This window comes from Tachyglossus aculeatus, chromosome 25 (assembly GCF_015852505.1).
Source record: "Tachyglossus aculeatus isolate mTacAcu1 chromosome 25, mTacAcu1.pri, whole genome shotgun sequence".
Taxonomy (NCBI): domain Eukaryota; kingdom Metazoa; phylum Chordata; class Mammalia; order Monotremata; family Tachyglossidae; genus Tachyglossus; species Tachyglossus aculeatus.
In genome coordinates this window covers 15,298,113-15,370,201 of record NC_052090.1, presented here as the reverse complement: position 1 = coordinate 15,370,201, position 72,089 = coordinate 15,298,113, and the positions used below count along the sequence as shown (strand labels likewise).

At 43.0% G+C, this 72,089-nt stretch overlaps 1 protein-coding gene and 1 long non-coding RNA gene across 2 annotated transcripts in view; both read left to right on the top strand.

Annotated features, from left to right (window-relative positions):
• OPRK1 (opioid receptor kappa 1) overlaps positions 1–10,646 on the top strand; it is a 15,742-nt gene extending 5,096 nt beyond the window's left edge. Inside the window, exons 2-3 of the mRNA XM_038766586.1 lie at positions 5,552–5,904; positions 8,231–10,646. Of these exons, the coding sequence (XP_038622514.1) occupies positions 5,552–5,904; positions 8,231–8,763 (886 nt within the window). The 3' untranslated portion in view covers positions 8,764–10,646. The remainder of the gene's footprint in view (positions 1–5,551; positions 5,905–8,230) is intronic.
• A 24,760-nt stretch (positions 10,647–35,406) lies between these two features.
• On the top strand, positions 35,407–60,812 carry LOC119945388. Its single transcript, XR_005456236.1, has 3 exons — positions 35,407–35,481; positions 53,045–53,173; positions 60,735–60,812. It is a non-coding gene; the product is annotated as an uncharacterized LOC119945388 (long non-coding RNA).
• The last annotated feature ends 11,277 nt before the right edge of the window (positions 60,813–72,089 follow it).

Sequence of the window (72,089 nt, the reverse complement as noted above, 5' to 3'; positions counted from 1 at the left end):
AGACCAGAGGACAGCTCTAGAAGACTACAGGAAAGAAATTATGAAAGCAGATCTAACCAGTGGGTCCTCCATCCGCAAATTGGAGGAAAATGGGAGCTTAAATAGGGGTCCAATTCTCTCAATAGCTAAGGTTACCACTTGGTAGGTAGTGAATAAGGATATGTGGGCACAAAGTTCCCATCTCCAATCAGTAGGGAACTATTTAGTGACCTGCAGCCTCTTGTCTTAAACTGTGGAGCCTCCTCTGACCCGTAGCGACTCCGCGGACACATCTCTCCCGAAATGCCTCACCTCCATCTGTAATCATTCTGATAGTGTATTCGTAGAGTTTGGGTACATAATACACTGAACAGCGTGCCCTGAACGGCCTGGTTGGTGGTGGTCTGAAAGAGTTAGCCAACTCTGTCTAACTTGTAAGGAGTAACTTTAGATGCTGGGGGAATCAGGTTGAGGTTGAACGGGTCATATCTGTTTTGTTAGGGAAGTCAATGGAGAATTTAGTGCGTGAGGCAAGCCATCAAACCAGGTCATTTCCAGCTAAAAAGACTGGAAAATTAGAGGGATGAGAAAACAGAATAAGATTTTTTTCTTTAAATTCCTAATTGAATAATGAATTCAAATGGTCTTGGAAAAGAGCAATGTCGAATCACAGCATTTTGGCATTCATGAACGTTCAAACAGAGTTGGAAAGACATATGTTTCCTAGTTAAAAAAAAAACTACTCAAAATTCAGAGAGCTTGGACTTGGAAGAAATTCACGACCATTGGTTGGTTTTTGGGATTGGGCATCATTGCAAAAACCTGCTGGCTTTTTTTGTGTGTGTGCGGGAGGGAGATGGATTTTTACATTGTTGAAATGACTCAAAATTCCCTTGGCTATAATTATTATCACAATTATGGTGTTTATAAAGCGCTGGCTATGTGCCAAGCACTGTTCTAAGTGCTGGGGTAGATATAAGGCAATCAGATTGAAAACAATCCCTGTCCCACATGGGCTATTAAAATTGCTAGTAAATCTAAATATTTGGATCATTCAAGGGAAATAATCTTTCAAATATTAAATTTGTCTTCAAATTAACAGAGGGTTATTTTCAGATGAGGAAAAGTCCTTAACAAAAGTATCTGAGATTTTACTCCACAGCGGTCAATACCTCAGGACTTTTCTGCTTGAATAACTGAACTATGACTTCCCATGAGACATGCTCCGTAGGGAGCCCAGTAGATAGCCCTGTTAGATCTGCAGGATTTCATTTTGTGGGGATAATGTGCTTAGGACACTACTGTGCAGGAGTGTCTGGGCTGAGGCTTGGGGAAGATCGTGAAACCAAGCAGCAGAATAGAAGTAGGGCCAAGCACAGAAAGTATCCCTATAACTGCACAACAGAAGGTGCTATCTGTCTTTATCCTGAGAGCAAGGGGAACTATACTTGCACAGAATCATAATCATAATATCTGTGGTATTTATTCAGCACTTCCTACCTGCTAAGCACTGGGTAGATACAATATAATCAGATCAGACACATCCCCCAACCCACACCTAATTCTCTGTCTGGGGCTGGAGGGTGGGAGGGGAAAGGTTTTTATTTCCCATTTTTACAGAGGAGGAAACAGGTCCATACCCAGCAGGCAAGTGGCAGAATCAGAATTAGAACCCAGGTAGCCTGGCTCTGTCCTGTGATTTTTTTTTCCCTCGGCAACACTGCCTAAAAATCTCAATCAAATTATCTTTCAAACTTGAAAGACAGCTATACACAGAGGCAGTTTCAGGAAAATTCAAATTTGCCTTTATCTAGGGCTGCTGATGTTCTTCTTGGGAAATTTATTCCTTTTCTTTGGGTATCTTGAGCAGTGGAGAAGTGGACAGCTGAGGGGGAAGGGGGAGGTCAGTGGCTCTAGAATGTGGCTAGAGGATGGAGTGGATGGAAGGAGAGTGGGTTTGGAAGGTGACAGTGAAGCTAAGGGAAAGTAAGGGGGGGATAGTTTTGGAGTTGGGATCAGAGGAGGCAGAGAAAACAGGAAATTGCCCTCCTTTTGGCTTCGCTCTCCCCCTGCATCATCTCTGCAGCCCCACAATACTTATATACATATCCTTAAACCCTGTCACATCCCCTATTTGTAATCATGATGTTTGTCTACCCCCCCTATAGATTGTAGGCTCCTCGAGGGCAGAAACCATGTCTACTAACTCTCTTGCATTGCCCCCAGTAAGCACTTAATAAATACCATTAATTGATCATCAAAAGTAGGGAAGAAAAAGATGTCGGGGGGGTGGGGGAGGGGGCAAGGAAAGGAGAAACAAAAAACAGAGACCAGAAAGAGGGGAAATAGTGCAGAGGGACCATAAGTGGTGGGTGGGAGGGCAGGCTGGGGGGTGGGATATTCCCAAGCAAGGATGATTTTGGGCCCAGCACTGTCCAGGGTGAGTCCAGTGTTCAACACCACCCAGAGGTAGTGGGGATTGTAGTGTAAATAAGAGAGACCGTTAACTAGCAAGGAGAACTGAATCCAACTTTGGCAACATGCCTAGAGACTGCAGCAATGTAATAGCAGTATAGTCTAAAGACTAGGGGGGAACTGCAATCAGTCAGTATTTGAGTGCTTATTCTGGGCAGAGCACTATGTAAAATGCTTGGGAAAAAGCAACCGCTGCATGTGTTCACCCTTCCTTCTTTTCCTGACTGCCATCATCAACCTCTCATTCTCTGATGGCTCCTTTCCCTCTGCCTTCAAACACATCTAACCGTCTCAGACTCTTCCTCACACCCTCCCTTCTTCTTGGAACTCCCTCCCCCTTCACATCCAAAAGGCCTCCACTTTCCCCATCTTCAAAGCCCCTCTAAAATCACATCTCCTTCAGAAAACCTTCTCTGATTTAGCGTCTCATCTCCTCACCTTTCAGTCCCCCCAAGTGCCACTTCAGCACCACTTATACTCTTTGCTCTCATGTATCTACCTTTATATTTTTCCATTTTTTCCCCTCTGTAATTTATTTTAGCTTCTGTTCTTCCAGCTATATTCCTTGCTCCTTGAAGGCCGGGACCAAGTCAACTAATTCTGTTGTATTTTCCCAAGCACTTAGTACACAGGTACTCAGTAGATGCTTTGGCTTGATTAGCTAAAGCAGGAGGGCTCATGGGGAAAGAGGAAACCCATAAATTTGTTTTGGAATTTTTTTTTCTTAAATCCTCTCGAGGTGTGAGGAGATGATGAGTCTTACCTGGGTAGCGAGTCATCTCTGCTAGGTTTGCAGCCAGACACAAAATACCGCCAGGTCCCCTGGGGATTGGCTGTCCTGCAGGCAGAGTCAAAGGCTGATCAGAAGGCCCCCAAAAAGCTGCATTCTCTTGGGAAGCTCAAACACTTTTCAGCTGAAATGTGACCAAAAGAAAAAGTAGCCCACCTTCGTATCATCAGCTTCCCAAGTGAATCAGCAACTGTAGTGTGACCTAGGAGGACTATGGGGAAACTGCTTCCACCTGCCACTTGCCTTGCCCTCTGTAGACAAGATCAGTACCCTGAGGACAGTTGAGAAGCTTTGCTTGGCAGAGGTTAATTCTAGGTTAAAGTCTGTTCACCAATAATCTGGGTGGTGCATAGAAAACACGTTGACTAAATTTACAGACAGGAAGAGGAGGGGAAGGTCCCAATTGTTACCTCTATGTGGCTTTTCTAGCTTTAGGGGATGCTACACAGCTCCTATCTCACTCATTTGGGTGGTAATCCAAACTTATCCCAGTGAAAAATGCTTCTCCTTTCCGTTTGCTTTTTAAGGCAGAAATTCCACCTGCATTTCCAGTGAAGTTTCTTATCTGAAGGACAGTTTTAAATTGCTAAATGATGTCCCTGTAATAAAGAAACAAATTGCCAGTGCAAAGATTTCAAACTGATGCCTAGCAAATTAATTCCCTCAGGTTGATTTGAGAGGGCCTGGGGGATTTAGTGAAGCACATTCTAAAGGTATCTGAAAATCCTGCTCTGGCACAGGCATGTTTCTCAGCTTAAGGATCTTCTGGTACCAAAAGATCTGCCATCTGAACTGTACCTTTCTGTATTTTGCAATAAATGTTATAGATCATTTTACCAAATAGGATTTAGGGAAATATGGTTAGAAGGCCCTGCTCCTCTAGAGGCAAGGCGACCCTGCCCCCCCGACCACACTGGGAGACAACCGGACAATGGCAGTAAACTGGCTGGTGGTCTGGGGTTCATTATGCCACCCACATAAACCTGCCTTTGGGAGGGGGAACCCCAAACCAGAGAAAGTAACTTGCAGAGTAATTTGCAGTAACTGGAGCGCAAGGATTCACTTCTTTGGGAATGAGAAGGATTGGTTTGAGGGGAGGCCCCTTGCAGAGAAGGATCTGGGGAAGTGGAGGGAGTTCAATGCCCCCACCTTTCTCCCTCTTCCATCCTGCCCCTTCCCATGAAATTGGACCCCGAATGACTCTGAATGACGGTTCTTCCAACCCGGCACACATAACATTCATATTCCCCCACTTTTCCCAGCCCCAAATGGTACAGAAAGGAAGAGGGGAGGTTTGGGGTTTGAATTTTACTTCCTGCTCTGTGACATGGGTAATGTCAAAAAACACCTCTCCCCTATCCTAGACAGTTTCGTTGTGGCAGCTTGGAATTTAAGGCCAAGGGAGAAGAAAGGCGAAACTCACATGAGTGGAGGCAAAGAATCCTCATCTTACCCTCCACTTGCCTCAAGAAACAACAGGGCCACTTACCCCTGAAGAAGAGAGAGGATAATAGCAGCAGGGAGAATGTAGAAGAATGCCAGTGTTTGGACTCCACCAATGTACACCCAATCCTTGTTGTAATCCTACAATTCCTTCAGGAATTGATGACCATCCACAGGTTCTGGAGATGAAACCAGTGGTTTATAAAGAAAAATTCAAGATGCTGTCTTGAGGAATGAAAGTTTAGAATGTTTCCTAATCTATTAACTGCCACCTTCCAGACTGTAATTTCATTGTGGGCAGAAAACATGCCTATCAACTCTGTTATACTGTCCTCTCCCGAGCGCTTAGTACAGTGCACGACACACAGTAGAGGCTCAATAAATACAATTGTTTGATTTGCTCTCCGTTGGGCTTTGGAGGGTGAAATTCAATGTAATGTTTTAGGATAAGGACTCAGTTGCATGAGGGCTTTTAAGCCTAGTATGCAGACAGCAAAATCTGAGTGGGTAACGAAGCAAATACATTTGTTCCTATTTCATGGCTGGATGTCATTTCACGTTTACAGAGTAATGAGTCATTTCTCTCAAGAATCCTCAGAAGAAGCTGAGTGTTGCTCTTCCCTTTATGAGAGCAGACTCTGAGGGCCCTAAGGGGTTAAAGAAAATGCTCCAAGTGGATATTTGGAATTTTCACACACCAACCAATGTTAGAATAAATCACAGCATTCGTTAGACTCCAGAGCTTCAATTATACTTTTGTGAGTAATCCTGAGTCTAGGGCAGAAATTTGTCATGGGGCCTTGTTAATTTTGAAATTTATCACACATGCTGATGGTAAACATGGGCTTTCTTCTTGCTGTACAGATACACAAAGATGAAGACGGCCACCAACATTTATATATTCAATTTGGCTTTGGCCGATGCTTTGGTTACTACAACCATGCCTTTCCAGAGCACCGAATACCTCATGAACTCTTGGCCATTTGGGGATGTGCTGTGTAAAATAGTTATTTCCATCGATTACTATAACATGTTTACCAGCATATTCACACTGACCATGATGAGTGTCGACCGCTACATTGCCGTGTGTCACCCCGTCAAGGCTCTGGACTTCCGAACCCCTGTCAAGGCCAAGATTATCAACATATGTATCTGGGTGTTGTCATCGTCCGTGGGGATATCTGCTATAGTCCTTGGAGGAACCAAAGTCAGGGAAGGTGAGTAGAGTCGTTTTCATCTCATTTTAGACGGAAGCTTCTTTTAAAATAACAACACTCCTGAATTTCAGGGAAAGGAAAGTAATATTGAGTGTTGACATTTCTCGAGTGTATCCTGGGATGAGAGAAGTGATTTATCACCTTCTCTTTGAAAGAACCTGACGTTCTTACTCTGTGTATATAATCTTGCTTCAAAAGCGGCAGACACTGTTCTCTGAGCTGACTGGCAGACAACAAAAACAAAACAACCCAAAAGTTCACACGGGTATCGTGAATATGTTGTGATTGATACATCTGAAACTGGAGGGCAGCAAAAAAACACAGAATCCTTAGAAAGGTTTTTGAAAATAAATGATTATTAAAGAGATTCCATGGACATGGGATGGCTGGGATTTATGGGCTGGGGTTTGCCTTCAGAGTTTCAGAACGGCTCGATAAAAGCATGAATATATTCATTATTTTCAGTGATTAGTGTTTATTAAGCACTTCTGTGTGTACTGTACCAGATACTTGGGAACATACAATGGTAATGAGAGACACAGTCCCTGAGTGGGAGGCTGAAGTTCTCTGGCTGCTTATACTCTCAATTCCACCCAAAACCAAGATCCCAGCATCACAGCAGTCTGAAAGAGTCAGGCGCTGCTTGGCTATGGCCCTGGTCCATAACCTGTCCAATCAATCAATCAATCAATCAATCAGTCGTATTTATTGAGCGCTTACTGTGTGCAGAGCACTGTACTAAGCACTTGGGAAGTACAAGTTGGCAACATATAGAGACAGTCCCTACCCAACAGTGGGCTCACAGTCTAGAAGGGGGAGACAGAGAACAAAACCAAACATACTAACAAAATAAAATAAATAGACTAGATATGTACAAGTAAGATAAATAAATAAATAGAGTAATAAATATGTACAAACATATATACAGGTGCTGTGGGGAAGGGAAGGAGGTAAGATGGGGGGGATGGAGAGGGGGACGAGGGGGAGAGAGGGGGAGAGCTTATTCCCTCCACTGGGCTTTTGAGGGCTTTACATCTGTGGACCGAAAGATACAGCTGTGAAAAGGACTCGGTCCTTAATAGAATTTCAGTTGTGTTACCAGAGCAATTTCTCAGACCATTATAGGTGCTGCTGGTTGAATTCATTTGAGAGGTGTGTGAATACCTGTCGGTACTGATAATTGAGTCTGTACAGCTGTAGTACACTTCTGAGTCCAGAACTAAAGTACAGCCACTGAAATATGAAGAGATCATCTATAGTAAATGGAATGGGATACAGTTTTTGTTTCTTAATGCTATGTATGGACATCCGTAAATGTCGTCAAATCTTTTGGCATCTGGGGACCAAGTTTAGATGAGAACAGTGATTGACACATGGTAAGCACTTAACAAATACAATAACAATAATAGTAATGATAATACCTATTAAAATAGAACATTGCATGAGCTTGTGATTTTTGCCACACCCAGGTGTGGACTTCTTTATTATCTGTAAAACATAGAAATTAATTATCAGAGACTCTCTGGAGCTCAGATTTTGTGATTGGGGGACTGTGGTATATGTTGCCAATTTGTACTTCCCAAGCGCTTAGTACAGTGCTCTGCACATAGTAAGCGCTCAATAAATACGATTGATGATGATGATGTGATTTAAGTTAAGAATCCCCCAAGCCTAGGGAGGAGAGTAAATGGAATAGCATGGAAAAGAATGAATCTAAATGGAAAAGAGACTTTTGAAGTGCACCCTATATATTAACTTACTTGAACTTAATGAATATCATTTCAGAAAAGCCATTCTTCCCTGGAGTAATGCTTACAGTTCCTATTTAATGCTTTAAGTTCCCACCCAGCTCAAACCAGCCTGTTTCCCATCACTAGATTGTGAGCTCCTTGAGAATAATAATAATAATTGTGATATTTGTTAAGCACATACTAAGTGTTAAGCGCTGTACTGAGCACTGGGGTAGATACAAGATATGGAGGTCCCACATGGACTCACAGTCTAAGTAGGAGGTAGAACGGGTATGGAATCCCCATTGCCAATGAGAGAACTGAGGCACAGAGAAGTCAAGTGACTTGCCCAAAGTCACACAGCGTTCAAGTGGCAGAGCCGGGCTTAGAACCCAGATCCCTCCACAAGTCCCAGACTCATGCTCTTTCCCCTAGTCCGTGCTGCTTCTATCTTGAGGCAGGGAACACAGGACCAAATCTGCTGCACTTTTCCAAGCACTCAGTATGGCGCTCAGCGCACAGTAGGACAATAGGCACGTTTTTGAAGAACCCTAAGACGAACATCCTGTTGCTTTTCTTGTCGTTCCCTCCTGCAGACATGGACACTATTGAGTGCTCTCTGCAGTTTCCAGACCACCACTATTCCTGGTGGGACCTCTTCATGAAAATCTGCGTCTTCGTCTTCGCGTTTGTGATCCCGGTCCTGATCATCATCGTCTGCTACACCCTGATGATCGTGCGCTTGAAGAGCGTGCGGCTGCTGTCGGGCTCGCGCGAGAAAGACCGCAACCTGCGTCGGATCACCCGGCTGGTCCTGGTGGTGGTGGCGGTCTTCATCGTCTGCTGGACGCCCATCCACATTTTTGTCTTGGTGGAGGCCCTGGGGAGCACCTCCCACAGCACCGCCGCCCTGTCCAGCTATTACTTCTGCATCGCCCTGGGCTACACCAACAGCAGCCTCAACCCCATCCTCTACGCCTTCCTGGACGAAAACTTCAAGAGATGCTTCAGGGACTTCTGCTTCCCCTTCAAGTCGAGGATGGATCGGCAGAGCAACAGTAGGATCCGCAACACGGTCCAGGATCATACCTATCTGAGGGAGGCGGATGGGGCCAATAAGCCGGTATGACTAGTCGTGGAGCTGTCTTCGTACGGGCCCCTGGGACGAGAGGAGTCCAATGATCTAGGATTAACTCAGATAACCACGGCACTGTGAATCGGAAGAACCGGGGGAGGGGGAAGAGAAACACTTGGGAAATTCTCCCGTCTGAAAGTGGATACGATCCCTCCCGCAACCCACCCTGAGTTCAAGAGCAATTCTAGACGTGGCTCAGGGTTTCAGAATGAAGGGGCCCAGAATTGGTTCATCAATTGCTCCTGGAGCACAGATGATGAGTTTTTCTTCTGACACTTCACTTCGATTCCATCCACACCACAGTTGGCCGCGGTCCAACATGCAGGCACTACTTCAGAGCGCCGTGTGGAGTAAGCGTTTGATTCTGAACAAGAAGGGGCCCTTCAGCCCCCAACCCTTGGACACTCGTGAAGACCAGTGCTGGATTCAAGATCTCATTGCACTGTGTGAACGATCACTAAGTCTGGCTGTGCTGGGAAAATCCAGATTAAGCATAACTCAGATTCACACTCAGAGTGTGTCAGGTGACCAGGTGGTAGGGAAACACTGCCCTTTTGGCATTAAAAGACAATTTCAGGTGTCATCAGCATAGTGGAGCCTTCAATGATTTTTAATGCTCTTTTGGATGATTCTCTGAAATGATTTACTATGTGATTTACATTGCTACTGTTAAGTGGGTCAGGAAAATGGCAAAATGTTATTGCAGATTATCATGAACGGGCACTTGGAATTTTTTGATTTCTATCCCCAGGAGCCGTCTGGTGACGTCCAGAGTCATGTCAGGGACAGAGGTTATTAGAAGGTCGAATGCCAAATCAAACATACTTCATTCTCAAATATTTTGCACGTGCAGGTAACAGTTGGGCTTTCTCTCATTGGATCCCCTTGGCGTATGTGCCGAGGCTGAGTAAACCACACCGTAAAACATCTGGTTCTCCCTCCTTCCCTCCCTCTTTCCTTTTCCTTTCTCCCTCTCTCCCTCTCTCTCTCTCTCCCTATTTAGCCTTGAGCCCTTGAATGATGGGGACTGCACTCCAGGGTTTAGCATGGTGCTTGACACATAGTAGGAACTTAACAAATACCATCATTTTTAACTACAGTGAAATCCTTTGATTTTTTTTTTCTTAGGAGGTTTTCCTATGCCTTTCTCCGGATTGACAAAAGATGCCTGGGGTGTGCTGTAGGTCTGGACTGCCTCCCCACTCTCATCCTGCTCCCAGCTTTCCTGGACTCTGAAGACCACCCTGAGACACTCCCCCTCACACACCTTCCAGGTCAGCTGTAAGGTCAGCGGGAGTGAGCTGTGAGGAAGACAGTCCTGTCAAAAGGGCAGCACTGAGGCATTGGATTCTTGAGGCAGGTTTCCACCTTTCCAGAACCCTTGTCACCCAGTGTGGCTTCCGCTGCATAGAGGCCTGGACAAAGCCATATTCTCAACAGAATGTTGCACTCCCCATCACCTGACCGCTTCACAAAGACTCACACAGTAGGACTTAGACACCACGCAGAACCAGGGTGGATTTTTTTTTTCTACAACAAAGGATGCACTTTTGAGCCCGGCTTTAAGTTCATCGTGATACTTAAAGGCTTCCCCAGTAACCAAAGGTAGAAAAGGGCTGGTTGGCTTGAACACTTAGCACAGTAAATTCCAGACACCTTAGTTATCCTTCCAAATTGACACCCAATTACGTTTATGGACGCAAGGATTAAAGCTGCAAAATGTCTTTGACAAAAGCGGTGGACGGTTTGTCCCTCATTTTTTCTGGAAGTGTGATCTTACCGGGGTCCAAGTCTGTGCTTTCTATTCACATCTTTTATCCTGAGGGGAAACTTGAGCAAAGATAATAAGAAGCCAGTGGAAATCTGAGAAAGAGCCACAACTCTAATTTTTTTTTCATTCGTATTGAGCGCTTACTGTGTGCAGAGCACTGTACTAAGCGCTTGGGAAGTACAAGTTGGCAACATATAGAGACAGTCCCTACCCAACAGTGGGCTCACAGTCTAGAAGACTAAGCAGTCTAAGTCTAAGCAGTCAATCATATTTATTGAGTGCTTACTGTGTGCATAGCACTGTACTAAGTGCTTGGGAGAGTACAGTACAATAGACACATTCCTTGACCACAGTGAGCTTACAGCCTAGAGGAGGAAGTCCGTAGGGAGTAGGGAGAAGCAGGAAGTCGAAATGATCTATCACAGCCTTGCCTCAAGTCCCTGCTCACACCCCAGGCTCGGATGCCATGGGTCATTCCGGATCACCTTGCTGTAGCCACTGTTCATTTCCCCAAACTCTAGGGCACCCGAAAGCGGTGAGAGCTTGGCATAGTGCCTAACACATAGTAAGTGCTTAACAAATACCACAATTATCATTGATAGTGGATGATTGCTATGCCTTTTGGAGCACTCACCCACCCAACTGACTGAACTATATTAGTCTGGTTAGTCAGTAGAGTATTTTAAACATTTCCTTAAATTCTCTCAGTGGAGTCCTACTCTTTGGATGCATTTCAAGAAATATGTGTGGTCCTGATTCTATTTGGCTGGGATCCACCACTTTAGAATCATTTAACATCGTATGAAAGGAGCAGAAACGGGAGATAAAGAAAAGCTATTTACCAGGACATGTAACAGCACTTTCCTCAAGGAGAGAACTGGGATTTGATTTTACAACTCTCCCGGAGGCGTCGATATGAAAGCTGGAATTACTCGAATGATTCGACTAAGATTTGCATCGAAAAGGACATAGAGACTTCTTGCCCTCATCATTTCTTTCTTCTCCAAAACTGAAGTATGCTCTTGTGTGCACTCTGCTGCTGTAATGTATACCATATATGTATTTTGTGTGTTAAGAACACTGGTAATTTATGCATTGTGAACCTGATCTTGCCTTGCAATGGGAAAAAATATGTAACTGTAAACAAGCAATGTCCAGTTCTGTTGTTGATTCGGTTATTTACTTTCTTCTGTCTCCTGAATTTATTGTAGAAGGGGAACTGATCACTTACCAGCCATTTCAGGATGCTCCCAAGATGGTGTCAGGGCGGCAATGGAAGAAACACTGGTGTGGAAACAGGAAGAAATGTCTGGGAAGGCGATTACAGGTTCTCCAGATCACAAATCACTGAAGTCAGTCTATTGATCAATGATATTTATTGAACGCTTACTGCAGGAGAGCACTGTACTAGGTGCTTGAGAGAGAATAATATGGTAGAGTTGGTAAACAATACAAGGAGCACACAGTCCAGAGGAAATGATGTACATCAGAACAGGCAGGGTCCCTCTGAGTTATGTCCATCCCATCTGGCCTTTGGAGCACTGGCTCCTTATGGGCAGGGAACATGTTTACTATCTCTGTTGGATTGTACTCTCCCAAGCACTTAGAATGGTGCTGTGCACACAGTAAGTGCTCAATAAATGCCATCGACTGATTAGATGAGAGGAGAAGGAAATGTTTTCTGGAAACACACACTGGCCATACCATCACGAACAGACCAAAGCCTCAGAGAGGAGAATCAGACAAACTGAGCCTGGTTTCCCCAGAGACAGGAATGGAAAGAGTTGAGAAATTGTTTCTATGCCAGATGAAAAGTACAGTGGTTGAATAAGAAATCTAAGGAGAAATGCCTGTTTGTTCAATCCGTTGTATTTTTTGAGTGCTCAATGTGTGTGGAGTACTGTCCTAAACACTTGAGAGAAGACAATAAAACAGAGTTGGTAGTCACGTTTTCTGCTCTCAACGAGTGTACAGTCTGCAGCCTACAGCCTCCTTCCCAGCCAATATGTTGCAACCTTGTTTTCAAACCCACCTACATTGCTAATCAGTATTTTTGGTTGCAAGGCTTCAGAGGTCCTCTCCCTAGCGGCAGTCAGCCCTGAGTGGGCTCGTGTTGCCTGGCTGGGTTTGAACCTCCAGATTGAGGGCAGAAGCACCATCATCATCATCATCATCATCAATCGTATTTATTGAGCGCTTACTGTGTGCAGAGCACTGTACTAAGCGCTTAGGAAGTACAAATTGGCAACATATAGAGACAGTCCCTACCCAACAGTGGGCTCACAGTCTAAAAGGGGGAGTCTAAAAGCACCAGTGTCCCATTCTCTGTGCGACTGCTCTGGGGAAGCTCTAGTCCGAGCATCATCCTGAAAAAGTGGGCTTCCAGTGAGGAAAACTAGTAAACCAGCTCAGGCAAAGCTAACGCTAAAGGTGACAGCCTGACATAATCCTTCTATATCTCAGTTTCCTCACTGTAAGCTCATTGAGAGCAGGGCTCAGAGCTACTAAGTCTATTGATGATGATGGCATTTATTAAGCGCTTACTATATGCAAAAGCAGTGTTCTAAGCGCTGGGGAGGTTACGAGGTGATCAAGTTGTCCCACGGGGGGGCTGACAGTCTTCATCCCCATTTTACAGATGAGGTAACTGAGGCCCAGAGAAATGAAGTGACTTGCCCAAAGTCACCCAGCTGACAAGTGGCGGAGCAGGGATTTGAACCCCTGACCTCTGACTCCAAAGCCTGGGCTCTTTCCACTGAGCCACTCTGCTTCTCGTGTACAATAAGTCTATTGTACTCTCCTAGGCACTTAGTACAGTGCCCTACAAAGAGCGCTCAATAAGAATCATGGATTAAGCTGTAAAATGGACATAAAATACTGATTCTCCCTCCTCTTGGACAGAAAGCTCTGAGTGGGACAGGGATTGCATCTGATCTGATTACCTTATATAATAGCAATAATAATAGGGTATTTGTTAAGTACTTACTATGTGCTAAACACTGGGACAGATACAAGATTATCCGATTGGGCCAGTTCCAAACCTACATGGGGCTCACAGTCTAAAGGGGAGGGAGAGAGGTGTTTAATCCCCACTTTATTAACAAAAAAACCGAGGTGCAGAGAAGTTAGGGGACTTGCCAAAAGTCACACAACAGGGAAGTGGAAGAGTTGCTATTAGAACTCAAGTCTCCTAATACCCAATCCTTTGCATTTTCCATTAGCTTCTTCTATCCCAGAATTTATTCGTTCAATCGTATTTATTGAGCACTTACCGTGTACAGAAGCAGTGTGGCTCAGTGGAAAGAGCACGGGCTTTGGAGTCAGTGGCCAGGGGTTCAAATCCCGGCTCCACCAATTGTCTGCTGTGTGACTCTAAGCAAGTCACTTAACTTCTCTGTGCCTCAATTACCTCATCTGTAAAATGGGGATTGACTATGAGCCCCCTGTGGAACAACCTGATCACCTTGTAACCTCCCCAGCGCTTAGAACAGTGCTTTGCACATCGTAAGCGCTTAATAAATGCCATCATTATTATTAGTAGTACTATTACAGAACACTTTACTAAGCGCTTAAGACATTTCTTGGCACATAGTGAGCATTTAATAAATACCATCATTATTAGAGAGTCTATGAATAGAAATCAAATTAGCAAAATAAAAACAAAATTATAAAACTTTAACCCTGGCAGAGTTTCAACCGAAAAGGCTCAAGACTGAGAAGATTTTTGGATAGGAGCCCCAGGGGTAGGATTGAATCTGTTTTTTCAAGACCCCAGAGGTGGACTCGCCACCATATCTGAAGCAAGACCTAGACAAGCAGGGCCAGGTGCCCGTCGTTTGCTCGTTTCCCTCAAGGTAAAAGCCCACAGCTGCAGAAATCACTGTGGGGCTTTGCAGGGGCCAGGAGTTAGTCCTTATCCAGGGAGAAAAATAATAATAATTAAAAGGGAACTGTTGTATCATTGACTTGGCCTTTCCCAAGGGAATTCAGAGACTCCTAAAAAGAAAGACTCTTTAGGAGTAAAGGCAGGAAACCTGAAAAGGGAAGGAGGCAATGGATTTAATCCCTTTCTGGCTCCGCCCTGCAATCAGCCCTCCACCTGGCTTGAAGTCTAGTCAGTCCCGCCCGTGGTTTCACCAGTTCAGTGCTGTCCTTTCCCTCTCTGGATGAACCACGAACTCTGTCAGTTAATAATAATAATAATAATGATAATGGCATTTAAGTGCTTACTATGTGCAAAGCACTGTTCTAAGCGCTGGGGAGGATACAACGTGATCAGGTTATCCCACGTGGGGCTCACAGTCAATCCCCAATTTCCAGATGAGGTAACTGAGGCTCAGAGAAGTGAAGCGACTTGCCCAAGGTCACACAGCAGACATGTGGCTGAGTTGGGATACGAACCCAAGACCTCTGACTCCAAAGCCCGGGCTCTTTCCACTGAGCCACGCTGCTTCTCTAGTCAGTTGACTACTAGCACTGTGTCGCAGCGCCCAGCCTTGCCTGGCCGGGTTCATTTTGGAGGGCCTTTTGGAGACCAGCCGAGGAAGCCCAGGGGGTCGTGTGTCCAGCAGCTGCGGCCCAGATCACATGAATGGACCAGGAACTCTTCAGGTACTTGTTTCTAGACTTTCGGTGGGGCGTGGGGCATTGAAACCCCTCTCAGGGCCACACCTGGAAAATTTCCAGTATCTACCAGTCTCGACAACAGACCCATTCCATTCCTGGCTTGGGCAGTGGCTAGTGAGTGGAAGGCAATCGGCTACAAGTCAAAACTCACCTGTGCTGGGCAGCAGCAGCATGGGAGAGAGTCAAGGACAGAGATTCAAGTTTACTGTGTAGACGGAGGCAACGATAAACCAATTGTGTAATTTTACCAGGGACACTCTATGGATCCACTACCAGAATGATTGCAGATGGAGGTGGGGCGTTCCGGGAGAGTTGTGTCTGTGGTGTGGCTGTGGGTCGGAGATGATTCGACAGTAAGACAAGTCAAGGGCAGCCGAGAGGCTGGTGGATGTAACACCTGAGTAGAGAGGGAAGGTGACATTTTCTAGCCGGATTAACAGAGAAATACGGTCAAGTTGTGTTCTGTGTTCGCACTTCATGGCTAAAATACTTCAGAGTGGAAAATATGCCTTAGGAAAACATATTCTGGTCCACCCATGGGTCAGATGGCCTGCCAACAGTGTGTGTGGATTGTCATTGTCTATAGAGGTGTGAGCCCTACCGCGGTATGGGGGACCTGGTGTTCCCATTTGCTGTCAAGGCAGATTCTTAGATGGTGTCAGTGAAACCGCTGCAGGAGCTCGATGTGTTTTCTGCAGCGAGTCTGGGGCTCACAGCCCGACGGGGCATTGGCTGCCACAACCGTCTTTTAGGCCTTCAACTTGGTGCAGGGTTTGATGCCCCATTGTATATTTATAGATGGCCTGGTGTCAAGAGTACGGGCTTGGGAGTCGGAGGACGTGGGTTCTAATCCCGGCTCTGCCACTTGTCTGCTGTGTGACCTTGAGCAAGTCACTTCACTTCTCTGTGCCTGTTACCTCATCTGTAAAATGGGGATTAGGACTGGGCCCCATGTGGGAATATCTGGTTCATAATAATAATAATAATGATGGCATTTATTAAGCGCTTTCCGTGTGCACCTTGTATCGACCCCAGCGCCTAGAACAGTGCTAACAAATGCTATTATTATTACTTATGTGCTTAACGACATATAAGAAAAATATTCCCCTTTTTGTGCTTTTAAGGCACTTACCTTTCAGTTCACACAATTCCACGCACATGGCAGAGTAGGGGCTCTTGTGGTGTGTCCGCCAAAGATAGGCCAAGGGTTAGAGGAGGCGGCCCTGATTTATCCCCCAAAAGGCGCTCAGTGATACAGGGAACGAGGAACCCAGGTTACCTCGCGGCCCCGGGGGTCACTAGAGTCCGGACTTTGTAAGGGGCGCAAAGAGGGGTGAGGCTGGTAACCAACGACCCCCTGCCATGGCCCAAGACTCCACTCCCAGGGCTAATAAAGTCCTCTCCCAAGCGCTTAGTACAGTGCTTTGCGCACAGTAAGTGCTCAATAAATGTGATTATTAATAATAATTATAATTATTATAATTATAATAAAAGCAGTTCAAGGCCCCAGGGATTTACGCATTGAAAACAGATGGATGAGAAGTACTTGTTGATGAGCTGTTTCCTGAAACTGACAATACTTTATAAATAGTACAAAGTGACATGTGTGTCAGAAAAAAATGAGTAATGGCATTTGTTGGGATGGGAGACACTAAAAACTGCACAGCTAACGCTGGAACACAGTGTATCACAGCCTACTATTCCTGGAGAAATACAATGATGCTTTTATTTAAGTCCCAATAAAGAGGGGCTTTTCAATTTAGAAGGTCCCAGTTTATGAGTGTTATTTGTTTACAAGCTATTTTTGGAAAAATATCAAGCCTTCTGTGGCCTAGTGGACAGAGCACAGGACCGGGAATCAGGAAACCTGGGTTCTAATCCCAGCTCTACCCCTTGTCTGCTGTTTGACCTTTGGCAAGTCACTTAATGTCTCTGTGCCTCTGTTTCCTCATCTGTAAAATGGGGCTTCAATGCCTGTTCCTCCCTCAGACTCTGAGCGCCATATAATAATAATTGTGGTTTTTATTAAGGTCTTACACTACATACCAAGCATTGGTCTAAGTGCTGGTGTCGACACGAGGTCATCAAGTCCCATAAGGGGTTCGCGTTTTTAGTAAATACAAATAAGACAAAGAATCTGCATTGTACAGATGGAACTGAAATGTGTCCAGGGTCACACGGCCGGCAAGAGGCAGAGCTGGAATTGGAACCCAGGTCCTCTGAATCCCAGGCCCGTGCTCTTCCTACTAGTCCATGCTGCTCAGAGCTGTGCCCGATCTGCTAATAATTATATCAACCCCAATACTTAGCTCAGTGTTTGAAATATAGTAAGTTCTGAACAAATATCGCAATTAAAGGAAATCAGGTCCGGTTCCTTGAGTGCAAGGAAAGGTCTTCGCACTTAGTATGAACTTTCAGCCCTGCCTTCTCTGGAACCTTGATTAAGTTTTTGTTTCCTTGAAATGTAGAGTGATTACTCTGAGACTCCAACACAGTTGGATACTGGAATATTTGGTATGGGACCCAACCCAGGCCAGGGAAATAAACTATGAAAACAGCATATGAGATGGTTTAAAGTATCACCAGAGCCGAAACCAACCACAGCATCAAATTTGGGTCAGCCAAAGAAAAGTTCAGGAGGGCAGATTAAGAGAAATCTTTTTTTACAGTCATTAGTAATGGTTGGTTAGGGTATTAAGTGCTTAACGTATGCTCAGGTAGATCCAAGGTTGTCTGTTTCTCACATGGGCCTTATGGTCCAAGAGGAGGGAGAGCAGATGAGAAAAACAAGGCACAAAGCAGATAAGTGACTTGCCCAGCTAGGGTCATACAGCCAGCCAGTGGGAGACCCATGATTAGAACTCAGGTCTCTCCACTCTCAGTCCCATGCTTTTTCCATTTGGTCAAGATGCCTAGATATCTTGGCACGGGGAAGCAGTGTGGGTCAGTGGAAAGAGTCCGGGCTTTGGAGTCTGAGGTCCTGGGTTTGAATCCCCACTCTGCCACTTAATAATAATAATAATGTTGGTATTTGTTAAGCGCTTACTATGTGCAAAGCACTGTTCTAAGCGCTGGGGTAGGTACAAGGTAATCAGGTTGCCCCACGAGGGGCTCACAGTCTTCATCCCCATTTTACAGATGAGGGAACTGAGGCCCAGAGAAGTGAAGTGACTTGCCCAACGTCACACAGCTGACAAGTGGCGGAGCCGGGATTTGAACCCACGACCTCTGACTCCAAAGCCCGTGCTCTTTCCACTGAGCCACGCTGCTTCCCCCGCTGCTTCCACGCTGCTGACACTTGTCAGCTGTGTGACGTTGGGCAAGTCACTTAACTTCTCTGGGCCTCAGTGACCTCACCTGTAAAATGGGGATTAAGACTGTGAGCCCCCCAGGGGACAACCTGATCACATTGTAAACTCCCCAGCGCTTAGAACAGTGCTTTGCACATAGTAAGTGCTTAATAAATGATATTATTATTATTATATCTATCCTGAGGCAACCAAAAGGGAGGAGACCCATCTGTAGGCACAAAGAGAAACCAGACCAGAGGCTCTCAACTACTTTTCGGGTGCCACCAGGTTTGATTTTACAGGACTTGGGGCATGGGGAGACACAGTTAGGTGCGTTGGGCGTATACCGTGCCAACTCTGGTCCTTCTAGCAAGCTGGGCCTTAACAAAGACCCGAGGAATGGTTTGGGGACTGGTCCATATGCACTCGCCCTCCCCTCTTGGAGAATGGGAGAAGAAAAATGCTCACAGATGTCATGTTTTCAGTGCATCTTTGAATCCAAAAAGACTGGGAAGAACTGAAATAGATTTCCAAATCATGCCCTGCCAAGCCTATGATTCTAAATATTTTCTACTTGAGAGAGCCAATTTTTTCATAAATATGCCTTGATGCCACGAGATGCAGCGTGATCTAGTGGAAAGAGCATAGGATTGGGAGTCAGGAGACCTGGATTCTAATTCTAACCCTTGCTTGCTGTTTGACCTTGGGCAGTCATTTAACCTCTCTGAGCTTCGGTCTTCCCTTCCTTAAAAAGCAGAGATATACCTGCCCTCCCCACTGAGAGCTCACCTCCTCCAGGAGGCCTTCCCAGACTGAGCCCCCTTTTTCCTCTCCCCCTCCCCATTCCCCTGCCCCACCTCCTTCCCCTCCCCACAACACCTGTATATATGTTTGTACAGATTTATTACTGTATTTTCCTTGTACATATTTACTATTCTATTTATTTTGTCAATGATGTGCATCTAGCTTTACTTCTATTTATTCTGATGACACCTGACCATATGTTTAATTTTGTTGTCTCCCGCTTCTAAACTGTGAGCCCGTTGTTGGGTAGGGACCGTCTCTAAATGTTGCCAACTTGTACTTCCCAAGCGCTTAGTACAGTGCTCTGCACACAGTAAGCACTCAATAAATATGATTGAATGAATGTAGGATGAATGTTTGATTAGCCCAAAGCTATACCTGAGCTTGGCACCTAGTAAAGTCTTAATACCCTAATTATTATCCAAACACGGTCCATCATTCTCATGTATTATAGCCTCAGATTTCAGGGAAATCAATTCTTCCCATTTTAGAAAAACCTACACCGGGCCATTTATTTTATTCTAGAAAACGCTTTAACATTAATTCCATTATCTCATGTCATAATATCAGTCAATTGTACTTTATGCAGAGCACTGTACTAAGCACCTGGGAGAGTACAATACAGCAATGTAACAGAGTTGGTACATTCCCTGACCACAGTGAGCGTACAGTCTAGAGGGGGAAACAGACGTCAATCTAGATAAATAATGGTTATGTATGTAAGTGCTGTGGGGCTGAGGGAGGGGTGAATAAAGGGAGATAATCAGGGTGACGCAGTAGAGAGTGGGAGAAGAGGAAATAAGGGCTTAATTAGGGAAGGCCTCTTGGAGGAGATGGGCTTTCAATGAGGCTTTGTTGAGTTTGTAGAGAGCGGGCGTTCTAAGCCAGAGGCAAGACGTAGGCAAGAGGTTAATGACAAGATAGGTGAGGTCGAGGTACATTGTACAGTTTGGCATTAAAGGAACTGTAAGCACAAGACTGGGTAGAATATCAAATTTATTTTCAATACATCAACCTAGAATATATTCCAAGTAGACTAGGGTTTTAGTGTAATAACAATAATGGCATTTATTAAGCGCTCACTATGTGCACAGCACTGTTCTAAGCGCTGGGGAGGTTATAAGGTGATCAGATTGTCCCACAGGGGGCTCACAGTCGTAATCCCCATTTTACAGATGAGGGAACTGAGGCACAGAGAAGTTAAGTGACTTGCCCAAAGTCCCACAGCTGACAATTGGTGGAGCTGGAATTTGGACCCATGACCTCTGACTTCAAAGCCCATGTTCTTTCCACTGAGCCATGGTGCTTCTCATGTACAAAGTGTACAAAGACGACCTTTGATGTGCAGAGCAATAACCCAACAAATGGTTGGCTTTGAGGTTATTTATTTATTTTTGCTGATGAGTAGTAGAAAGGTGGTGGCTTCACAGGTAGAAACCGCTTCTAGTTGATCTTCTGGTTGGAACTCTTCTTGTTGTCCCTGGCATCTTCTATTTTATCTCTCATTGTCCAGAGTTCCCCCTTGGCTCCCCCAGAAGTCTTGCTTCCTCCTGTTTAGATGATAATAATAATTGTGATATTAAGTACTTACTATGTGCCAATCACTTGTACTAAGCACTGGGGTAGATATAATAATAATAATAATTTTGGTATTTGTTTAAGCGCTTACTATGTGCCAAGCACTGTTCTAAGTGCTAGGGGAGATACAAGGTAATCAGGTTGTCCCACATGGGGCTCACAGTCTTAATCCCCATTTTCCAGATGAGGTAACTGAGGCACAGAGAAGTTAAGTGACTTGCCCAAAGTCACACAGCTGACAAGTGGCAGAGCTGGCATTAGGACCCGTGACCTCTGACTCCCAAGCCTGGGCTCTTTCACTGAGCCACACTGCTTCTACTAAGATATATATATATATATACCTTAGTAGATATATAATAATTATAGATATATAGATAATTATATTATATAATAATAATTAATATATAATATATTATATAATATATAATGTAATATGTTATATATAATATATTATATATTAATTATAATGATTATATATATATATATAAAATAACCTAACCTAAGATAATCAGGTTGGACACAGTCCCTGTCCCCCATGGGGCTCACAGTCTAAGAAGGAGGAAGAAGAGATATTCCCCATTTGATAGACTAGGAAACTGAGGTGCAGAGAAGTAAGTGACTTCTCAAAGTCACACAGCACTCCAGTGGTGGAGCCAGGGTTAAGAACCCAGGTCCCCTTGGCTCCCCAGTCCAGACTGTTCCTCTGATCTCAGACATGAATTCCTCATTAGCTTGCTGCATTTCTATTTGCCTCTCATGGATGCCTTGTTCTCCGAGGTCACCTTGGTTTGAGAGGCTTCCATGTTTACTTTCAACTTGACCAAACCTTCTCCAAACTTTGTCCACCCCCATCTGTGTGTTAACCCATCTGCTTCACCTGCCAACCCAGTGAGAATGCATGCCGGCCTCCTTCTGCCTTAATTTGGTCTTTGAGAATCTTCCAGTTTCTCTGCAACTTAACCTCACTGTCAGTTTCTCAAATTGGCCTTTGCTGTCCCTGTATGATCTCTGAATAGCTGCCTTCAGCAGGGGAAATTTCACTTTCTGCCTTTAGGGTCAACTTACATCTTGCAAGTTGAGAAGCAGCATGGCCTAGTAGAGCACAGGCCTAGGAGTCGAAGGTTATGGGTTTTAATCCTGGCTCTTGTCTGCTGTGTGACTTCGGGCAAGTCAACTTCTCTGTGCCTCATTTCCCTCATCTGTAAAATGGGGACTAAGACTGTGAGCCCCGTGTGGGACAGGGACTGTGTCCAACCAATTATCTTGTACCTACCTCAGCGCTTAGAATGCCTGGCACATAGTAAGCCCTTAACAAACACCATAATTATTATTATTATTACCTTGCCTTTAGACTGGCATTAAGTTGGGTTCACTGTCCATAGCAAAAAGTCATTTCCATTTCCTTTCCCATCTTGATCTTCCCCTCAGCATCTCAGTTTTGATTCTGATAAGAAGACACCAGAGACTCTTGGTGCTTCCTCATCAATCAATCAATCAATCAATCGTATTTATTGAGCGCTTACTATGTGCAGAGCACTGTACTGAGCGCTTGAGAGTACAAATTGGCAACACATAGAGACAGTCCCTACCCAACAGTGGGCTCACAGTCTAAAAGGGGGAGACAGAGAACAGAACCAAACATACCAACAAAATAAAATAAATAGGATAGAACTGTACAAGTAAAATAAATAAATAAATAAATAGAGTAATAAATATGTACAACCATATATACAGGTAATTCATGTAATTCTCATGTAATTCTCTCCTAACTCATTTCACCATAATGAGGTTCCCAACCGAATGAAACATCACCAGACAATGCAGTTGACTTGTAGAGCTTTCCCTGACCCCTGGGATCTGGCAGATCTCCCTACTAAAATCCCATCTCCTCCAGGAAGACTTCTCTTACTAATCTCCCATCTATCCATCCTATTCCCCACCACAGTATTAACCGTGCATGTAATATGTACCTATTATGCACTTAGGTACATATTACCTCCACATTACCTAGGTACCATATTACCTCCTTACGTACACATACACCTCCACAGCACTTATGTACATGTCAGTTGCTTCCCCCAGCCTGAAATTTGTTTTCGTATCTGTCTTCCCCACTAAATTATAAACTCTTTCAGGCTAAGGATCGTGTCTACCAGCTCTACTGTACTTCGAATACAGTGCTCTGCACGGAGTAAGTATTCACCAAATATCAATGATTGATTTATGGAGGCAAAAACAGTTATCAATCAATCGTATTTATTGAGCGCTTACTGTGTGCAGAGCACTGTACTAAGCACTTGGGAAGTACAATTTGGCAGCATATAGAGACGGTCCCTACCCAACAGTGGGCTCACAGTCTAGAAGATTGCAACCCCAGTTGCAACCCCAAAGAAGCTGGGCTCAGTCCCCTCCTTCCGGCCAAGGGGAATGTCTTGGACTCTCTTTCCTGGCTACCTCAACTCCCTCAGTTTAGGAAAGGGACCTGAGGCTAGCAAAGTCAGCAGGGCTGCACCATGCTGTCATCAGAAACAAGGACAACATTGTCATCCTTCTTAACAAGAACCTAATGGGCCACATTAGTAGGAAACAAGGCTCTTGTTTAAATAGTCAAATCACAGCTGATGAGGCAAGCATGTTCATTAAGGCTTCTCAGCATGGGATAACTACTAGTCCAAATGAATGTCTACTGAAGAGGGAAAGAATAACAACAGAAGGCTAAATCGTCTGGGGCATTTTATGGAACCCAGTCAACTCCACTAATAGGCTGTATTTCAGTTGTCTGCCAGGCAGAGTGAGATGGAGTTAATGACTTTAAGAATATACATGAGCAGCCACAGACCCATCCTCTTTTCATTCCGAAAAGGTTGTACAGAATCGTCAGCTGTACAAGAAGGAAGTTGTGAAGACAATGTTGGATCCGGGCAATAGCTGAGGTCTTGGCTGGGTGACCTCTAGACTGTAAGCTCCTCTTCCAGACTGTATGTTCCATGTGGAAAGGTAACACGTCCCCCAACTCTGTTGTATTATACTCTCCAAGTGCCTAGTATGTTAAAATTATCTGTAGGGGGAAACAAGAGGGTATAAGATACAAAAGTGCAATGGCAGAGGGTTGTGAGTTCTCAAGTCCTTTGGTAGAAGTGCTGAAGTTACAATTGAGAGGGAAATGGGGTGGGGAGGTGAGGGATTAATCAGGGAAGGTCACCTAGGGGAAATGTGGTTTCCAAAAGACCCTGAAGACGGGGAAAGCAGTGACCCATTGGAGGTTAAGCAGGAGGGAGACCCAGACAGAAGGGAAGCTATGAACTAGAGGTTGGCAGTGACAGGGACAAAGCCCAGTGAATAGGTTGGTTTGAGAAGAGTGAAGCATAATAATAATAATAAGGGCATTTATTAAGCGCTTACTATGTGCAAAGCACTGTTCTAAGCCCTGGGGAGGTTACAAGGTGATCAGGTTGTCCCACAGGGAGCTCACAGTATTAATCCCCATTTTACAGTTAACTGAGGCACAGAGAAGTTAAGTGACTTTCCCAAAGTCACAAAGCTGACAATTGGCAGACAGGGGATTTGAACCCATGACCTCTGACTCCCAAGCCCGGGCTCTTTCCACTGAGACAACTGCTGTCTCAGAGGAGCAAGGATAATGGGGTGAGAGAGCTGATTGAGCCCCTTAAAACCCAAGGCCCGGAGACACTCACAGCTGGAGACGGTTTAGAAAATGGCCACTGATGAGCCGCTTCCAGCAGGTCAAGAGTTGATTGTGGTTCACATCACGTGGATGTGGAAAACAGATGCAGCGTCTGTCAGAAGCAAATTTGGGATTGGGAAAGATGGGTTGTGAGGCTCCTTTATTCACTCGTCTAAGTAAAATTCACTAGTTGATTTCTTTTTGAAGGACAGAAAGTAATAGGTTGGAAGTCATGGAGCTGCCTCTATCTAAAGCCGTTTTGAAAAGGGTAGTAAGGGGTACCTCCTTCTGGGGTGAGGAGCGCAAAGGAAAATACAACTCTTTTTCAGGATGCTATATTATCACTATGGTATTCGTTAAATGTTTACTATGTGAAAAGCACTGTTCTAAGCGCTGGGTTAGATGCAACTTAATCAGGTTAGACACAGTCCCTATCTTACACGGGGCTCACAGTCCAAGTAGGAGGTGAAACAGGTTTTGAATGCCCATTTTACAGTTGGAGAAACGGAGGCACAGAGAAGTTAAGTGAACTGCCCAAGGTGGCATAGCAGGCAACTGACAGAGCTGGGATTATTCATTCATTAAATCGTATTTATTGAGCACTTACTGTGTGCAGAACACTGTACTAAGCACTTGGGAGGCACAAGTCGGCAAAATGTTGCTCATCTATAGTAGCACACTATTATTTGAACCGTGGTCAACTTGGATATGTTCTCTGCCCTAAAGTTAGGTCATCAGTGGTATTTATTGAGCCCTTACTATGTGCAGAGAACTGTACTGAGCACTTGTGAGGATACAATACAACCGAATTAGCAGACACGTCTTCTGTCCATAGCGAGCTTACAGTCTATACGGGGAGACAGACATTAGTATGAATAAACAATTTATAATATAAGCTACAAATGAGCACATCAAACTCCCTGCCTGTCTCTGGCCCCATTACCTGGTAAGGGGGTGCATGGAAAGCTGAATCTGGCCTGCCTAGCTCGGGAGCTAAGAACTTTATTATTATTATTATTATTATTATTATTATTGTATTTGCTAAGTGCTATGTGCCAAGTACTGTTCTAAGCATTAGGGGAGATGCAAGGTAATCAGGTTATCCCACATGGGGCTCACAGTCAATCCCCATTTTACAGATGAGGTAACAGGCATAGAGAAGTGAAGTAACTAGCCCAAGGTCACACAGCAGACAAGCGGCGGGGCCGCGAATAGAACCCTCGTCCTCTGATTCCCAAGCCCGTGTTCTTGTCACCAGGCCATACTGCTTCTCAACTTCTCCAATGGGCCATGGAGGGGCTTAATTAGTCTGGGCAATCGATCAACTGATGTTGTTTATTGAGTGCTCAGGATCATCAATGTTCTATTGGACATCTTAGGGTAGGGGTATAAAGACGACCTGCAGATCCGAAACACAAATAGTCCAAGCGGAAGCATTTAGAATCCAGGTCCTCTAACTTCCAAGCCTATGCTCTTTCCACTAGGCCACACTGCTTCCTTTTGCATGAGCTGCAGAAAGTTAATCAGTTTTTACACTTCATTATTTAAGCCCTTACTCATTCACATGCCCATCTTTCTATTCACCTCTTCTCTCTGTAAATTGTTGTGTGCATGTTTCTTTCATTTGATTGTAAATTCCTTGTAGTCCAGGACCTGTACTTTCAACCTGGGCTCTCCTGAAGACTCACTCAGTGCAGTGCCCTGAATGTAGTAGGCGCTGCATACTGTTGATTAGGTGCTCCATGCCCGTTGTTGGGTAGGGACCATCTCTATATGTTGCCAACTTGTACTTCCCAAGCGCTTAGTACAGTGCTGTGCACATAGTAAGTGCTCAATAAATACGAATGAATGAATGTTCAAGGTCACACAGAGATGGTATCGGTCTAAATAAATCATCTCAAATCAAGAAACGTTGCTTCTGCAGGGTTTGCTCCAAAGATAACTTAGTTACTTGGGAAGGGAAAGGGAGAAAATAGAGATGGTTAGAAAATGCTGAGTTGTCCTAACAGCAGAGACCCTGGTGACAGAGGTGGGATGCCCCCTAAATAGCTGAAAGATCAAGGGAGTAGCCCTATTTGTGGATGGCTCTTGTCCACCTTCAAAGGTTACCATTTTTTCTGGAAAAACTGCCTGGAGGGGGGTTGGATTCTAATCTCAGTGCTCCAACCCTGGCTTCATTCCTAATCTCTCCTCATTTGCTTCTTAGCTTTCTTTCTGCATCCTACTTCCTAGAGCAGATGTGCACACTTGAATCCTGCCCAATTAATCACTTTAAATGCTGTGCTGCTATTTTTTGAGTTCTATTAATGCTCCTCATCTGACCGCTGTTTTCCTGTTGAGAGCTTCCCTTCTGCATTCTTCAGTAAACACCAACTTTGTCAGGTAATGAGAATTGAAGGCTATGACAATCTTTTCTTTTCTCTGAACAAGCACCGGACTTCCTGCTGAGTGGGGGTCCTGGAGACATCTAATCGTCTGGCCGCTGGGCCTGCCAGCCTGTTTTTATTTCAGTCTTCTAGTGTTCCAGAGCCCACTGATGGGACAGTAAGTGATCATGTGGCTAACAATTGGATTTAGAATCTATGATGCAGTTACTTTTTTCAAAATTTCTAGGTCGAAAGAGCTGTTCTTTCAGTCTCTGAGTGGTTGATTAGAATTTAAAGGGAAGATTGCGTGTATGTTTTAGGTTGGTTGCTGTGGTTCCACACTTACCAGGATTTCTCCAGAGGCAGCAGAGGAAACAAGTCTTCTGATCTGCATTGTAATCAGCCTCGAGATATGATCCCTCTATTCAATCATTCATTCTATCATATTTATTGAGCATTTACTGTGTGCAGAACACTGGACTAAGTGCTTCATCTTGTGTAGAATGAGATCCTGGGTAGATAACAGTATTTTAAAACCCCATTTTGTCCATAAGGGAGACATAGCCATAGGTATGTATGCACTGTTTAAGTGAATGCACATGAGTCTTCAGGTGGTCATAGCCTCAGTGGGAGGCCTCTGCTCGATCATTAAATTGTATTTACTGTATTGAGTGACTCTTTAAGGTCTGTATTTAGCATGTGTGAAAGAGGCCCACTAATTGCTTCTTATTTCACAAGACTTTCAAGTGCAGGAGTTACCCTCAAGAAAATGAGTCACCAGGCACTTGAACCTTTTATCTCTGAAGCTCTTGGTTAAGGCCCAGAGCCAGCCAAGAGGGTCCAGTGCTGATATTAGAGGGGACTGGCACCAGTAAGAAATGGTCAGAGGAATTTAAGCACAAAAGGGGAGACACTCGAAACTGACCCACTACCGGTCCAGCAGACCATCATCACCACAGTTAAGTAACATGTTGATTGAAATGGTCATACCTGATATGTACCCTTTGGAGACAGCTTCAGTACAGCCCCTTTATAATTATAACCTGAGACCCAACCCAGGTTCATCTCTTTCAGTGGGAGATCAAGCAGCAGTTGAAGCAATGAAGTCACCTTCTCCTTCCCTCCCTCCAGCGAGGAGCAGTTTTGGTCCACCATCAATCACAGTGAGAATTAGCTTTGGTGTTTATTATACACTTTCTCTGTACTAGATAGGATATTGAGTGCTAGCACAGGTATAAGATAAAACTAAAACAGCAGTTACCACAGTTTGGTTACAAACAGTCATATCTTCTTCCCTGGATATTTGTCTTCTCAGCTGGGGAGGAGATATTGCCTGTGGATTACCTACCAGAGGGTCAGAAGTAAGTAGCAAGGATTATATTGTTACTGATGAAGCAATTACCTAAATGAGTCAAGGCTCAATGAGGTGGTAAACTCCAGAAAGGTGTTTTAAACAAAGACAAATGTGTTGGCTCGTAAATCTATAATCTTAATGGGAGATAGACACAAAATGATTTCCCATCAGGAGGAAAAATATATACATACAAGTTTTAGAACAAGAGAATGGAAAGGTGAATTAGAGTAACATGAATGCTCCAGGTGGCTGGGACTTCCAAAACATAGAGGTGGCAGTTGGTAGGATATGACCTGGGAAGGGAAAATGTATTGGGGAAGGCCAGATTAGTGCACAAGATGAACTTTTCACCCCTGGGATCAAGGCATTGTGGATGGGCATCCAAAGGACCATGGAAAAAAACAAGTAGTGAATGAGATTTATCAAGCACTTACTGTGAGCAGAGCGCTGTCCTAAGGGCTTGGAAGAGATGGTCCTGCTCTCTGAGTTTACAGTCTAGGTAGCTAAGACTAAACAATTCCTGCTTAAGAGATGAACTTTTCAAATAGTAGCACACTGCCTGGAGTCCAAGTAGCACATGTAGATAATACAATTGTATATTTAGTTACAGCATCTCACCAGGAAGCAGACACTGGATCATTCTAAATCTGTTACTATTAACAAGGATTAAACTGAAGGAAAGAAGAAATCCAAAAGCCCATCAGTTGTAAAGATTTCTACTGAAGCTCTGGTAAGAAAACCTGCTTTCATCTTGCCTTCATTCTTAAAAGAAAATAGAGATAAGTAGCAAGCCAACAGATCTAGTGAAACCAGATGCTCTTTGCTGGTCCATTTGGAAATTACATCAGTTCAACATAACCTGCACTGCCTCTGGGATTTTTAAAAATGTGCCATCATACCATCTTGCCAAAGTTTGCAAGATGAAAGAACACCAACAAGCAAGAATATCAAACACATACTTCAGCTGTGACCTCAATGCTGATTGTAAAAATACAATTTTAAAAATCCCTATATTCCCAACTATAAGTTTTAGAAAATACTTGGGCACTGCTGTAGAGTGGTTTTTTAAAAAAATTAAGGTCTCCATTACAGAGTCATTAGACTCTTAAAAGATTAATTAGTTGAATGTTCGTTGTCTGGGACCTGACACTATTTTCCTTGCTGATTTTTAATTTTTTCCAAATCAGGCAGATGAATGCTTGATTAAATCTATCAGCCTCATTGCATGGATTCAATCTGACCAATTTGGACATTGAGGACAATTCCAAAGGCAAGAATGTTACATGGGAGGTATTCTGTGCTGCTCCCAGATTTTACCCTGCACACTAGCAGTCAGAGCAGCACTCCAGGAGCCTGCACTAACCACGATTATTCCCAGTTGAAGACAGAGGCACAATTAATTTGTATGCACAGTCCCTCTTCTAGACCATCTCTCTGTGAATGTGGGTTAATGTAGATTATCTTTCAACCTGTTTCCCAGCCCTCTGACATTACTGGTGCTACAGGCACATTTCTGGGGCTCTAAATTCTGATTTTACTCTGATTCATTCTTGATTTTTTGAAACTGTTTTACATTGGTTAAGCTATCTAGAAGATACAAATTTGGACTCTGCTTCTTTCCTCCAGTAACTGAAAGACCGTTCCTCTTTGTTATCCTTTTCCTAGACGGTGCCAATAGGAAAACTGGCGGGTTTCTAATTAGATGCATATTACCAATATACCAGGTCATTTCATTTTGATAAATTGAAAGTCAGATCATATTTCTTTTCCAAGAGTTAGAGTGATGTTAAATCAGTCCTGGCTTGGAGGCATGACATTTCCCTCATTTTTCACTGGTGGATTATTTGGAGCAATTCACATACTAGGCAATCCCATTAAATTTAAAAAAAATGCCATAATACTTTGCCTTCATATCCAGCCTCTTTTTAGGACCTCAGGTACCCAACATGAAGCATGACCCTTTTGGTACCCTTCTGCAGGTGACAGAGAGGTGGTGTGATGATGCATGCATTAAGGTAAGAGTTGGACCATTACATCATGGGTCCCGGTGCAGGATCCCACCCTTCCTGGAATCCCTGGTTAGGGGAGTCAGGATGCAAGAAATTATGTCCCTCTTGCTCCAACTGCTTCCTCCTCAGAGATATTCTCTGGGAAGTCACTCTGGTCTCTTGTTCAACAGAGCTGTGACCCCTAAAAGATATTGGGTCCCAGACAGCTGAAAAGTTGTAAACAATAAGTAGTTTTTGTGGAGTATTTACTGTAGTGGTAATGATAATTTTCTTAAATGCTTACCATTTACATGGCACTGTACTGTGTTCTGGGAAAAAAAATATATGGATGAGCATTAGACAGGGTCGCTAGCCCTCAGTGTGTGGTAATCTCACTCCAGGTTTGTGCTCTTTCCATGAGGCCATGCTGCTTCTCCTGTTCTGTGATGCATATTAAAGGAAATTATAGTCCTGTGTGGAGAGCCCAATATATAGGAATTCAAGGGAATCTACATAGCTCTTAAAAAATGCAGCATGGCCTAGTGGAAGAACACGGGATTGGGAGTCAGGAGACCTGGGTTTTAGCCCCAGCTGTAGCACTTGACTACTATATGACCTTGGGCAAGTCAGTATTTTCCTGGGCCTCAGTTTTCTTATCTGTAAAATGAGGGTTAAATAACTGTCCTCCCTCCCTTTTTGATTGTGGGACTAGGACTAGCTCTGATCTGATTATTCATTCATTCCATCATATTTATTGTGTGCTTACTGTGTGCAGGCCACTATACTAAGCGCTACGGAAGTAGAGATCGGCAACATATAGAGACAGTCCCTACCCAACATCGGGTGATTACCTTATAGTCCAGTGCCCGGTAAGTGCTTATCAAGTACCATTTTTACAGTTATAATAATGGTGATGATAATAATACTAATAACTAGGCGTTGAAAGGCTTTAGTCCTTAGTTGACATGTTGGGTAAACTTTGCCAAGGCAATCAAACTCTGTGGGGTTAGTGGATTCCTCTTTCCATAGGGATGTAACGGGTATGCATGAACTGTTGCTCAGAAGATAAGGCATTGCTTCTCTACCATGCAAGGAGAAATTGCAGTGCAGAGCTATTGAGTTAGTACACCAGTGAGAGGGCCTTGTCTGCAGCACGGGTTCTAATCCTGGCTCTGCCATTTGTCTGCTGTGTGACCTTGAACAATTCACTTTACTACTCTGGGCCTCAGTTACCTCATCTGTACAATGAGGACTGAGACTGCGGGATAGGGACTGCATCCAACAGATTTGCTTGTATCCAGCCCAGTGCTTAGTACAGTGCCTGGCACATAGTAAGTGCTTCACAAATACCATAATTATTATTATTCTACACAGCTAGTAGCCAGGCCCCTGAAGTCAATCAATTTATTTTCAGGATCCTAAATATAGCAGTTCCAGAGTTTTTGCCTTTGGGACAGGAGCAGTGGGTGAATTTGGCTCGTCTCCTCCATTTAGCAACAGATACTATCAGATCAATTTAGCATTTTAAGTGTGACTATCTCCAATTCTGTCACATCTGGGGATTTGTCAAGTTCACTTGGCTTTCTTGAGTGCCAAAGGAGATGTTCCAAGATGCTCAGGCTCTAGGCTATTGTTAAGTACCTCTTTGCCAAGCACTGAGCTAAGCGCTGAGGTAGATACAAGACAATCAGGCCCCACATGGGGCTCACAGTCTAAGTAGGAGGGAGAATGGGTATTGAATCCCCATTTTGCAGATGAAGGAACTGAGGCACTGAGAAGTTAAGCGACTTGTCCAAGGTCACACAATAGGTAAGCAGTGGAATGGGGATTAGAATTCAGGTCCTCTGACTCCTGGGCCCATGCTTCTGCGGTGATGGTGGGTTCAATAGGGTACAAGTTCTTGGAAAGCTTGAAGACTCTGATGTGATTCACTCAGTGTCTGGAAAACAGCATCACTGAGCCCTGGTGATAACCAAATCAAAAACAGAAAGGAAAAAAGCACCCTTGAATATATTTATACGATTATGATTTTAAACTGGAAGGATTCCATTCCTCCAAACACTGGGAAGGAGCAGCACTTAATATACCACACATGATGAATTATAATTACTATAATAAGCAAGAAGTAAAAACATGGCCACTTATAATAAGCATTAGCTACCTCTAGAGCACACAAGCCAGAACAAATATGATCCCTTTTTTCAAAAAATTGTAGGCTTGATATTTCCATGATGTATTTGTCAGTGCTTTGGCTAATTTAGTCTGCCCTGGTTCTCTCTAAAGTGTGGCCATAAAGCCTCTGTACAAGGTCTGTGTCAGAGGTGATTATTGTGTATGAACCCCAGAAAATAACACATTGGAAGTGCTTAATAAATGCCATAGTTATTTTAAAACCATTGTCCCCTTCTTAGGACGTTACCTTTGAATTCTTGTTCCTTTTGCTTATTGATCTAAGCTCCCCTTCCTCAGAAGAATGAGGCAGTCCTAATCATCCTGATACTTCTCAGTTTCAAATAGGTATGGACGGACAATATTCCAGTAGTCACCTATGAGTAAGGAAGAAGCATAGAAGGGTCAATTAGGTAAATGTTCTAATTTTCTTTAATGCCTTAATGCCCTAAAGAGTAAAATTGTCATAATTGCAGCTAATCAATAATAACTGTGCTTATGAAAGTCCATTAATTAGTACAAATGATCTGTGTCCTCAAGGATCTTACAATCTAAGAATTTACAAGTAGTAATAATAATAATAACAATGATGGCATTTATTAAGTGCTTATTATGTGCAAAGCACTGTTCTAAGCGCTGGGGAGGTTATAAGGCAATCAGGTTGTCCCACAGGGGGCTCACAGTCTTAATCCCCATTTTACAGATGAGGTCACTGAGGCCCAGAGAAGTTAAGTGACTTGACCAAAGTCACACAGCTGACAATTGGCAGAGCCGGGATTTGAACCCATGACCTCTGACTCCAAAGCCCGGGCTCTTTTCACTGAGCCACACTGCTTCTCTAGTAGGAAGACAGAGTATAAATTAGGCATAGGGGATGCTGAAGAGAAACTTTTGTGGGGACAATAAGGTTGGGGGGATGAGAGATTAATCAGGGAAGTTTTCCTGGAGAGGTGATATCCAAAGGGGGAGGGGGTTCCAGGAAGAAGGGAGGGCAAGAGGTCCATGGCAACAGAGATGAGAATGAGGCACAATGAGTTGGTTGAGAAGAGAGGAACAGAACATGCAGGTTCAGGTGTAGGGAAAGAAGTGAGACTAAGTAGTAGAGTGTGTGCTAATTGGGTTCCTTAAAATCAGTGCCATATGAGGAGAAAAATGGGTAAAACTATTAGAGGTCATTGAGGAGTAGGGAGGCGAAAGATTGTGCTGCACAATGTTGCAGAAAAAAATCATCCTGGAAGCAGAGTAGGGTAGAGTGTGGAGGCAAGGAGATCTCTGGGGAGGCAGATGTAGCTATCAGCTCTGGACTATGACAACCGCCTGGAGCAGTTTAGATGGAGAGGAAGGGGAGGTGCTTGGGATGTTGTGGAAGAAAGGTCAATATAGAATTTGGTGATAAACTGAATGTCAGGTTTAAAAGAGAAAGAGGAGACAAGGATACGCCCAAAGTTCCAGGCTTGGGCAGCAGGGAGGGTGGTTGGTGGTTTGTCAACTAAGATAGGAAAGTTAGAAAGAGGAGAGAATTTGGGAGGGAAGATGTGGTGGCAGGAAATCCACATGGAGATGTCTTGGAAGCAGGAGGAGATGCAAGATTGCAGAGGAGGAGAGGTTGGAGCTGGTGAGAGAGATTTGGGAGTTATCTGCATAGAGATGGTAGTTGAAGCTGTGGGAGCAGCTGAATTATTTAAGGGAGTAGGTGTAAGTGGAGACTAGGAAAGAACCCGGAACTGGGTCTCAAGGCACCCCCACGTGGGGCGGGAAGAAGAAGAACCAGCGCAAGAGACGGAGGAGAGTCGGCCAGAGAGGTAGGAGGAGAATTAGGAGGGAACAGTGTCAGAAAACCAAGGTTAGGTAATGTTTCCATGAGAAGGGGAGAAGTGGAAGAGGAAAAGACAAAGTGGCCCTTTAGATTTAGTGAGGAGGTCAGCAGTAGCCTTGGAGAGAATGGTTTAGAGGGATGAGCAGGAAGAAAGTCAGAGAGACGTGGAAGTGCAGGAAATCTGTTCGAGGAGTTCAGATAGGAATGGTAGGGGTAAGGAAGGATAATAGCTAGATAGTGCAGTGGGGCCAAGGGGGTTAAGGTGCAACAGGATGATGTGCCAGGGTTTGAGAGCGAAAAGGAAGGAGCCACCAGAGAGTGAGGAAGATGTGCCAGGGTTTGAGAGCAGAAAGGAAGGAGCCACCAGAGAGTGAGCTGTTGCCATTCCTTCAGGCACAATGTCCCGACCCAAGACATTTGCAAGAGCTAAGATCCATGTGGACTAAGGATTGTAGAGGTGATTGGGGCTAGAGCTGGAGCCAAAGGGGCCCAAGAGGAAGAGGAAAGGAGTGGAAATGGGATTCTAGACGTTCATCTATTCAGTCATATTTATTGAGCACTTACTGTGTGCAGAGCACTGTACTAAGCGCTTGGAAAGTACAATTCAGCAATAGAGACAATCTCTGCCCACATACAGCTTACAGTCTAGAAAGGGGAAGACAGACATCAAGAAAAGTAAACAGGCATCAATATAAATAAATAATTATAGATACGTACAGCGTGGCTCAGTGGAAAGAGCATGGGCTTTGGAGTCCGAGGTCATGGGTTCAAATCCCAGCTCTGCCAATTGTCAGCTGTGTGACTTTGGGCAAGTCACAACTTCTCAGTTCCCTCATCTGTAAAATGGGGATTAAGACTGTGTGAGCCCCCCGTGGGACAACCTGATCACCTTGTAACCTCCCCAGCACTTAGAACAGTGCTTTACACATAGTAAGTGCTTAATAAATGCCATTATTATTATTATTATTATTATCAAACCAAGTACACAGGCATCAATATAAATAGAATTAGACATCTATACATAAATACATAAGAGCTGTGGTGGGGGAGGAGAGTAAAGGGAGTGAGTTGAGATGATGCGGATGGGAGGGGGAGCTGAGGAAAAGGGGGGCCCAACTGCAGCTCAGAAAGGAAGGACACAGGAACTCAGCTTTCACACTGGGCCCTAGCAACTGTTGCCAAGGCACTGAAGGAGTCATACCCACCACGTTATGAGCTGAACTTCAATTATCCTCAAAAAGCAGAAGCTTAAGTTAAAATCAAAGGTCCGCAGTCTAATCATTTTTATATCTTCCTAGCAGTGGGGCTTGCTGTTTAGGTGGTAAATCCAGTAAAGCGTAAAACTCTCAGCCTAAGAGATTTCCTGTAATTTATAACTATGCATTTGCAATTTTTAACTGACATTTCAATACAGAATTTGCATTCAAATAACAAGGATTTAAACCCCCTCAAAAAAGCCTCTGCCAAGAAAGTATGTTTTCCAAGTTTGAAGCTATTTCAGTCTTTCAATTGTTTTGTCTTGCAAATTGTTACCCAATGGACAGGTGAAAATCTATTCTAAAGGAGTCAAAATTTATTGGCATGGTACCAAGAGGGAGAATGAACACTCACTAGGATACTGAAAACCAGGTTAACTGAACTAGGGAGGAAGAAAACTTTAGAAAAGTTGCTCTGAAAAACATAATTCTTAGACAGCAGAGTTTACTCTCTTTTAAGAATGAGGACTTCTTTTTCACCAAGAACTAGATTCATCTTCTCCATTGCTTTTTCCCCCTCTCTCTGTTACCAAGGCCTTTTCTTTTTCATTCTTATAATTTACATAAATTGTAATAGCAGAATCCACTATCAATTCTCTCATGCTAAAATAGCAATAATGTCTAATTGCTAGCAACTGAAGCCATTTATAATACTCTGGGCTTTCAGTAGTAGGTCTGAAACTATTTTTCCAAGTACCAGAAACACAAAAATTGACTTGAGGGACACTTTACTTATAACTGGGCTTCATATTACACTGGGATTACTTAAGTGAAATGCAGCCATAAAATTTTTATCTAGAGCTGATTACAGTGAAAGACCCAGCCAGCATTTATTTTGTCTCTTTTTGTCTCTGCTGTAGTTTTGCAGTTGCAGTTTAACGTAAGATGTTTTGTTATCACACGACCCAACTGCAAAATTCACTACTCTATTATAGTTCTTTGGCTCTTTGAAAAAGGAAAAATAAAATCAGGTTCTAATTAAACTAAGAGCAAAATATACATTCTATTTGAGATCATTTCAGTCATAACCCCAACACTATCCTGCACCTATGGGTATATATTTATGATTAATTCTATTTTAATCCAATAGGCTCCCAAGTTACACAAGAAATAACCAATCCAGGTCTTGTCTCAAATGGAAATTATTTCAAAAGCTGTAAGTTTTGAGTCTTACATTTCTGTTCTTAGCGTACAGCAAAGGCGCTCTTCAGGAACATTGCCCATTTCTAGGGAAGCAGCATGGTTTAGTGGATTGAGCATGGGCCTCAGAGTCATAGGATGGAGGTTCTGATCCCGGCTCTACCACATGTCTACTGTGTGACCTTAGGCAATTCACTTCACTTCTCTTTGCCTCAGTTACTTCATCTGTAAAATGGGGATTAAGACTGGGAGCCCCATGTGGGATGGGGACTGTGTCCCACCTGATTACCATGTATTTACTCCAGTGTTTAGAACAGTGCTTGGCACATAGTAAAAGCTTAACAAATGCCACAATTATTATTATTATTATTTTCTCCTTTTCTCTATCTTTTCCTTACTCTTGTACACAACCCTTTGTCTCCTGCTGTTTCCTCTGCAAAAATATAATTTCCTAGGGGGTGGGAACCAGGCCTCTACTGATTGATCCCACCATGCTGTGGCCTCCAACAAATGCCATTTTAGCACTACCATATCCCCTAAGCACATGGTATTCACTCCCCCTTAGGCACTTAGGTTCATATCTCCTTATATGCCTGATTACATCTTCCTGTCTTAGTATTTTTCTCCCCAGGTACATTAAGAACGTAAGCTCCTTGATGTCAGGGATCATGTCTATTTCTATTATACTGTCCACCCCAGTAGGTAGTGGTCAAAATCATTGATTAGTTACTCTTCTCCTTGTAACTGCCTTTCTCCACCTTCTCCCAACCCACTTACTTCTTTCCTATCCCAGGCAAGGGCATTGTGATTTCCTGGGCCTGGGCTTTGTTCTTTTTCTTCTTACAGTTGACCGCTAATAGCTTTGGTTTAGATTAGGAAGGCCCTGACTGCCTGTCCCTGGGGTCACCACTACACCTTGCTCAAGAAGTACGATCCTTCTGGAACCTCCAACTCCACGTGTAGATCTTGTCACAGAAAATGGTAAGGTAGGAAAAGTTAAGCTTGCACCTCTCAAGTCGACTTCATCAGTTTCATTTACTACACAAAATCAAATTCAGGGTATTGTTTCTCCCTCACCTCCTAATGCAAGATTTCCTTTCCATTTTTGAATTCCTTTGTGTGTCCATTAAAAGGCAAATGGGATCCTGGAGTATCTGGGAGTATACATCCCAAATAACATCAGTTTCCAAATGGGAATCTTCAATCAATCAATGATATTTGTTGAGCACTTACTATGTGGGCAGAACACTTGGACAGAACCCTTGGGAGAGTCCAGTGGAGTTGGTGGATATGACCCCTGCCCTCAAGGAATTTATAATCTAGTGGAGGAGAAAGAAACTTGGTTCTAAAGACAAACTGCAGTTTGTTTCAGTGTGGCATTTTCTAAGTGTTGAAGACATTAGTTCAAGAAGTCTAAGGCTGAAAGGCTTCCAATGAGTTCCCTGCTTGGCCTGCCTGCTCCACGACACATACAGAGCCAGCTAGGTTCATGCTGATGAATGAAGCAGTGTGGATTATATTATCAAAAGAGCTCTTTGCCCACTCGAATATGGTCTGAATCAGCATGAAAAAAACCATAATAATAGTAATATAGGCCGAAAATCCCTGCATACTACCTAGTCACTGAGCCTATTTCCCTGGCAACCCACAGAGTTAAAAAACGTTCTATTTATTTGAAGACTTGAGCACTTTGTGAATGGTGATAACTTCGAAATGACCAAATTAAAGCAAAGACTTAAAATAGTTGAGCTAAACTACTTAATGAAATTTCAGTCGATGGCATGTGAGTGCCTACTCTGTGTAGAGCACTGTACCAAGTGCTTGGTAAAGTGTGATATAATAGAGCTGATAGACACAATCCCTGCCCACAAGGAGGTTCAAATTTACATACATAAAGCTATTTGTTTGACTTGATATTATCTCTGCTTCTTCAGCACTTTCACAGTACCTAAGCCCTTAGGACTCTCAAACCCCCCACCCACTTATGTACATGTTTTTATGCTCTATGGTTAGCTTCCCTATACCTGAATTGTATTTTAGTGCCCAGTAATAATAATAGTTCTAGTATTTGTTAAGTTCTTATGGTATGCTAGGTGCTGTATTGAGCACTGGGGTGGATACAAGCAAACTGGGTTGGACACAGCCCCTGTCCTACATGGGGCTCTGAGTCTCAATCCCCATTTTATAGATGAGGTAACAGGCACAGAGAAGTGAAGTGACTTGCTCAGGGTCACAGAGCAGACAAGTGGCGGATCTGGGATTAGAACCCATGACCTTCTGATTCCCAGGCCTGTGCTCTATACTGCATCTCTGCTTGGCTCCCATATTAGACTCTAGTCTCCTTAAAGACAAGATTCTATTCAAATATACTGTCCAAGTACTTATAATACAGTACTTTACACAGAGTAAACCCTCAATAAATACAACTGATTCATTGTTTATATTAAAGGCAAAGGATAGTGAATGTATTCTTCAAGCCTCTCAGTGGCTAATGCACGTTTAATAAGAAGTCCAGCTCTTTTAATGATGGTATCTGTTAAGCACTTACTATGTGCCAAGCACTGTTCTAAGCACTAGGGTAGATAAAAGGTAATCAGGTTATCCCACCCAGGGCTCACAGTCTTAATCACCATTTTACAGATGAGGTAACTGAGGCACAGAGAAGTTGTGACTTGCCCAAAGTCACACAGCTGATAATCAATCAATCAATCATATTTATTGAGTGCTTACTGTGTGCAGAGCACTGTACTAAGTGCTTGGGAAGTACAAGTTACAAGTACAAGTGGTGGAGCTGGGATTAGAACCCACAACCTCTGATTCCCAAGCCTGTGCTCTCTCTGCTAAGCCATGCTGCTTCTCTAGAACCTGTTTGACTCAAATGCCCAATGAATTCATTATTTTAGGGCTCAGTAATTAAGTGGTTTAAAAGTGCCCTTCACCGCTAGTTACAGATACAATTGCAAATTCACCGTATAATGCAGTAACCATAGCTTTCCCTTTAAAGTCCTGAAAGAATAATACCAACTACTGGATCTATGCAACTTGTACTTCCCAAGCGCTCAGTACAGTGCTCTGCACACAGTAAGCACTCAATAAATACAATTGATTGATTGCAACTTTTCCCTAGCAACTGGTCCAGGTGATGTGGATTGGCATGTTGCTCGACTTTGCCCTTCTAACAGTATTTTAAGACCCATTCTTCCTAATCAGAGCAGAGGATAGCACCAGAATCTGAAGACATGTATGTTAATGCCTGCATCTGGATTTTAGCTGAAGCCTCAGTGTTGACAGCCATTTCAGAATTACTAAAAATACTGCAATTAGGTTTAAGCACACTTTAAACATAATAAACAGATAATCCTGGGAAACAATGACTGAATGTACAGATGGCTGCTCCTGTGTCAATCACTGGCAGAATCTAGAGATCTATAGCACTGAGGAAAATTCCTTACACTGCCTGGTTCTAACTGAGAATCAAAAGCACCCCTTTGCTTGTGAGCATGGTATGTGTGAATCTTGTCTCGATAGAGATTTTCTATTTCTGCCATTTAGAAAAACATTGTCACCCAAGTTCTCAACACAATGTTTGCCTTTTCAAAGACAAAAGTCATGAGAATTTTTTTTAGTCCCTCTTCCTTGTCTCCCTCCTCAGTGCCTTCAAGCACTGTTAAGTGTTCTAGCAGTTTTTATGTAATATGCACCAATTAAATACGTGTCTTAACAGTGAAATGTTTCTCTGGCTGTTATGCATTTGTGGTCCAGATTGAAGGGGTTGGAAGTAATTTTTCTTTTTGACTTACACTGACATCATAGAATTTGGATTACAGGAGATCCTAGAATGACTCCTCAATCATATTTAAGTGAAAATTTTAAAAAGTAAACATTTCTCCTCTTATGGCAACTCCATTTTTACTCTGGGCTTTTTTTTCCAGGGACCCTTTAACATCTTGGCTTGTTATAAGGGATTAACTCACACATTTCAAACATCCTCAGAAAAGAAATGGATAAAGCAAATCGGAATTGTGAAATAGGGTGGGGCCTGTTGCACTTCAGAACTCCAAAACACTAAGGGAATCAATGGCAGAAGACAAAAAGCAATGAGCATATGGACTTTATCTTCTTTTATCTTTTATCCATGAAGATGGATCACCAAATACTTTTCTAACAGAAATCAATACTATCAGATATGAGCCTTCCCAGTGTCTCCTCCTCATCTCTCAAGAGGCCAACACCCACACCCTTTCAAAATCTACCCCCACCTAATCTCACTTTCTAAAAACGCTTGCACCCAATCTTCATCCTTCCCTCACTGCAATCACTCCCACTCTGATGGTTCCCTCCCCTCAGCCTTTAACCCCCCTCTGCCCCCTCCACGAACCAAACTCCTCTGGATCCCACTGCATCTTCCAGCAATCACCCCATCTCTGATCCCCCGTTCCTGTCCAAACTCTTCGAATGGGTTGTGTGCACCCACTGCCTCCATTTTATTCTTATATAACTCCCATTTTAACCCTCTACAATCCACTTTCCACTATGCTGAGATTGTTCTCTCTGGGGTTCCACTAGCCTCCTCAACTCCACAGGCTTTACTCTCTCCTAATCCTCTCATCTTCTTGGCTGCTTTTCACCCTGTTCCACTCCGTTCTCCTGGAAACATGATTTAATCTTGGTTTTACTCTCCCCCTGGTTCTCTTGGGTCGCTCCTCAGTCTTTTTCACTAGCTCTTCCTCTGCCTCACTCCTCCTAGCTGTGGATGATGCCCAAGGCTCTCCTCTCATTCTGCATCCCTCCTCAGGGCTGGTCAGCTTATTTGCTCCCCTGGCTTCAACCACCACCTTTCTGCAGATGACTCCGAAATTTACTTTGCTTAATCCAATCTTTCCCTTCTCTGCAATTTTGCATCTCCTTCTCCCTTCAGGACATTTTCTTAATGGATATCCTTCAGCACTTCAAGGTTATGTCCAAAGTTGACACTTTTATCTTCCCTTCCAAATCCTCTTCTCCAACATTCCCAACACAATTGACAACATGACCATTCTTCCAGTCTCTGGAGCCCTAAACCTTGGTATTAATGGTTACCCACTATTTTCCAGCAGAAACTCCTACCCATCAGCTTTAAGGCAGTCAATCACTCTCTCTCCTACTGCACCCTAACTTTACACTCTTCACTCTCTCAAGCTTGACAAGCAGCATGGCCTAGTGAATAGAGAACAGGCCTGGGAGTCAGAAGGATGTGGGTTCTAATCCCAGCTCTGCCTCCTGACTGCTTTGAGGTTTGGGACAAGTCATTTAGAACAGTGCATTGCACGTAGTAAGCGCTTAACAAATGCCATCATTATTATAGAACTTCTCTGTGCCTCAGTCACCTCATCTGTAAAAGGGGGATTAAGATTGTGAGCACCATGTAAGACATGGACTGTGTCCAACCTGATTACTACACACTGGGGTGGATAAAAGCTAAAGTGTTTAGCACATAGTAAGTTCTTAGCAAATACCAAAAATATTAAAAAATGGAGAGTTCAAGGTTGGGATGTAGTGGGAGAAGAAAATCGATAGATTGCTCCTCACTCTCTTCTCTCCTGCTTATGCCTTTCCCACTGTCTGGAACCTCCCCTGCCTCTAAAATCTGAAGGACCATAACTCTCATTCATTCATTCGATCGTATTTATTGAGCACTTACTGTATGCAGAGCACTGTACTAAGTGTTGAAATCATATTTCCTCTAGGTTACATTCAAGTACCCCGAGCACTTGTGGACACCTGAACCTTCCGTATCACTCATGAACATGTCCCCTGTTCCTTCTTCCTCCTAACTTGGAAATTATTTTAGTGTCAGTCTCTTCTGCTAGACTGTAAGCTCCCTGAGGACAGGAATCGTGTCTACTTTCCAAGGGCTGAGTACAGTGCTCTGCACACTGTAAGTGTTCAATAAATACTATTGATTGACTGATAGTAAGCTGTTTGCACTCTCCCTGGGGCTTAGTACGTTGCTCTGCATACAGTAGGTGCTCAATAAATGCTACCGATAGACTGAACCAATCTCACTGTTCATTCATTCAATCGTATTTATTGAGTGCTTACTGTGTGCAGAGCACTGTACTAAGCACTTGGAAAGTACAGTTCGGCAACATATAAAGACGGTCCCTACCCAACAACGGGCTCACACTCTCGAAGGAGGAGACAGACAACAGTTTTCCCCAAGCATCCTGATGCCACTGTTGGATCACTGAAAAAAGACTTTAACTGATCTAGTAATGATGTTTTCTTGTACATTCATATTCCCAAAACAGAAGACTTTCAGAATTGTGGCTTCTTTAGCTGTACTAAAAAAAAAAAAAGAACTTGCTAGAAGGAGATGTCCATTTCTTCTTTAGAAGACCTGCACTTAGGTAGTGTCTAGACTCATCTAGAATACAAATGTATTCACCAGCCTTATTCATTTAGCCTTTTGACATTCTTTGATAAATATGCCCTGCTGTCTACCCTGTTCCAAGGTTTTGCTTCTGATTTGCTTTGAAATGACTTTGACGAGGGATTTGCCTGTGACTGAGTCAGAAGTGTTTGAGTCCTAATTCCATCTTGTCAGCAGGCAGACTGTCTGGTTTGAACAAGGTTCTCCACAATTCTTTACTCAATTCTGTCATTTCTGAAATGTGGATGATGATGATAACTCACCTAAATTGTTGCAAAGACTTGTGACAGTTATTCTACATTGTTAATTGCCAGAGCAATATGGGGCTGTTACGAGGCAGGAATAGGTATAAGATGCTTTTCTATTTTTAATAGTGTTTTTTTTTTTGTTTGTTTTTTAATGGTACTTGTTAAGTACTTACTATGTGCCAGGCACTGTACTAAATGCTGGGGTAGATACAAAATTGTTTTGTTGTCTGTCTCCCCCTTCTAGACTGTGAGCCTGTTGTTGGGTAGGGACCGTCTCAATGTGTTGCCAACTTGTACTTCCCAAGTGCTTAGTACAGTGCTCTGCACACAGTAAGCGCTCAATAAGATTGAATGAATGAAAAGATGATCAGGGTGGACACAGTCCATGTCCTTCACGGGGCTTACAGTCTTAATTCCCATTTTAGAAATGAGATGTGAGGCACAAAGAAGTTAAGTGACTTGCCCAAGGTCACACAGCAGGCAAGTGGCAGAGGCAGGATTAGAGGCCAAATCTTCTGATTCCCAGTCCTGTGCTCTTTCCACTAGGCCACTCTACTTCTAGATTTCTTATTCCTTCCTACCATCTCCAATTGTTCACCCCTCATCTACTCACCGAATTTCTCATGGAAGGGATATGTAAGGGGTGGGGGTGGGAAATCCAGGAAATAATAAAACTCAGGCCTTTTGAACGCACAAATCTGAATCAAATATATTCTATGCCCAAAGTTAGGATTGATCATCAAAAAAGGAAATAAAAATCTAATATTGATATAAAAAGATTTCCTTTCGTATCTGAAGTTTCTACAAGGATCTTGGAATTAACAATTTAAAATGCCAACTTCTGAATAAAAATAATCATAAAGGTTTCAATCACTGTTCCTTTTTTCTCTCGTAAAATCATCATCAAAATGTCGATTTAATTTTGACTGCCTTCTTTCAATAATATGATAATTGAAAGAGCAGATGACTAGATTGGGATGAGGATAAAAAGGTATTTGACCATCCTGAACTCGAGTTTGCTCTGGTCAAATACCCTTTGCCTTTTAGGGGAGCCAGTGAGATTAGATGAATAGCTATGTAAGGTTGCCTTGGCAATTTTCCATTAATATCCATATGAGTGCAGCTGCTGCTTCATAGGGTCAGAAAAAAGCATTTCAAAATCTGTCAGCTTGATGATTTTCTGAAAGTGTTTGGGGAGTGGAAGAAAGGGAGAAGGAGGTGCCAAATTCTGAACATAACTCAAATACCATCTCCTTTTTCATGAAATTTTTAAGGCAGCTAGGGAATTGGCTAAGGACCATTTTTAGTTGCTGAATTAAAGAAAATGACTGAAAGGCATTCAACAAAGAGAATAAAGATTGCTCATTTCAATATTTTGCATATCAACTAACTGTACATAGAAAGTGCACACACAACTTTCAGGGTTACTTTTTGATAGGATATTTGGATTTCATCACAGAGGTCAGAGAGAGGCAAAAGCTGTCCAGCAATAAACCATTCCAAACTTCTTCTGGAAGTAAAAAACTTTGCTAAAAGATCCAGGGTGAAATGTCTGATGATTTGGTTTGTTACTTGACAATTCCCAAGCGCTTAGTACAGTGCTCTGCACACAGCGCTCAATAAATACGATTGATGATGATGATGACAATTCCCTAAAGTGCTGAACAATTTACCCTAGGTCCAGAAAATATTGCAAGCCCCCTGAATTCCAAAGATATATACTATGTACATCGGCAGCGAGACACAGCGAGTTTAACAGTGATCAAGTCATGGTCAGAGTGTTTTCCTGAAGTGATCAATTAATCAATCAATCAATCGTATTTATTGAGCGCTTACTGTGTGCAGAGCACTGTACGAAGTGCTTGGGAAGTACAAGTTGGCAACATATAGAGACAGTCCCTACCCAACAGTGGGCTCACCGTCTAAAATCCTGATAATGACCTTAAACCCTTCATGTCATGTTGCTTTGTTCAGTTGCAATCCCACAGTTTCTCTCAGAGTGTTACATCTATTAAGTAAAATGTTGACTATCTTCACCTAAAGAAATTGCAGTGAACTTAGGAGTGATTTTTAGGATGGTTATAATTTGAATATGTCATAATTTGAAAAATGTATTAACTATCCTTTTGCTGAACGTTAAATTGTAAATATGCTTAACATGCCCTTTATCCATTTAAATCCAAATGTACCTTCCCTCCCTCATAAACGCTGTAGCTACAGGTCTATCCAAATTGAACATACACTGCTGCAGGTTAAATTTATGTTGGCAATGTTGACTCACTCAACTGAGGGGATGGAAATGGTATTTATGCAACAAATAGATTTTCCCCCCCACATCGTAGCACCCCACACAACAGTAACGTTGTGTCTTGTATTGGCAAAAGTATCCCTTCCCTCATTTCTGAAACTCAATTTTTTCCAGTTTGAAAAAGGGCGTTCAATGGCTCACAAACAGAAAGTTAAATTCAAGAAGGGTTGATCCTTTCTTTATTAGCAAGAAGCTGGGTGTAATTTGGGATCAGTGGGAAATACCTCACATCTCCCTGTAGCGCGATATTTTATCAAAACGTGCACAGGGAATTGACTGCCTCATTCCGGCAGAACATAAATGAGGCTGGATGCAGTCCAGCAGACTCCTGAGCTAGCAAGAAAGATTGTTTGCCTTTGTTGCTGTTCGTGGTTTTCCGTGAGGATGCTGCGAGAAAAGAATAGAAGTATAGTGGCTCTCTGCCTAAAATAAATCAATCGACTACATCAATCAGCTATTTCCCTTTTTTATGATATTTGTTAAGTGCTTACTATGTGCAAGGGACTGTACTAAGCACTAGGTAGATACAAGGTAATCAGGTTGGACACAGTCCCTGTCCCACTTGGGGCTCACAGACTTAATCCCCATTTTACAGATGAGGTAACTGAGGCCTAGAGAAGTGAAGTGATTTGCCCAAGGTCACACAGCCAGACAAGTGGCAGAGTGGGGATTAGAACCTTGGTCCTTCCTACTCCCAAGCCTGTTCTCTAGCCACTTGGCCATGTTGCTTTCACCGTCTGAGAGATGCCTGGGAATGAGAGAGGCTGTGTGAGCATCGAAGGGTTGCAAAGGACTGTTCAGCAAGTCCGCCCCAGGCACATTTACCTCAAAGTTTGGGGCAGCAAGGCATAGTGGAGAAAGGACAGGCCTGGAAATCAGAAGGTCATAGGTTCTAATCCCGGCTCTGCCACTTGTCTGCTGTGTGGCCTGCTCAGCTAAATAGGTGAGTTTCCAAGCCACAGGAAGTTCTGACGGGCAGGCGATCATATTTATTGAGTGTTTACTGTGTGCAGAGCACTGTACTAAGTACTTGGGAGAGTACAACATAACAATAAGCAGACACATTCCCTGCCCACAACGAGTTTACAATCTAGAGTTCTGCCAATGGTCCAAGAAGGACCAATCTAGGAGGTGTGAAAGCCAATCATTACTGGCCCAAGCTCAGAGCATCTGACCATTCCTTTTGATGCTATCAAAGGGATTTTCATTCATTCATTCAATCGTATTTATTGAGCGCTTACTTTGTGCAGAGCACTGTACTAAGTGCTTGGGAAGTACAAGTTGTACAAGTACAAGGGATAATCATTATCCCTCACATTTTCACCTGAGTGATGTATTAGTGAGGTATACACCTCACGGTGTATCAATTTCCTTTTCTAATAATTTCCAGTGTCAAAGCTTTTATTTTATTTTTCTTTGTGTGCCTTCTCTTCAAGCTCAAGGAAAATTCAGTCTGGTTAAAAAACCAGCCTGAAAGAAATAGCTATTTTAAAATTCTGTTTTGACTTAAACCTGTGAGTTCTTTGGGGACGTGGAGGAATTTATTTCTGATTGAAAGAAAGAAGTGGAGTAAAGAAAAGTTTCATCAATGGTTTAAATTGAGCTCTTCCCATGAAGAAGCATAGTTTCATACCAAAAAGCAAACTTAAATAAAACTATCCTCTGGTACGATTATTCTGTAATGATGGCATGGTTTCAAATTTCAGAACAACATAATTTTTGTACTTCAATCAGATTAACGTTCTCTAATTAAAAATCCAAGTTCCTATGCATGACGTTTTCCTTGGGCCTGTATGCCTACTGTCATCGTGCCTCTATTTTTAGATCTCTTCATCCTATTCTGTTCATCCTCCTGCTGTTCTCTTCACACTTTCCTCCATTTGATATTTTAATGTCTCTCATCCACATCCACTTAACATCCCTGCCTTCTCTTACTCAAAATCAAACTTCAAGTTCTCACCTCAGGAAGACAACATTCATTAAGCATCAACATGGTTGTCATCGCTACTTCTGTGTCCAATTAAAGCTCCTCAAATAAAATCAGAGACAGTGCCTTTACAGGACCCAGACTCATGAAGGTCCACGCAGATGCTTGAAAGGACAATGGGATAGTAGGTCTTCTTGATATCCATCCTCATGGTTAGGAAAAAATAGAAGTGGAGCAATTTGGAATCTATTTTCATTTGAAAATAAGCTCCAAGTGTAGAAAAGTCATGCCACATAATAATAATTATGATATTTGTTAAGTGCTTATTATTATGTGCCAACCACTGTTCTAAGCGCTGGGGTAGATACAAGGTAATCGGGTTGTCCCACATGTGGGGCTCACAGTCTTAATCCCCGTTTTACAGATGAGGTAACAGTCACAGGGAAGTTAAGTGACTTGCCCAAAGTCACACAGCTGACAAGTGGTGGAGCTGGGATTAGAACCCATGACCTCTGACTCCCAAGCCCGTGCTCTTTCCATTAAACCACGCTGCTTCTCAAAGATGGTATTTGTTAAGCACTTACTAAGTGCCAAATACTGTTCTAAGCACTGGGGAAGACACAAGGTGATTGGGTTGCCCCACGTGGGGCTCACAGTCAATCTCCATTTTACAGAGGAGGTAACAGGCACAGAGAAATTAAGTGACTTGCCCAAAGTCACACAGCTGATAAATGGCAGAGCCGGGATTAGAACCCACGACCTCAAATCAGAGCCTTGCAGAAGCAGCATGGCTCAGTGGAAAGAGCCCGGGCTTTGGAGTCAGAGGTCATGGGTTCAAATCCCAGCTCCACCAATTGTCAGCTGTGTGACTTTGGGCAAATCACTTCACTTCTCTGGGCCTCAGTTACCTCATCTGTAAAATGGGGATTAAGACTGTGAGCCCCCCCATGGGATAACCTGATCACCTTGTAACCTCCTCAGCACTTAGAACAGTGCTTTGCACATAGTAAGTGCTTAATAAATGTCCTTATTATTATTATTATTGTTATGGCTGGTTCACTACATGGGGAAAACTGTTATAATTGGGGAAGTATTTTAAATTTACTGCTTCTCAAGAAAATGAGACATTGAACTAACAGTCGGAGAGTTCTTCATTTAAAGTACTCAATCACCTTGCCACCTCTAATAAGTGTTGTATTTGTTAAGCGCTTACTCTGTGCTAGGTGCTGTACTAAGCACAGGGGGTAGATACAAGTTCATCAGGCTGGACCTGGTCCCTGTCCCATATGGGGCTCACCGTCTCAATTCCCATGTTACAGATGAGGGTACTGAAGTCCAGAGAAGTGAAGTGACTTGCCCAAGGTCACACAACAGACAAATGGCAGAGCCGGGATTAGAATCCATGACCTTCTGCTTCGCAGGCCCATGCTCTATCCACTACCCCATGCTGCTTCTCCTACCTTACCTCCCTGATTCCTACTACAACCCAGCCTCCACACTTCGCTCCTTTAATGCTCACAATCACTGTAATGAGAACTCATCTATCTTGCCGCTGACCTCTCACCCACATCCTGCTCTTGGCTTAGAACACCCTCCCTCTTCATATCCGACAGACGATCACTCTCCTCACCTTCCAAGACACCTTCAAAGCACATCCCTTCCAAAGATGCCTTCCCCCAACTAAACTCTCACTTCCTCTTCTCCCAATCCCTCTGTATCACCCTTGCACCCTTTTATTCACCCCTCCCTCGGCCCCACACACTCATGTGCCTATCCATAATTTCTTTATACTGATGCTTGACTTCTCCTCTAGACTGTAAGCTCATTGTAGGCAGGGAACGTTTCTACCAAATCTGTTATATTGTACTCTCCCAAGCACTCAGTACAGTGCTCTGCACACAGTAAGTGATCGATAAATATGATTGATCGATTCCTCCAAAATCCCTCCTATAGCATAACATGCCCAAGGGCTGTTATCAAGTCACCCTTCAATCTTCCCATCTCTACAATGCATATCAAATCACATTTATCTTCCCTTTTATGTTCCATTTGTTGTCCTCTTAATCATTTTTGTCATTCTTCTCCAGCTCCTTTCCTATTCTTCCATACTCAGACCACTTCCACACCTCTTTATTAATAATAATAATAATAATAATAATGGTATTTGTTAAGCATTTACTACATGCCAAGCACTGTTCTAAGCACTGGGGTAGATACAAGGGAATCAGGTTGTCCCATGTGGGGCTCACAGTTTTCATCCCCATTTTACAGATGAGGTCACTGAGGCACAGAGAAGTTAAGTGACTTGCTCAAAGTCACACAGCTGACAAGTGGCAGAGCCGAGATTAGAACTCATGACCTCTGACTCCCAAATCCATGCTTTTTCCACTAAGCCACGCTGCTTCCCTTTAACACCCAGAACCATAAACTGGTACAAGAGTCATCTAGTATTATACCATTACTGGTCTTAGGGCAGACCACCTGAAAACTGGATTACCACCCTAACTCTCAGGGTTGCAAATAATTCTACCATTATAATGTTCCTGGTCCCATGAAAGCCTCCCCTTGCAAACAATGTTATTAAAGCATAAATGGCATATGTTCTTTCAGTTTCTGGTTAACCAACTGATCTCTCCATTTAACACTTGGAAGGGAAAATTGGAAAGGCCTTTCCTTATAGGACGCATTACATTGTCTACTCATTATAATTTGTTTTTCCTTAGAGATTCCTCCACCCCATTCCTTCTTCAAATCCCAAATTAACCTCACTTTGGGCCTGAGCTCTCCATCTATGTTTCCCTCAGGCTGGTTTACTTCTTAGAACTCTTCATTATTGCCAACTGAAAAGAATTGATTCATCTTTCAATGGCTTAACTGCCAGGCACAGAACTAAGTGAAACTCCCTTTCTCGTAAGAGTGGGAATACACAGCAACCGTTATCTGGATACTCTCCTGCTTTCACGCCAGTTACCCTGCATATAACCAAGGAGAAAGATTTTTATTACTTGATCTGAATTTATTCAAGTAAATTTTCCATCCCCCACTTTGTGCTGCACAGAAATGGCACTACTCACCCATCTTCCACCCCAGCCGAGATTAAGGTATGACAGGTATTTTTATAAATCAAATAGTGGACACTTCTTTCTCCATTTTTGACATTCTTTTTCATGTAGTACTGTAGGACATAGTAGGCAAAATGGAAATTCTTCAGCCTAAATAACTGAATATTCCTTTTTTTATGGCATTCGTTAAGCGTTCACCATGTACCAGACATTGTACTAAGCGCTGAGGGGGAGATACAAGCTTAGCAGGTTGGACACAGTCCTTGTTCCACATGGGACTCACAGTCTTAATCCCCATTCGATACCGGGGATACTGTATCTACCCCAATGCTATCTATCCACTTATATTGCATCTACCCCAGTTCTTGGTGCATTGTAAAGGCTTAACAAATACTGCAATTATTATTCTTTTCATTAGTCCCCTCTCCACTCTGAGCATCCCTCACTGGGCAGCATACAGGTAGAGCCGGGGGCTCTGGGGAGGAAGGGCGAAGGGAAACGCGACTGAGCTCTCCTTCTCCCTGGAACCCAGGATAACCAGAGGCTGGGTAAACAGACCTTCCCCTATTGAAGACCACAGGACAGTAACCATGGCTATCAACACCTTCAGGTCTCAATGTGCACAGTAAAGGTGGCGATCCAGTTCCTCTGTTTCTGCTTCATAATTTCATTATGTCCTTCCATAATCAGGAATATGTAGCATGATGACTAACAATAATTATCTCAGAATAAATGAGAAATAACTTCTTTATTTTGAAGCCCCCCCTGCCACAGGCTCAGCAGCCATGCTGTGCTCTGTAAGTCATTAACTCATTATTTCTGAAATTCAGGAAAATGCTAGGCGGAATTGTTATTCCACCTCAATTCACTGGAGAAGCAGGCCCATTGTAATATGCTTTGTATTTCTTGGTTCAAAGAGACTATGCAAGCACAAAGAATTGGCCTTTATTTTGTGACTGCTACTCATGCATTGTGGAGTAAATTATGGTAGAACTCTCTGGCAGACTGTGTTAGGCAATTACTAACTCCATGAGTTACCGAGGAACAACACGAGCAACTAAGAAAGAGTAGCCCCACTCTGGCCTCCAAGAAGGCAAACCTTCTCCTCAAGGGCCTTTCTCTTTGCTGGGAGTTCAGGGCCCAGCAGTGATGTGATTAAGCTTATGGAAACACAATCATGCAGAAGAAAATAGAGGGAAATGATGGAAATGGCTTTGGAAAAGAGACGCATGATAGGGTTGTCTACAGGGAGGAGATGGGAAGATGTATTACGTCCGAGGAGCAGGAGGCTCATTCCAGAATATTTCCTCAGGGCCTACTGGGTGCAAAGGACTGTATTAGGCACTTGGGAGGCACCAGGAAAGTTAAAGGCATGGTCCCTTCTCTCAAGAAATTTATAATATCAGGGACTAGAAGCAGTAGTCAGGTTCCTGTTACCCCAAGAGAATTCCCAATATCTTGTTTTGGGATTGATTCACCCTCTTGTTTTTGGGGGTTCTTTTTTTCGGGAGGGGTAGGTGGGGGACTTGTCAAGGTTTCCTTTGGTAATAGGCTAGCTGTGTTATTTTCTCATTTAAGTAATGGCTTACTTATCTTTGTTTAAATGTTTGATGTCTGAAGTCTATTTTCTTTTCTCTTGCTCTTTCGTAGGAAACACTACCAAAACAAAGGCAGATGCATACATTCAGAATTGACCATATTCCAGGCTTTAGTGGTAAAAGAAATATAATGAAGAGGTAGAGGCAGGCCTAAGCCTACCCTTCCTTCACAGGGGACTGGCTTCCCACCCTTCGAAGGGAGCAGAGAAAAGCCCCAGGTCGGCTCCAGTCTGGCCTCGCCCTACACTCTTGTAACCCGGTCCAACTTTCTCTTCCTGGTCTAGCCCGGCCCCATCTTCCCTCACCCAGGTGCCCTTTTGCCAGTTCTGGTCTCCCCCGCCACCCAGGTCCACTTCTAGCCAGAAAGACATCCCACACCCAACAGCAGAACTGTATAGAGGCCTCTCTAGTCATCTTCACCCTGGTTCTAGGACTAACTCTCCTCCCTACTCCCTCCCACGCACACACGCATCACACCCTGGATGTAACCACCCACAGTATCGCCACCAAACTAAAGGGTACTTGTGTTCTCCTGTGAGTCTCCTGATTGACACTTCACACCGGCCTCTTTCAGAAATCAGTTAGCACAACTTGAAACACCATCATTTTTGTCCTTTCTACATTCAGAACACTCTTGTTACCATCAATCCAAAGGAAAATACATACAGTTTCTCAAACTGCAGGTACCAAACAGACCTCAGACTGAAACAGTCAATTGTTTAGGAAAGAGTAAGGTCTTTCCAATCATTTTAATGGGCTGTTAACCTAACAGAACAGTGTTGCCTATGGAAGTTTTAATTTTTCTGAGTCTATTACTAGTTCATGTTTGTTGTTATTTGTTGTGGGAGACTTTTAAGCACCTATTCCGTAATAACAGGAAAAAGAACAAAGCAATCTCCTGCCAGAACCAGCTGCACAGGGCACAGAGATGAGCTCCAAAGTCAGACTGGTCAGAAGCACAGGAAGTGACCGAGGCGCAAGACTGTTAAGTCTTCCAATCACACAGGTGAGCTGATATTATTGACCCTGGAGTTGGCTCTGGATAATGATAATAATTATGATATTAGAGCACTGCTACAAAAACAACCAGATCTGACATAGTCCCTATCCCACATGGGGCTCCCAACCATTTTACAGATGAGGAAGCTGAGGCCAAGAGTGGTAAACTGACATGGCCAAGAGTGGTAAATTGATGTGCCCAAGGTGATGCAGTAGTGAGTGGCAAAGTTGGGACTAGAACCTGGGTCTCCCAACTCCCACTTTTCCCACTAGACCACACCCATGTGGCTTCCAAAAGCATTATCCTAATTGCATCAGACACTCCACTCTAGTGGGATTGGCACAGGACATAAAATTTGCCTTGAATTCATAGACCACAGAACAAATATTATACCAGATTTATCTCCAAAATGTGTTTGCTCAGATAAGATTCCATAGTTAAGAAGGATGGAACAGCTTCCATGTAAAATTATAGAACCCTTCTCCTTCACACCACCTCCAAGAGGCCTTCCCAAATGAACCCCTCATTTCCCCTGATCTTTCTCCCTTCTGCATCACCTATACACTTGGAGTTGTACCCTCCTAAGCACTTGATATTCAGCTCATATAATAATAATAATAATAATAATGATAATAATGGCATTTGTTAAGCACTTACTATGTGCAAAACACTGTTTTAAGTGCTGGGGAGGATACAAGGTGATCAGGTTGTCCCATGTGGGGCTCACAGTCTTCATCCCCATTTTACAGATGAGGTAACTGAGGCCCAGAAAATAGTAATAATAATACTACTACTAATAATAATAATGGCATTTGTTAAGCACTTAATATGTGCAAAGCACTGTTCTAAGCGCTGGGGTGGATATAAGGTGATCTGGTTGTCCCACGTGGGGCTCACAGCCTTAAATCCCCATTTTACAGATGAGGGAACTGAGGCGCAGACAAGTTAAGTGACTTGCCCAAAGTCACACAGCTGACAATTGGCAGGGCTGGGATTTGAACCCACGACCTCTGACTCCAAAGCCCGTGCTCTTTCCACTGAGCCACGCTGCTTCTCTGTTTCTCATATGTACTTATCCGTGATTTATTTTAATGTCTGTCTCCCCCGGTAAACTGAGCGGTCCTTGTGGGAAGGGAACGTCTCCCAACTCTCTTGTATTGAACTCTCCTATGTGTTCAGAACAGTGCTCCGCACAAAGTAAGTGCACAATAAATACCACTGATTGAGTCCTTTCAAGCTTGAAGGTAGTCAGTTCACAATAAACCAGAGGAAGCACTTCTTCACACGGCGGATGATGTGTGCTGTGCCTATGTTCTCTCGACTAGACCACACTGCTTCTCAAGGCAAAGCACTTTTGTTCCCACATGTCTTTCACATGGCTATAGAAACTGTGTTAATTCACCCTAGTTTTTTACCTTTTGAACCCAAGGAGGTGGTGTTCCTGTAATACTTTCCCAAAAACCGAACACTCAGGTCAAATGAACAAACACTTGTTCCATCTATTTAAAAGTCAAATCAAGTGCTCAGATGAAGTCCCATGTAGGACAGGGGCCATGTCTGATCTGATTATCTAGTATCTGCTCCAGGGCTTAGTACAGTGCTTGGTACATCGTAAGCCCTTACTAAATACCATAATTAAGGGCTGGAATTATCTGTAAACCCCAAAAGGGAATAAATAAGCTGTCTTCAAAATCATGGTAACACAATGGTAATTTTCCAGAGCCTATTACTAGTTTGTGTTTGCTCTTACTTGTTGTGGGAGACTTTTAAGCACCTATTCCATAATAACAGGAGAAAGGATGAAATGATCCAAAAAGCCCCATTTTCTTAGCTTACAATTTTAATACATTATATCTTTCTTACAAATGTTTAAGGCCAACGGGGATATGATTAATGACTGTCCCCATTTCCAGGCTGTGAACAGATAAGAAGAGTCTTTACAATTGATGACCTGTGGTTGTTTCACTGGGTATGGGTTGGTTCACAGATCTATTTCAGTAAATATTGTCAAGGAAGGTAGAGATACAAAATATACGGATTCTCTTGCTTTGAAATAATAAAGAAACCTTACTTGGAAAATGGATTTTCCAAGGCCCAGAGATGTTAAGTGACTTGCCCAAAGTCACACAGCTGACAAGTGGCGGAGCCTGGATTAGAACCCATGACCTCTGACTCCCAAGCCCGTGCTTTTTCCACTGAGCCATGCTGCTTCCCTTCACTTGTCTGCTGTGTTACCTTGGGCAAGTCACTTAAATTCTCTGTGCCTCTGTTATCTCATCTGTAAAATGGGGATTAAGGTTGTGAGCCCTGTGTGGGACAGGAACTGGGTCCAACCTTATTAACTTGCATCTACCCCAGCAGTCAGTTCAGTGTCAGGCACATAGTAAGCACTTAAATACTATTTAAAAAAAAAAAATTGGAAGAATGGGAGCCACTATAGCTGCCTCTTTCCCTGGGGTTTCCAAATTTGCAATGGTCACCTGAGGCAGCTGCAGGTGTTCCCCTCCCTCCTCCCATCCCTCCCAGCATTCTCTGGGCAGCCCCAGGAGTAGAGAAGGACCTGTAGCCTCCCCATTTAATAATAAGAATAATAATAGCATTTGTTAAGTGCTTACTATGTGCAAAGCACTGTTCTAAGTGCTGGGGAGGATACAAGGTGATCAGATTGTCCCACGTGGGGCTCACCATCTTCATCTCCATTTTACAGATAACAGGCACAGAGAATAATAATAATAATAATAACGGTATCTGTTAAGCACTTACTATGTGCAAAGCACTGTTCTAAGCTCTGGGGGGATACAAGGTGATCAGATTGTCCCATGGGGGGCTCACAGTCTTAATCCCCATTTTACAGATGAGGAAACTGAGGCACAGAGAAGTGAAGTGACTTACCCAAAGTCACACAGCTGACAAGTGGCGGATTAGAACCCATGACCTCTGACTCCCAAGCCTGGGCTCTTTCCATTGAGCCATTTGCCAGGGGAACATGTGAGGGGCCCCACACTGTGGGAGCATCATGCTGTGGGGATTCACTGTCCCTCTACTGTCTGTTCCTTTCTTTTAGACTGTGAGCCCACTCTTTTAGACTGTGAGCCCACTGTTGGGTAGGAACTGTCTCTATATGTTGCCAACTTGTACTTCCCAAGCGCTTAGTACAGTGCTCTGCACACAGTAAGCGCTCAATAAATACGATTGATCGATTGATTGTTCCTACACTAACAGACTCCACAGAATGCAGGGTGGAAGAAGAAAAGTTAGCTGGTCTTTGCGAGGTGCTCTTTTGACCCTCCTCACATTTTCCTTCTAGGCTGCAAAGGACTGGGCCATGGTAAGCAGAAGGGACTCAAGAGTCTGTCTAAGGAAATCCAGGGAGCACGCCCCGAAGAGATTTCATGTGATGCTGCACTCAGTCCACCAAATGGCAATATTGACTGAGCACTGTCCAGATTAGGTGCTGTGAGAAAAGGCAAAGGAGAACAAGACATAAACCCAGCCATCAAAATGCTTACAGTCGTAAGGAGCAAACAGGAAAACACAGATCAACAGAGACAAGCACACATGAAATCGAAATGACTGAAACATAGAATAGTTCCAAGGCATGTGAGCCCTGTGGATCGTTACTGGCTGCAGAATTGCCAAAAGAAAAGATTCAAGGCAGAGTCCCTGGCTTCCTGGGATCCAAATGGATCCCAGACAGTCTGGGAAAACAGAACAAGGGGATAAATCTGCTCTTTGCCTCTCCGGGCAGGAAGCCAGAGCCTCTCCCAAAGTTGCTGTCACTGACCTGAGGCATTGCTCCTGCTGGCACTGATTCCATGACAACAGATGTCATCAGGCTGCCTGGAACCAAAATGAAACATCCGAATACGAACAACTGAAACCAAGGCATATCATTTACAGAGCCCAACACAGTCCCAAGGGATGTCTGAGAAACTGAAGTTTAGTGTCAGATAGGGTCAATCAGAGTAAGCTATAGAAGAGTCTTGAAGGAATGGAGAGATATGATTTGGTTTCCAAGGGAACCTATAATTACGAGGGGGATTCAATGTATTTAAGTCTTCTATTCTCGGATGCTAATGAAAATGTAACAGGAGAAGAATATGAGATTGGTAACAAGGAGCACAGGATGGCGTTGGTATTCAAAGGCAGGGTAAACATATTGGACCCAATAATTTTTGTTATTATTATTAACAATAAGAATAATAGTGGTATTCATAAAGCACTTACTATGCGCCAAGCACTGTTCTAAGCACTGAGGTAGATGCAAGATAATCAGGTTGTCCCATTTGGGGCTCACCGTCTTAATCCCCATTTTACAGATGAGGTAACTGAGGCACAGAGAAGTGAAGTGACTGGCCCAAAGTCACACAGCAGAAAGTGGCAGAGCTGGGATTAGAATCCATGCCCTCTGATAGCCAAGTCTGTGCCCTTTCCACTACACCATGCTGCTTCTCTGAACCACCTGTGAGAAATAAAATGATTCAGAGGCTCTAACTATGGGAACCCATTTCCTCTCATCATTAGCAATTGATACATCTGGAAACCCAGTCTGTCCTTGGCGTCTATTACACGTTTTCTTATCCTGGCTGCTTTTCAGCCACTCCCTCATGCACAAGTTCCAGCTCATCTCATGGGGTGTGGCATGATTCTACAATTGTTTACGACAAACTGCACACATACTTAATTTCTCACTAGTCTTCCGCAAGGCCAGCCTTCTGCATGGCTCCAGTCTGTAACAAAACTTGTTCTCTCCCTCCTACATCACTCAAAATAGCATTTCATTTGGCCAAAAATCTATTCCTCTGAACATAAATGTTGTCCTAAGCCAGCTCTCCTGGGCAACATCAGTCTGGAAACAACATCAGTTCTACACAGAATAAATTCTCACTGTCCTTTGGGTTTGGAAACCAGACTCCTTTTTATTTATTGAGACCATTCATTCATTCATTCATTCAATCGCATTTATTGAGCACTTACTGTGTGCAGAGCACTGTACTAAGCCTTTGGGAAGTACAAGTTGGCAACATATAGAGATGGTCCCTACCCAACAACGGGCTCACAGTCTAGAAGGGGGAGACAGACAACAAAACAAAACATGTGGACAGGTGTCATCAGAATAAATAGAAATAAAGCTAGATGCACATCATTAACAAAATAAATAGAATAGTAAGTATGTACAAGTAAAATAGAGTAATAAATCTGTACAAACATATATACAGGTGCTGTGGGGAGGGGAAGGAGGTAGGGCAGGGGGGATGGGGAGGAGGAAAGGAAAAAGGGGGCTCAGTCTGGGAAGGCCTTCTGGAGGAGGTGAGCTCTCAGTAGGGCTTTGAAGGGAGGAAGAGATGGCGGATGTGCGGAGGGGGGGCATTCCAGGCCAGGGGGAGGACGTGGGCCGGGGGTCGATGGCGGGACAGGAAAGAACGAGGTACAGTGAGGAGGTTAGTTGTGGCAGAGGAGTGGAGGGTGTGGGCTGGGCTGGAGAAGGAGAGAAGGGAGGTGAGGTAGGAGGGGGCAAGGTGATGGACAGCCTTGAAGCCGAGAGTGAGGAGTTTTTGCTTGAAGCGTAGGTTGACTGGTAGCCACTGGAGATTTTTGACGAGGGGAGTAACATGCCCAGAGCATTTCTGCACAGAGATGATCCGGGGAGCAGCGTGAAGTATAGACTGAAGTGGGGAGAGACAGGAGGATGGGAGATCAGAGAGGAGGCTGATGCAGTAATCCAGGAGGGATAGGATGAGAGACTGAACCAGCAAGGTAGCGGTTTGGATGGAGAAGAAAGGACAGATCTTGCCGATGTTGCCGAGGTGAGACCGGCAGGTTTTGGTGACAGTTTGGATGTCACAGAGATACAAATAACATTATCCACCTTCTATGACTGCTTCTTAAATTTTAAATCCTAAAGTTATTTCTCTTCAACAGGAACTTGAGAACCTCACCCTCTAATTTCCATTGATCAATTCCATATCTAAGCCAGTTTACATTACCCAGAAATTTCTAAGAATGAAACCAAAAAGGCAAAGAGGTTTTGTGGTAAAGAAACCAAAGAACAATTTGGAAACAGACACGATTTAATTAGGACATCAAAATGTGTCCCTTGATGCTCATTAGAATAATGTCTGTATTCGTTTTCTCAATAGGATCCTTTCGACAAAAATTGCTTGCTCTATGCACTGTACCAGGACCGTAAAATTGCTAAGAAACCAATTATTTTGGCCATAAGGAGGATGATTTTCATCTTTATCTTGCAATATTGAATTCCCTGTTCTACACTGTACTACTAAATAAATCCCATAATCCAGATGAATTTCTGTTCTGTTTGACAGTCCTAGGAGAGCTTGCCATCCAGTTCCTTGTAGAATATTCTTTGATCTGGTCTGGGCACAGCAATTGGTACCACCCACATGTACAGTACCTTGGGGCACCTCTTTGATCTGTCAACTGACTTTTCAGCTGGCACTTCACAGGCCCGATCAGAAACGAAGGAAGAAGGAAGGGGGCACAAACATGTGAGACGGGATCTCCTAAAAACAGTGGATTCCTGACAAATCTTTACTGTGGAGAGAGGTCAAAGGGTCTCCTTTAGCCCCAACAACAGTAAACTCAGAGGGAATAGAGGAAAGCATAGCAGTTTTCTGTTTCCCCGCCCCTATGTTTGAACAGTTTGCTCATTCACTCAACAGTGCTCATTGAGCACCTGGGGGAAAAGTGCTATATCAGTTGTTTGGAGAGAGTACAGTACCAGTAAGAGTCATAGTCTTTATCTTCAAGGAGGCAGGGGAAGGTAGCATGGCCCAGTGGAAAAAGCACGGGACTAGGAATCAGAAAAAGCCTGTTCTAGTCCCAGCTCTGCCTCTTCCCTGCTGTACAACCTTGATCAAGTCACAACTTCTCTATGCCTCAGTTTCCTCATCTGAAAAATAGGGATCAAATACCTGCCCTCCCTCACTCTTAGAGGGGGAGCCCTTTGTGAAAGAGGGACTCTCAGTGATCTTATATCTAGACCAGTGCTCAGTGTAGTGCTTGGCATGTAGTAAGTGCTTGATAAAATCATTCATTCAGACTGTGACTGTGACATTCTAGACTGTGAGCCCATTGTTGGGTAGGAACTGTCTCTATATGTTGCCAACTTGTACTTCCCAAGTGCTTAGTACAGTGCTCTGCACACAGTAAGCGCTTAATAAATACGATTGAATGAATGAATACCATAATTATTATGATTATCTTATAATCAGATAGGTAATTCCTCAAGGGCTTTTCCTGCCAAACCACTATCCCCGGGGAAAAGTCCTTGAGGTGAAACATCCCATAAGATAGCATTACAGGCTGGGACTAGAAGCCAAAAAAGCCAGAAATACAATAATTGAGCTTTCACATTTAGGGATTTTTGAGGTTACAAAATATAGGGTTTGGAGAGTAATTCTTGAATTTTAGTACTTTTTAAATCCAGGCAAAAATTGGGTTTAAATTTTTAAAAATCTAGATTTTATTTTAGCTTTTTAGGATTCATTTACGTGCTTTATATTTGCAAATGCCACAGTAACCAAACAGATATTTTACATTTCAGTCCCAAATTTACCAATATCTAAATCTTGACATCGGAGGGAATTATAAGTTAAATCATCACCGTCTCAAAGGAGAGAACCAAAATTGAACCTCGGTAAGTTACTCAAAGAAACCCCAAGTACTCCATTCATTCTGTCATATTTGTTGAGCACTTATTGTGTGTGCAGAGCATTATACTAAGTGCTTGGGAGAGTGCATTACAATAATAAACAGTCACATTCCCTGCCCTCAAGTTTACAGCCTAGAGGGAGGGAGAGAGATATCAATACAAATAAGTATAATAAAATTACAGATACTTGCATAAGTGCTGTGGGGCTAGGAGGGGGGAAGAGCAAAGGGAGCAAGTCAGAGTGATGCAGAAGGGAGTGGGAGATGTGGAAAAATAGGGCTTATTCTGGGAAAGCTTCTTGGAGGAGATGTGCTTCAATAAGGCTTTGAAGGGGAGGAAAGTAACTGTCCTTTGGATTTGAGGAGGGAGAGCATTCCAGGCCAGAGGTAGGACGTGACCTAGGGTTCAGTGGTGAGAGCCCATTATGGGCAGGAATTATCTCTCTTTTTTGCTGAATTGTACTTTCCAAGCACTTAGTACAGTGCTCTGCACACAGTAAGCGCTCCATAAATATGATTGAATGAATGAATGAATTTGAGGGACAGTGAGAAGGTTAGCACTCCAGGAGCGAAGCGTGTGGGCCGGAGAGAAGTGAGGGGAGGTAGAGGGAACAAGGTGGTGGAATGCTTTAAAGACAATGGTGAGGAGTTTTTGTTTGATGCCGAGGTGGCTGGGTGATACGTCTTGAACGTTTTTGTAGAAAAATGATCAGAGCAGCAAACTGAAATATGGACTGGAGTTGGGAGAGAGAGTGGGAAAGATAGATAAGCATTCAGAGAGAAAACAATATTGCTGCACTTGAAAATAACCAAAATCTTTCAGCTGCCACACTACAAAATACATTTTTGGTGCCAATACTACCAATGAATTACATAAATGCACTAACTCAGCTGATGTGCTCCATGATGGAACTTAAAGGATTCATAATCAATTAGTGGTATTTTTTGATCACCTATTGTGTGCAGAGTACTGTACTGAGTATTTAGAAGAGTTTATCTAAAAATAAAATAGACGATATCTGCCCTCAAGGGACTTGCAGTCTCATGGGGAAGATAAGCAAGCCCAAATGATTTTCAGATAGTGGGTGCAGGAGGAAGAAAATGATAAGAGAAGCAGCATGGCTCAGTGGAAAGAGCCCGGGCTTTGGAGTCAGAGGTCATGGGTTCAAATCCCGGCTCCAGCAGTTGTCAGCCGTGTGACCTTGGGCAAGTCACTTAACTTCTCTGGGCCTCAGTTACCTCACCTGTAAAATGGGGATTAAGACTGTGAGCCCCCCGTGGGACAACCTGATCACCTTGTAACCTCCCCAGTGCTTAGAACAGTGCTTTGCACATAGTAAGTGCTTAATAAATGCCATTATTATTATTATTATTATGAAAGGAAACAGCAAAAATGTCAGAAGGAAATAGATGAATTGTATATATTTATATACACAAGTTCTGAGGGTGGCCATAGGGCTGAATATATATGGGTTGTTGGGGATCAATTGAAGAAGGAGGAGGTGGAATTAGGAAGATGTTTGTAAAATCAACATGTGGCTATATAGGTAATGAAAATGTTAAGGAAAACTAATAATATTAAAAAGTAAAATGTTTTTGTCAAATTTAACATAACTCCATTGTATTCTCCCAAGTGCTTAGTACTGCACTCCATATAGGAAGTGTTCAATAAATTCTACTGATTGATCAGATAAAACCCTAAAATCCATACCCTATTAATCTGAGGATGGGTTGACTTCTAGATACCTGGAACATCTCCTAAAGCTTTTTGCCTTTTTTGCATGAGGCATTTCCTAATGGTACTGGAATTCTTACTTGTCCATTGCCAGGTTTCTTTTAGAGATGGCCTAATTCTTTCAAGTCTTGTTGGAAACCTTTTCAGCTTCTTATTACTACCGTTAGCCATTTCACTATATGACTATTATTGTCACAGACAATTGCTCTGCTATAAGGACTCCTGCTGTCTAGTAAAAACTACCCATCCAAAGATTTGAACACCTCACAAATTCTGTGATTAAAACACAAAAACCTACACTTATTTCATGGATTTTAAATAATTATGGAAATACAGGCATGAGCCTACTCAATCTTCTTGCTTGCCAATCACGGTAGTTGAAACAGTCTAAAAGGAGGCTTAAAAAAACATAGTTGGCATATCTAATCCATGAATATCTCTAGAAGGTAAGTGAGAAAGAAGAAATGAGAGACTGGCATTGTCTCTAATCAACTGAAATGACTAGCTGAGAGAGGACTTGCCCTCAGACATCGAGTGTGGTGGGTAAAATAGATCTTAACCAAGAAAATTTGTAAGTATGGCAGTGAAGAGGTAGGAGACTTGGACTGATGAATGAATGATGATGAATTCCAGTTTGGCTTAGTCATCTGACTATATCACTCTAAAGAGTCTGCCATATCCAACTACATACTTTATCTGAGACCATTTCTGACTACATAGTGTAGGCATTCTTCCCTGTCATGGGTTTTAATCACTTTTCCGCCTTTTTCTGTGTGTGACTTTGGGCAAGTCACTTTACTTCTTTGGCCTCAGTTACCTCATCTGTAAAATGGGGATTGAGATTGTGAGCCCCACGTGGGACAGGGACTATGTCCAACCCAAAATGCTTGTATCTACTCCAGCAATTTAGTACAGTGCCTGGCACATAGCAACTGCTTAACAAATACCATAATTACTAATTATTATTATTGTTATTATTAGCTGCTCAGCCTTTCCTTGCCTGTCAAATGAGCCTTTTCAGAATCCTTTCCATTGGCCTCTCCCAATTCCATTCCCAACTGTCTGAACTAGTTCTTGCATTTAGAATAATCTCCCATCCCATAAAGGCATATTTGGAATGACACATTTTCTACTAGATCACATAATCACTAACTCTACTATGCCCTGCACAGAGTAAGCCCTCATCAGGTACTACTGAGTGATTAATTGTGATGCTTTCCTCCATTTTCTCTCCTCCCTTTCCCCTTCCCTTCTTATTCCTTCCATCATCCCTTCTCCCTTTTTCTTTTCTTCCTTTACTTCTCTTTTGCCACCTTTTTCTCTCCTCTCACTTCCTTCCCCTTTCCCATCTTTTTCCTATCCATTTCCTGCATTTATTAACCCCACACTCAACCTTTTTAATTTTCTCTGACTCAGCTCTAATCATCTGCCCTGCAATTCACCAAAACACAGAATCTAAATCATGAACTATCTATATTTTTCACCTTAAAACTGCAACTTTTTCCTCTGTGTTTGGAATGCTGCCTGTCAGACATGTTAACTAATGAAGATGATATTGTTCCTCATCATATGACAGACTACAGAATTTATAACTGTGCAAATGATGGTAATAGCCTTAGGAGAAACCAGCTGTCAAAGGAATGCCAAACATCAAAAAAAAGTCACATAATCCATTATATGAATGTGTTGGAGCATTTATCAAATTAGGTGAAAAGCATTATTGAAAACTGGGCTGCAGAAAAGCTTTTAAGGGAATAAGGATCTGAGCGGAAGGTTAATATGGATGAGCTGCAAACCTATTGACATGACCACACATATCAGGCTTAATGGATTTTTTTGTGGATTTATTAAGCACTTACTATGTGCCAAGAACTGTATTAAGTGCCGGCGTGGATTTGAGATATTCAGGATGGGCATAGTCCCTTGTCCCACATGGGGCTCACAATCCAAGTAGGAGGGAGTAGGATTTAATCCCCATTTTTTGTGTGAGGAAGTTGAGACTCAAAGAAGTTAAGTGACTCACCCAAGGTCACACAGACAAATGGCAGAGTCAAGATTAGAACCCTGATCCTCTGACTCTCAGGTCCGAGCTTTTTCCACTAGGCTAAGCTGCTTCTCTAATTCTCCACCTCATCCTTGCTCGTGAAAGCACATGTTTTTAATAGTAGTAATGATAGTATTTACTAAGCACTTACTGGGTGTAGAGCACTGTATTAAGTGCTGGGAAAGAGTATACAGTTGGGAATTAGTTTTTACCTTTGCTCTATAACCTTTGAAGGAAGTTATGTTGGGAAGGCAATAATTCATACTTTCCTCAGCACATATATCATCTCTCAACATTGGCACTAAATGCATCATTTTAGAGAAGTATAATTTCCCACCTTCTGTAGGCACCAAGATGTTTTTTAAGATAATTTACAGAAATTCCCCTCAGCCTCTTTGAAAATGGCACTTCCAGAAATAATGTGGACTGTGTCAGGAGCAGTGGAATTATTTCCCACAGTGTTGGAGGAATAAGGATTTGAGAAACAGTCTCTCGACTGGTTCTTTAAAATGCCTGAAGAGATATGGTTATTTTAGGTGACAGTCAGTGCTCTGACAGCTTGTCTCTCCTGAGGCTAATACCATCATTTCCACATTTTAAAATTCTGTAGCCCTTTGCATTCTCGCTGGGTTCTTTTAACTGAAATAAATAAAATATTAATTAACATGCTAGGCACTGAGGTGATTTCAGTCCTTCAAAATTCTAGTTTATATCACAATGGGAAAGACTGTCTTCACATGTTGGGTTAGAGATCAGTACAAAAAGGTAAATATTGCTCAATATTTGAATAATTACCAAAGATTTAAGGATGAACTTTACCCTTAAAAACGAAGGTTTTGATCTTGGCATTGATAACTCCATTTCTGCCCTGAAAATTTTGCCAAGTTAATTCCACGCTCTCTGGGCACAGATGGGCTTGTCATTTTTTCTTAATCCCATTACCAAAAGCTGCAGCTTCTGATTAGTCCTTTTCGGGAGCATTTTGACTAATGAATTCCTGACATACCTCTGCCCGTCCACACAGCCTTGCTGCTGTCATGGCTAGTAAAGCCGCTAGCAATTTCTACAGCCCCAATTGCCAGTTCTGGCTCGCTGAAGGTCTCTTGTCCGGAGTTTAAGGAGGGCTGCGATTGGAGCAGGATGAGGTGCACCTGAAGGACAATGTGCAGAAGAGAGGTCCAGTCCTGTGCCCTTACCCCATTGCATACACTTCAAACCTACTCAGAGTCCAAAACTGAACTTATCTTCCCTCACAAATCCTCTCCCTCCGCTGACTTTCCCCTCAGTGTTGACAACACCACCATTCTCCCCATATCTCAAGTCCACAACCATGACATTATCCTTGTTTCTCTCTCTCAACCCACACATTCAGTCTGTCACCAAATCTTGTAGGTTTTTTTCTTCACATTTCCAAAATCTACCTCTTCTCCTGAATCCAAACTGCCCCCATGCTGGTCCAATCACTTGTCAAATCCTGACAACTACTGGAGCCGCCTCCTCACAGACCATCGTGTTTCCAGTCTCGCCCACCTCCAATCCAAACTTCTTCACCCTGCTGCCTGGGTCAGTTTTGTAAAACAGGTTTCTGTGCATATCTCCTTATCCCTCAAAAACCTTTAATGGTTTGCCAGTCCTCTCTTTATCAAGCAGAAATTCCTGACCATTGATTTTAAGGGACTCAATCAGTTCTCTTCCCACCATCTCACTTCTCTCCCATTACACTCCAGATCTCATGGTTCATTCCTCTAGAGCCAACTTATTCAGTGTACCTCCATCTTCTCTTTCTATTTCACACCCTCCTCTTTACATCTTGCAGACAACTCCTCACCCAGTATTCAAAGTCCTTCTGAATTCACATCTCCGAAAGGCCTTCCCTGATTAATTTCTCATCTCTCTTCCTTATATTCCCAGTTGCTAAGTACTTGGGTGCACATATCCCTCTACTGCACTTATTTACACTTCTTGACTCTTCCTTCATCTATAATTGATGTAACATATTTAAGAAGCCGAGTGGCCTACTAGAAAGAGTCCATGCCTGGGAGTTACAGCACCTGGGTTTTAATCCCACTGTGCCACTTTCGTGCTGTGTAACCATAGGCAAGTCACTTACCTTACTGTGTCTCAGTTTCCTCATCTGCAAAATAGAGATGAAATGCCTGTTCTCCCTTCCCCTTAGACTGTGATTACCATGTGGAACAGGGACAGTGTCTAATCTGATTAACCTGTATCTACCCCAGTGCTTATTGCAGAGCATGGCACATCTAAGTGCTTAACAAATATCTAATTATTATCACTCAAATGTTTGTCAATAAGTGCTATTTATTGAGCACCTATTCTGTATATTAAACACGTGCCAGAGTACCAAAATATTAAGTGATGGGAGCCTACGCTCAAGGAGTTCTGCTTCCCTAAAAGCAGGGATCATGTCTTTGAACTCTTTTGCACTCTCCCATGAGTTTAATGCAGTGTAATGCCCACAATAGGTGCTCAGTAAATTCTGTTGATCTACAGAAATATGTCAGGATGAGAGAACTGGGTAAAGACTGCTAAGTGCTAAGGGTGGCTTTTGCGTTGACACTTTTTGCCCTCCACAATGACTTGCCCAAGCTCACATAGCAGGCAGGTCGAGAAGTCAGGATTAGAACCCAGGTCCTTCTGATTCCCAGGCCCTTCCTCTATCCACTATGCCATGTAATGTTTCACTTAAAAATATATATATTTATCAGAGAGCCCTAAACCTAAAATATAATGGAGAAAAACTCAAAAGCAGGACAATAATAATAATAATTTTGGTATTTGTCGAGCACTTACTATGTGCAAAGCACTGTTATAAGTGCTGGGGAGGATACAAGGTGATCAGGTTGTCCCATGTTGGGCTCACAATCTTAATTCCCATTTTCCAGATGAGGTAACTGAGGCCCAGAGAAGTGAAGTGACTTGTCCAAAGTCACACAGCTGAGAAGCAGCAGAGCTGGGATTTGAACCCAGGACTTCTGTCTTCAAAGCCTGGGCCCTTTCTATTGAGCCACGCTGCTTCCCCAAAAGGACAAAAGATAAACACTCCTAAATCTATCCATATTTATTGAGCACTTACTCTATACAGAGCCCTGTATTAAGTACTTGGGAGAGCACAATGCCACAGTTGCTTTCTTGCTTTCCTCACAGGATCCAGCAAGCTTCAAAGCATCACTGAATCCTAAATCAATGCATCTGCCTTGACCCATATATCAAATCTACAACAAAGGATTAAGTGGCAGTTTGGAAAAAAAGTAAAAAAGAATCCCAGTGATCCAATCTGCCCTCCATTGTGGGATATTGCTCAATAAGGTGCCTTGCTAAAACCAAAGTCAACAGAGCATTGAGTGAAGCAGCCCCACTTTTCCTCATCTCCCAACTCCCTTCTGTGTCGTTCTGACTTGCTTCTTTTGCTCTCTCCACCCCTTCCAGCCCCACAGCACATATGTACATATCTGTAATTTTAATTGCATTGATATCTGTCTCCCAGCCTCTAGACTGTGAGCTCATTGTGATCAGGGATTGTCACTGCTTTAGTGTTGAATTGTTCTTTCCCAAGCACTTAGTACAGTGCTCTGCACACAGTAAGTGCTTAATAAATATGATTGAATGAATTGACAGGTGAATCCCCACTGTGTGGGCAGTTTATGTGGGTAGTTTACAAAATGGAGAACTTGACCTATTTTATGGCCCTTTTTTCCCCTCTTCCAGCCAGTGGAATAGTGGAAGCCTGGCCCAGGCACCTGAAGCCCATCTGGTGGGTTTATATTTGATTCTGCCATAACCTTACCATTTTAACTTAAGCCGAGAGAATGTTTCGCTAAGCTTGTGGTCATGACCTGATTCTGATGAAAATGAGATTATGCACAAGGAAATCTGGAGTGATCGAGAAAGCATTATGACTCTTCTGGTAGCTAATGGCGAGGGGCCAGATATTGGGCTTATCAGTGTTTCCACAACCCAGGATGGGAAGAGCTAAAATGCCGTTGTGGCTCTTTAGCTTTTCATGCTGCTTAGGTAGGATGATAGCTGGCATCTTTATACTCCTACAGGCATACCGTTCCCTGGAAAGGAAGGATATGATGATTCTACCAAATGGCACCACAACACTCTGATTTGGAAATATGAAATAATTCCCTTCTTCAGCTGAGTGTGAGAGTCTAATGGAGGGTAATGGCCCAGTTGTAGAACACATTGTCAGTAGTTATAGAGTGGTTAGGAATTTGTTCTGTCTTTCCACTCTCTCAAAAATATGCAGATCCAAGATAATCAGGTTGGACGCAGTCTTTGCTCCACATGGACTTACAGTCTAAATGGGTTGGAGAACAGGTATTTAATAGCCTTTTACAGATGAGGCAACTGAGGCACAGAGAAGTTAAGTGACTTGCCCAAGGTCAAAAGCAGGCAACTGGTGGAGCCACAATTAGAACCCACGTTCCCTGGCTCCCAGGCCTGTGCCTGTTTCATTAGGCCACGCTGCTTTTCACTTTTTGTATTTGCATGAAGTTGCTGAAACTTTGAGAATCCACCATCTAAGTGCTTCCCCACGCCTCTCCCTGGATAAAATGAATGGCCATGGACCCAAAGAGGTCAGTGACAATGGGGGAGAAAACAGGTCGCAACAAAACCAGAGAAAATTACAACCTGAGAATATCAGAAGCTAATTACCAATTAAAACAATGAGACACTATCCAAATAGCTCATCCGCTATCTCTTTCTTCCCCAAAGAAAAACCATTTCACTCTAGGACAATGGCACAACTGAGAATAAAATAAATGTGAGGGAGATAATGAGTGCTGTTTTTCAAAGCAGTAGCAATAAACAGATGGAAGTTGCATTGTTAAGACACTGGATCATACCAAGGTCTAGTACAACTGGCCAGAGTTCAACAATGGCCTACTTGTTTACCAGATTTTTAAGAATTCTAAGCCTGCTGCTGAGCTGTGTTCTCTGAAGCCAGATTTCATATGTGGCCTCTGGGTCACAGATAAAACTGCACACCACAAAGCAGCATGTTTTCCAATGGAAAGTGGTCTCCGGTGTATTTTGAAGTCTCCCCGAAAAGGTTTAGATTTTCCCAGAGTAGAAGTAAATGAAATGGAGTTGGGCTGAGTTATAGACTTCGAATCTCTTATCAAAAATTTCCACCAAGAAGTGCGCAATGAAGTTGACTGAACATCATCCCTCTTAAATTTTCACAGTAACTACACTTTATAACCTTGGAAGGTTTCCTGCTGTGTGACCTTGGGCAAGTTGCTTAACTTCTCTGTGCCTCAGCTTCAATTACAAAATAGGGATTCAGTGCCTGTTCTCCCTGTACTTAGACTGTGAATCTGATGTGGGACAGGGAATATGTCCAATTAGGTTAACTTGCATCTACTACAGTGCTTGGGCCAGAGCTTGACAACTAGTAAGTGCTTAACAAATCATTTAAAAAAGGGCTTTAGAGAAAGAGATGAAAGGTATTCTTTTCAAAGCTAAAGTAACCTTTCAGAGTCCAAAATTTTACCAGCTTACCAACAAATTTCTTCTAGTGTAACTCCCCACAGCCTCTAGAAAAGTATCGTGTCCTTAGTGACCACACAATAAATGCTTTTATCGGCTGCCGAAGTATAGAAAAGATTGTCATCTCTGTTTCAGAGGTGTTACACATCAGTACAGGAATATTCTTCAGGGGAAGAGGCCAAGATTAATTCACCCAATAGGAAAGACTATTTCATACAAATAAGGCTCACACTGGTTCCCTGGTGACAAACCTCGCTTCTGTGATAGTTTTCACTGTTAGAGTGGGATGCCTATGTATATGTGCATATTTGTAAATACACTATATATGTAAATTTGTTCTTAATTATGGAGGCTCATCTTCACTTGAACCACCCAATTACCCAGAAGCATTTAAAGATCAAAACTATCAAAGAAACAGTATGCTATAATCCAGTAAACCGGGACAATCACCATCAGCAAAGCAGCATGGCCTAGTAGCGAGAGTATCGGCTTCGGAGTCAGAGGTTATGGGTTTTAATTCTGACTCCACCATTTGTCTGCTGTGTGACCTTGGGCAAGTCGCTTCACTTCTCTGTGCCTCAGTTACCTCATCTGTAAAATGGGGATTAAGCATGTGAGCCTCATGTGGGAGAGGGACTGTGTCCAACCTGATTACCTTGTATCTACCCCAGTGCTTAGAACAGTGCTTGGCACATAGTAAGCACTTAAATACCATAATTACCATTATTATTAAACCTCATGCTGATTTTTGAAAATATAATACTGGCAGAATATGAGAAGCAGCATGGCCTAGTAGATAGAGGACGGGCGTAGGAGTCAGAGGGACCTGGGTTCTAAACCTGGCTCTGTCTCTTGTCTGCTCTGTGACCTTAGGCAAGTCACTTAAATTATCTGTGCCTCAGTTACCTCATTTGTAAAATGGGTATTAAGACTGTTAGCACCATGTGGGACTGAGTTGTGACCAGCCTGATTAGCTTGTATCTACCCCCAGAGCATAGTACAGTGCCTGACACATAGTAAGCGCTTAACAAATACCATTAAAAAAACCTAAATACCTGAGAAACTTTTGCAACTTGATTCAATATTTCTTAGTTGGGGGATTTAGTCAACTAGAATCAATAACAATTAATTCAAAAAGTGCAAGTGGCTTCAAGCAGAGCTTATTCACAAATGTGTTTTTTCTGAGATCTAATAAATCAGTTGTATTTATCGAGTACTTACTGAGTGCACAGCACTGAATTGATGTTTATCTCCTCAGTTTAATGTTCGTATTAATTTAGTTTGAAATTTCACTTGTGTTGTTCATCTTCCTTAAACTGATTTTTGAGCAGTAAACCATAATTTTCTCTTTTAATTTTATTTCCACCCAGTTTCGTTATGGGCTGGGATCTAAGCTTATTAAGCCTTCACTATTGTGAAGCAGCATGGCTCAGTGGAAAGAGCCCAGGCTTGGGAGTCAGGGGTCATGGGTTCTAATCCCGGCTCCGCCAATTGTCAGCTGTGTGACTTTGGGCAAGTCACTTCTCTGTGCCGCAGTTATCTCATCTGTACAATGGGGATTAAGACTGTGAGCCCCACGTGGGACAACCTGAGTACCTTGTATCTCCCCCAACACTTAGAACAGTGCTTGGCACATAGTAAGCACTTAACAAATACTATCATTATTATTATTGTTGCCATTGGATATTTTAGTTTTCCCACTGACACAGTCCATGATGTCATGGGGCCACATCTTAAAATTTCACTTCAACTTCCTAGTCTTTCTATATGATTGGCTGTATAGCTGCTATGTTTCTCCTGATTATGGCTGGGATGGCAGGCACGGCTGATCACAGTCCCTGTCCCCCATGGGGCTCACAGTCTTAATCCCCATTGTACAGATGAGGTAACTGAGGCACAGAGAAGTTAAGTGACTCACCCAAAGTCACACAGCTGACAATTGGCGGGGC